Consider the following 72,089-nt stretch of genomic DNA (forward strand, 5'->3'; position numbering starts at 1 on the left):
GGTAATGAAGGGCAAAAGCCGCCTTTCAGATTTTTGGTGCCTCATCTTGAATTGGGTGCAGAAATGAGCTGGCAACTAATGCAACTGTTTTAAAACGGAGTTATACAAGATGGAAAGGAAACCTCAGGAAATCCACTCACTGCATTTTGTACCACTTAAAAGTTTCCAAGTCACCTTCACATAGAGTGCACTGCAGTAATCCAGTCTGAAAGTTACTAGCACATGGAGTACTGCGGCCAAGTTGTCTCTTGTCTTAAAGGTGCTCAAAGCTGGTGAACCAGTCAGAGATGAAAATAGCCCCTTCTGTCCACCGATGATGATGATGATGATGATGATGATAATAATAATAATAATAATAATAATAATAATAATAATAATAATAATAATAATAATAATGTATTATTTATACCCCACCCATCTGGCTGAGCTTCCCCAGCCACTCTGGGCAGCTCCCAATCAAGTGTTAAAAAAAGTACAGCGTTAAATATTAAAAACTTCCCTGAACAGGGCTGCCTTCAGATGTCTTTTAAAGATAGGATAGCTGCTTATTTCCTTCACATCTGAAGGGTGTTCCACAGGGTGGCGCCACTACCGACAAGGCCCTCTGTCTGGTTCCCTGTAACCTCACTTCTCGCAATAAGGGAACTGCCAGAAGGCCCTCAGCGCTGGACCTCAGTGTCTTGGCTGAACAATGGGGGTAGAGACGCTCCTTCAGGTATACAGGACCGAGGCCGTTTAGGGCTTTAAAGGTCAGCACCAACACTTTGAATTGTGCTCGGAAACGTACTGGGAGCCAATGCAGATCTCTCAGAACTGGTGTTATGTGGTCCCAGCGGCCACTGAGACCATCTGAGCCTCCAGGGACAATATTGAATGCAGGAGGAGCCCCCAAGCTAGGACCTGCTACTTCTAGAGAAGTACAGCTTCATCCATAACACCTCCATCTTTTCAGGATTCGGTTTCATTTTATTGGCTCACATCCAGCCCATCCCTGCCTCCGGTCCAGCACCTCAACCTCTCCTGATTCAGATGAAACAGAAAGTTTGAGCACAGTGTCTCCTGCATTCTGGTGACACCTCACTCCAAATCTCCTGAGGACCCTTCCCAGCAGCTTCAGGTAGATGTTGAATAGCATGGGGGACGAGGTGGAACCCTGTGGACACTTCAGGACAGTATCCATGGTGCTGAACAGGAGCCTCCTCCAGACAGTGGTACCTTGGTTTAAGAACAGCTTAGTTTATGAACAACTTGGATTAAGAACGCTGCAAAGCCGGAAGTAGGTGTTTTGGTTTGTGAACTTTGCTTTGGAAGCAGAACATGTTTCACTTTCTGTTGAGTGTGTTCCATTTGTAAATTGAGTCCCTCGCTGCTAAAGGAAAGCATGCCTTGGTTTAAGAACGCTTTGGTTTAAGAACGGACTACCGTAACAGGTTAAGTTCGTAAACCAAGATACCACTGTAACTACTTTCTGGAAACAGTCCTGGAGGTAAAAATGGAACCAATGAAGTTTGGTGCCCCCAGCCTCTCTCTCCCTGAGCTGCTCTATGAGAATACCATAGTCAATTACAGTGGTACCTCAGGTTAAGTACTTGATTCGTTCTGGAGGTCCGTTCTTAACCTGAAACTGTTCTTAACCTGAAGCACCACTTTAGCTAATGGGGCCTCCCGCTGCTACCGCGCCACCAGAGCACGATTTCTGTTCTTATCCTGAAGCAAAGTTCTTAACCTGAGGTACTATTTCTAGGTTAGCGGAGTCTGTAACCTGAAGCGTATGTAACCTGAAGTGTATGTAACCCGAGGTACCACTGTATATTGAAATTCACCCAGAGGTGGATCACACTCTCTGCGATCTCCCCATCTCTCTCAATAGGAGTATAGCATCTAGATCAAGGGAAGTAATAGTGCCACTGTATTCTGCTCTGGTCAGACCACACCTGGAGTACTGTGTCCAGTTCTGGGCACCACAATTCAAGAAGGACACTGACAAACTGGAACGTGTCCAGAGGAGGGCAACCAAAATGGTCAAAGGTCTGGAAACGATGCCTTATGAGGAACGGCTAAGGGAGCTGGGCATGTTTAGCCTGGAGAAGAGGAGGTTAAGGGGTGATATGATAGCCATGTTCAAATATATAAAAGGATGTCACATAGAGGAGGGAGAAAGGTTGTTTTCTGCTGCTCCAGAGAAGCGGACACGGAGCAATGGATCCAAACTACAAGAAAGAAGATTCCACCTAAACATTCGGAAGAACTTCCTGACAGTAAGAGCTGTTTGACAGTGGAATTTGCTGCCAAGGAGTGTGGTGGAGTCTCCTACTTTGGAGGTCTTTAAGCAGAGGCTTGACAACCATATGTCAGGAGTGCTCTGATGGTGTTTCCTGCTTGGCAGGGGGTTGGACTCGATGGCCCTTGTGGTCTCTTCCAACTCTATGATTCTATGATTCTATGACAGATGTCTTCAGCCAGGATGACCAAGGTGGTTTTAGTACCATGACTGGGTCTGACGCTAGAGTGAAATGGATCTAGATATTATCCTCCCAAGAATGCCTCAAAGTCGACTGCCAGTACTCTCTCAAGCACAGCCACTGGGCAACAACGATGATGATGATGATGATGATGATGATGATGATGATGATGTTATTTATACCCTATCATCTGGCTGGGTTTCCCCAGCCATTCTGGGTGGCTCCCAACATAGTATTAAAAAAAACGATAAAACATCAAACATTAAAAACTTCGCTAAACTGGGCCACCTTCAGATGTCTTCTAAAAGTCAGATAGTTCTTTATTCCCTTGACATCTGACGGGAGGGCTTTCCACAGGGCGGGTGCCACCGCTGAGAAGGCCCTCTGCCTAGTTCCCTGTAACCTCACTTCTGGCAGGGAGGGAACCGCCAGAAGGCCCTCAGCGCTGGACCTCAGAGTCCGGGCCAAACAATGGGGGTGGAGACGCTTCTTCAAGTATCCTGGGCTGAGGCCATTTAAGGCTTTAAAGATCAGCACCAACCCTTTGAACTGTGCTCGTAAACGCAACAATTGCTTAACATTTCAGAGTCTAGGGGGGTCCTCTTGAGGGGATGCACCACCAGCTCTTTCACAGCGAATGGTAACTCCCCTTCCTCCAATGAAGCATTAACTACTCTCTGGACCCTGGGAGACCTTCAACCTTCCCTGGTCCACAGTTTGGCAATCTCTGGTGTTGAAGGTCTGTATGGCCACTCAGAAAATCTTGTCTCACCAGATATTGCTCCTAAAATCTAAAAGATGTAATATTGCTAATGGTGTTGATAGGTTTATTTGTGGACTGTGCTGCTGACAATAACACACTTTTCCAGCTTTGATTGTGAAAAGATGAAAGGAGTCTGAAGAGCAGCATGCGGAGAGAAAAACCAAGCAGAGTCAAGAACATTCTTTGCTCCAGGATAAGATATTTTGTGCTACATCAATGCACTGATGTAAGGCACAGCAATCAGATCCCTCAAAAAATGAGTGTTTGCCATAGAAGATAAATAGAGGTCAGCAAAAATCTGTTCTATTAGGAGATGAACTCCTCAGTAAGGCTGTACAACTTGCAACACACCAGGCCAAACACGGTTCATCAGTCGTGGATGGCGGCCGCACAAGCCCTTGGCAATTCCCCCAGGATAGATAACCTAGAATCCTCCTGATGTCATTCTCCCAACTCCCATCAGCTCTGGTCACCATGGCCAATGGCCAGGGATGATGAGAGTTGTAGTCCAACATCATCTGGAGAACCACAGGTTCCCAGCACCTGCCCTCCCCTCTCATTCAGGAATTTGTTGTTATTCATCTGCTATAGCAGAGAGAAGAGATCAATGCAGAATGGGGACCCCTCTACACAAATCTCATTTCTTGTGTTCCAGGAAAGAAGCAAAATTAGGTAGAACAGCAAGCATCTGGTGGGCCTCCACCCATTGCTAGTGTCCTGCATTCAGCTTGGTAGCTATGCTCATAGACTCATAGAATAGAAGAATTTGAAGGGACCCTGAGGGTCATCTAGTGCAACCCCCGGCAATGCAATCTCAACTAAAGCATCCATGACAGGTGACCATCCAACCTCTGCTTGAAAACCTCCAAGGAAGGAGAGTCCCAAAGGAGTCCATTCTACTGCTGAACAGCTCTTACTATCAGAAAGTTCTTTTTGATGTTTAGTCGAAATCTCCTTTCTTGTAACTTGAATCAATTGGTTTGAGTCTTACCCTCCGGAACAGGAAAAAACAACATACCCAACTGCCTGAACCATTCCTCTTGGTTTCCAGACCCTTCCTTGATCATCTTGGTTGCTCTTCTCTGCAAACATTCAAGCTTGTCAATATCCTTATTAAACTATGGTGCTGAGAACTGGACACATGCAGTGATGTTGGGACCAGAGGCAATATACCTCGGTTTTCGAATGTCTCCGTTCCAGAACATTTTGGTTTTTGAACGCTGTAAACCTGGAAGTAAATGCTTCGGTTTTCGAACATGCCTCGGAAGTTGAACATGCCACGCAGCTTCCACTGAGTGCAACAACCTGAATCCCAGCTGTCGACTATTGAGTTTTCGGTTTTCGAAATAGCTGTCGGCTATTGAGTTTCTGGTCTAGTTTCTACATACATTCGCCTCTGTCCTCCAGCCTGACAGGCAAGGGACATTATCAGAGCTTACTGAACACAAAACTGGCAATAGTCACACAAACCAAGCTTGCTGTCATTCTCAGGGGTGTGGATTTATCCTTCTGCGAGCTAAACATTCACGTTCTTGAAAAACAGGCCAAAAATAAAGCCTTTTTTTTTTTTTTTTTGCTTTTATTACAAGCATATAATATTAATTGGCAGAACACTGAATACAAGCTTCACTATCATAAAATCAAAACATTAAGCAATAATCCCCCCAAAGGCTTATCCAGACAAAAACTAGCCACCAATAGTACAAAAGTTACACAGCAACACAAAGCGTAAAAAAATTGTAAACTTTCAAATGAAACCAAGCCAAAAAATATGATTTATTTGTTTTTAATACGGCAAGAATTTTCAGTAACTTAATTATGCCACAAAGTGAGGATAAAGGCTTAAACGGTTGCACTGGCTTATTGTCCCATAACCCTAAATTTATCTCGTTGCAAGCGAATGGTATTCTTGACACTTGCCCTGTCACTTGGCTGTTATCGCTGCCTTTTTAAACAGGGCATTTTGCAATACCCGAAGCCCAGCAGGTGTGCACAGTGCACCTTAGGTAACTTTCCTCACCCAAGTAAATGTGCCCATTCACACAAAACATTAGGAGGAGGAAGACCCACTTGTAGCTTCGACAGGTTCAACGCTCATGGGCATTCGTAGAACTCCAGATAGGTGCAGTGATCAGAACAACACATTCAGCAACAGAACAAGGCCTGGAACCGAGATCTGCCACAGAGCTGCAAAACAGTAGGGTTAAGGGAACCAATTGCAGCAGAGGAGTAGGGTGGGAGAAAGTGCTTAACATTTCCTGCACCATTTCCCTCCTGCAACCTCCACTTGACCAAAGCCAGGGCTCCAGAAGCATGTTTGTAGGATTGTGGAGGCAAGTGGTCGGTAGGGGAAATGGTTAAGCAACACACACAAACACCCTGCTTCCTCTGCTGCAGATCTCCATCTTCTCTGCCAATTTGCAGCTGCTCAGCAGAAACCCTGGATAGCAAGGACCTGGTAACCCTGGCCTTTGTGAGTCACCTCCAGGGCACAATTTGTGCTCAACAAAGAGGGGAGGAATTCAAATGGCAGCAGCCAGTTTTTAGGGTTAGAAACCAATTCCCGGGGAATGTGCATTCAGCCACCACTTCCACTTAAAGCAGAAACTGCGTTTCTAAGCCAACAGTATGCATCTTGCTAAAAACGTTGCATTTCCTGTGCACATTTTGACTATAAGGTGAATACGTCCACTTGCAATTCTGGCATGCAATGGGGTCTGCCTGCGCACCTCATCTTTTTACATTTGAAATTGGAGGGCACGTGTATATATGTTAAGTTAAGGTATCACGTGAAGTGTTTAAAACTGGAGCAATTACCTGAGGAAATACAGAAACAGATTTTTTTCTGTAAAATACAGTTTTAACCGTCTGCAGTAAATGCATTTCTTATGTACTGGTTAAAATATAAAGTTATCAAAGTTATTGTGTAGATGTACAAACTGGTTGGCTTTCTCCTGTTGCATTTAAATTTACAGCTCAGTTTCAAATCATTGCAAATAGGCTATGCTAATAGAGTTGTCATCCACTGGAAAAGAAACAGGACAGTGAATCTCCCATGACTAATTAGATTGTTATGAAAACAATAAGAGCCAGATAAGCTTTCAAAAGGCTCAAATCCTACTGAGGGGGGAAAAATAGCACCATCATATTTTGAAGTCTGATATTTTAAAATGATTGCATTTCCCCTCCAAGGTTACAGTTTGCATCTGGAGCATTGCACAACCACTGAGAAATAAATATTTCCAGGTTAAATGGTATACAAATAAGAGAGAAATACCAGACATATTAATGGCACACAAAAAAAGATTCGGATAGGTTGCAAGTCTTGCCGATTTCTTCCACATTTTACATTTAAGAGTTTTTTTGCCAAATCTTTTTGTTAAAAAATATTGCTGACAGGTAGTTCTTTCACACAGACACAACTCCCAAATGTCACTCTTAAAAATCCCAGGAAGGAAGGGAAAACAAAAAACAGAAGAGCCCATTTGAATGTACACTTAAACCCACCTACATTCCTTTTCAGATCTGTGGTTAGTAGATGCTACATTTAAAATCTTAAAGGTATGCCTAACAGAAGCATGTTTCAAACCTATTGCACAAAAAGCATAAAGTAATGCTCTTTATCCATACAAAACAAAAACATACTAAAAAAAAAATCAAAGAAGGGGCCAAACTAAATATGTAGCTGCTGTCATACGTGATCACAGTTGTATCCTCCCCTCTTTACTGCTCCGTAATATCTAGTACAACTTACCTGTGCCTCATGTAAGAGCGTTCACCATTTCTCATATCATTGTCTGCCTCCGGAAGGGTGCAAAGAGATGCGAAATGGCAGGAGAGCACAAATAAGTAATCATAAACATTACGGAGGTGGGGAGAAGACTTGACACGCGGCTACCATTTTTGGTTGCAGCCACCCATTCAGCACATCATCCAGTCTGGCCCTCACAAAAAGAAGGAAGAAGCTTGTAAAAAACATCTCACAATTTCATTTTATATGCCCATAAATAAAGCTGGACCATCAAAACCAAAAAAATACTTAGATGGTAAAAAGTAAGATAGAATGCTTAAAATAGAATAAATAATTTTATAAAGTTAACTTTTAACCCCCCCTGCCCCAATCTTATTTAAAATTCAATATTATATATTCTGATTTCTCTATTTTAAAAGAAAATTATACCAAGTGAGAACATGAACCTGCGTTATGCTCGTCTCTTTTGTTGCTGAGGATAATGCAACAAGATAATTTCACTGCATTTATTTACCAGCGGTAAGCAGTCGTTTGAAAAAACAAAACAAAAAAAACCTCGAAAACCAACTTCACAGTAACTTTTATAGATCACTTAATTCAACCAAATTGTGTGGTCTGAGCCACTCAAGCTGAAAATGATTCCAAGACCTAAAGCCAGAAGATCAACAGAATGTTTTGCCAACATAATCATTGTGCAACCTGCCCCTTAAAAACTTCACAGAAGAGAGACAATTTCTATCACAAGGATCTGCTCTGTTGGTATTCACTGTGGTTGTGTTGTTTTTTTTTCCTGATAAAACAAGTCAGCTAAGTCTTTGGAACAAACACACCCCAAGGAACTGAGTTTCCACAGAAAAAAAAATGTATTCTAAGAAGCTGTTGAGAAAGAAAGAAAAAACCAAATATTTTCTGCCAAGGTTGTTTTCATCAGAGATAAATACTCGCTGAAGAGCAGCAAAACCAGCTTAGGTGTCAACTGCTGGGTTTGGTTCCATGCACCTGCCTAGATATATATTTAAATATATTTATATAGCACCGTATCAAATTCAAGTGATTCAAAAATTTGCTAGAAACTTAGCAATACAGATTCTGTAGACTGCTGCAGTCAAGAGTTGTGGGGGTGTAGTTTGCATCTTGATACTATTTAATCCCTCAGTTTTAAGTTACACAGGATAACATTTATATTCCGTATTTTAAGATGGCATTGGTCATACAATTCAGCTGTGTATCTAGTCTGAGGTAGACTGAATAGTTGTATATGGTCATTTAACCCTCTAAAAGATTAATTGAATCAAGTGGGCATTGGACAAGGCTCCAAGCTTAAGGCTCACTAAGCAATGTTAGCCAATATGTTTTCAGATAGCACCATATGGCCTGTGAAATTGGGGGAAACCTTAAAGTTAAGACTCTTCTTTTTCCAGGGGCCTCACACAGTCCCATATAGTCCTCCACACTCCACAAATCCATAGTCTTCCATTAACCAGTGCTTTCATTTTTAATATTGGAAGATACTTTCTGAACAATGGCAAGCAATAGCTTAACATGAAATGGGAAATTGCTTTTCACAGAAGTATGGCCTTATTAAGAAGTAGAAGCTACAAATTTAAGGGAAATTATCCAGTGGAAAATTCCCTGCGAACAGGATAAGTGCCCTTAATGGTTAGTGTAGTCTTTGTGGTGCCCATTCATTTCAACAGGGCTTGCCCTGGAAGATTTTCCAGCGAAAGAATGTCCAGTGCCGTCTACTGCTAAGCCAAATCTCATCTAGTCGTCTCAACATTTCCTACTTGCTCCCATTTCCCCTTCGTTCCTCTAATTGACTCCCTTGACTTCCACCTATTCAGATTTGCCATGATAAAATCTGAGGTAACGAAGGCCACACTGCTCACCTTAGAAAGATGGGCTCCTATCACACTGACAGGAGGAGCCAAAGGCATAGAGGAGGACAATGGCTGAAAGAAGCTGGGTGATGAACTTTAATTCTAGTTGATGACCATAGAAAAATCAGGACTAAGGAAGGAAATGACAATTCCTAACTGAAGAGGTGGGGGAGGTCTAGTGCTGCGAGAATCATCCATTCAAGAAGATGAGAACAGTATTTTAACTTGACTGTATGTTGTTAACATAGAGACTTGATCTCAATGTTATCCAGCAACTACCTGCTTTGGACTTCCGTTTGGTAAGGATTTGTTAAATGGTCCACATGTCATAATACACCACCCCCTTGTTGCACCTTATCTGGGCTTCTTCCACAAAGGAAAGTCATTAACCTGCACCCGTTATATAGAGCAAGAATGCTCAGAAAAACAAGTAGCAAAGATGGTCAAACTGCTATGGGCTAAGCATATTGGCTACTCAAGCATGTCTCCCTAAGTGGGGGAAAGCCTTTTACCAAGTCTGGGGAAACATCATCTCCCCCTCAACCTTCTTGCCGGTCTCTCTGAAACTCACCGCCTGTACATGACACTTATTCATTTGACCGCTCTGTGCTTCTCGTCAAGCCCAAATCCCACCAGCAGCGGGTTTATAAGCAACAGAGATAGGAGAAACCTAACTCAAGGCAGCGTACTGCAAAACGGCAAAACATCATGGAAAGTGATGTACCCTCTTCCCTACCAGTCCCTGGAACAAATACAAGTCGCAGCCAAACTGGTGCCTGGTGGCGGAATGGCAGGTTTGTGTACATGCAAAGAATACACATGCCTCTGTGCATGTATGTGCATGTGGGAGAGGGAAAACATGCCAGTATGTAGGGTTACGTGCAACAATGAGAGTATGCACACATGTTACTGGGTGCAGCCCAGACTGGACCATTTCAATGGCCCCCGATGAAAGGGCCTCGCGTGCCCTTGACCAATGAAGGCTAGCATGCAGTTTATCACACACCCACTTTGTGCGTGGTGCAAACTTGCAGAAGTCACATCCGAACGCAAACTTTAAAAATAAAAAATCTCAAGTTGCTTAAAGTGGAGCAGCATTTATCCTTTTTTAAGCTGTTCAATCCTCTATTGAGAGAGACAGTACTTACATAGTTTAGAGGGGCTAATGCATTCCTAGGGGGCTGGATTAAAAAATAAATAAAGATTTATAATTAAGGCCAGGAAGTACCACATTGCCATCTAAATCTGACCCCCATAAAGTTAATTCGGCAGAGAGTCAGGTGGACAGAACTGACTTACTAGGGAAACCAGAAAGAAAGTCAATGTACTAACGCATGTCGCCAAAGTGTGCTGTAGCATTAGTATGAGAGTGTTGTTCAAAAGGAACAAGACTGGAGTTCAAGTAGTTAAGGCTGCCAATGGCTTATTTCATTTACTGAAAGGCAAATCCCTCAGTCCAATATCAGCCCCAGCTCCGCATGATCTATGTTCTAAATGCTCAGCACTTTTGATGTGACTGATAAAACCACGATTGGAAACAACTGAAAGTCTTCCAATAACCTCATCCACTGCATCAGCAAAGGAACCAAGGAGAACAGTCTAGAACAGTGAAACGTAGGAAATTCACTGCCAGCCATTAGATCTTTGTCAATGTTAAATAATCTAGGAAGGGCTTACTAACAGACAAGATGGTCGTGAGGTATAAAGAGACAGAAAATCTTGCAAAAAAATGTGCCACATTTAAGTTACGTTGTGAAGCAACACAAAAGTGGCTTAGGGGCAACAAATTCAAAATTCATCTCCTTCACAACACTTTAAACCTATTTTGCGTCTTTGCAAGATGATGACCAAGAACTGAGCTACACACAGGGAACTGTGAAGTGTTTTCAATGTCTGTAAACTTCGTGCTGGTAGTGTCCTCTCGAGTTGCGATATCCTTTTTTTTTTTTTTTTTGTAGAAAAAAGTATAAATATTTTTCTGTCCAGAAAGTCAGGTTAATGCATCCCTCAGAGAAAGATTCAAGGTGATTGAACAGGAGAGCACGACTGTTCTCGGGAATGAATTCTGCTGGTCTGTGTCACGGGTCAATTGCGTGATGCACTAAGAAGGTGCCCGATGATAGTCTCTGCAAAAAACCGTCCAGAAGGACAAAATAGTTCTTACAGCAAGTCCATTTTGGGTCTGTAATGTAGCAGTAGAGGTGCTTTCTGAAAGATAAAATAATACACCTGCTTTTAGTAAATAGCTAATGCAATCAAAGTTTAGTGTAGAATGTAAGCAATTTATGTATCAAAATGGAAATTAATTTAAACCAATCATGGCCAACTTCTTTTGCATGTGTGTGTCGGGAGGAGGGTTTCCTCCCCAGTAAGTTTGTTTGGAGGCTTTAATCTCAAAAGTTAAATGCATCAAGTTAACCACAAATATAACATACCTTAAATCTCCATCTCGTAACAACTACAAATTTGAGAGTGTGGTCCTTGCCCAGAATTTCTTCATTGCATAATATATCCAGCTAATAAAAACAGAAGTATTTCATTTATTTATCAAACACAAATTGCCACAAATCCTGACACAATTTTAAACAGTTAAATTAAAGAAAATGCCGGTTTAAATGTAAACTGTAATCCCTTTGCAGGCAAAATAGATGCTGCTTCAAAGAATCCCTATAAGGATCTTCATAAGACAATTTGGAAGTCTTTTCCAATACAGTAAACCCATTTAGAGCTCAAACTCTAGGCCACGGGACAAATTACATAACAAGGATATGTCTCTATCTGTCTCTATCACTGAGCTTGCCAGGCTACACAGGGATAATATTTGGGCACCTACTGGGGTTGCAGGACTCAGGGCATAAACTGCAATCTATAGTCTCTGCTGGTGTGCAGAACAATAAAGGGATAGGTCACAATCTGTGTTGTGCTCTACAACAGACCAGAAGCTCTGCCCTTGTGGAAAATAAACTAAAGCCAGAGTGTGTGGAAGTTATCAAAATGAGCATGTGCAAAGTTCTGAGCGTGCCTGCTTGAAGCAACTGTGAAAGGAAGGGATGAGGGAGGTCTGAATGAAAAAGCAGATAAAAAGAGTGTCATTTTAGCTCCCAGACAGGATTCACTAGGAACAAAAAAGAAGTTTGCAGAAGTCACCAGTAAATACCCAATTGTCCAGGGGCAAACTAGACCATTACTAAGCATTTAACCCTATGTATGAAGCAGTTGATACGAAACAGCAACAAAAAAGGGAGGGGGAGGAAACTGGCAAATTGTGCCTCGTTAGATATTTGATGGCCAATTTTGATTGTCTGGCTGCCTTCATCAGAATCAGAGCGTCTCATACATCCATATCATGAATATTAAGATGTAAACTATTATATGGTCCCAAAACATCCAGCTTAAGATGTTTCAACGTAGGTCTGGTTATACCTTCTACTTTATCCTTCTGTCTGTCACTTTTGTCTGGCTTTTATTAGACCTGCAAGACCAGACACACAGGGCACACACACAATTCATATAGGGACCACCTCAGAAGTAGCCACCCAGCCACGGGGGAAATCTTGTTCAATAGGTTTATCCAACGTGAAGCAGGAAATCCATTCCCACATCCTAGGAGCTGATTGGACAAGCTCAGCCATGCACTTTCCCCTTGTCAGGTTACCTGCACCTCTCGCATCCACCATGATCTTGACTCCACCCTTAGAGGAGATGGATCTCAAGGGATGTCCAGAGCACTGCCTAGTCCTGTTCTGTTGGATGAGTTTTGGTTGGTAAGGCTCAAGGATGTGGACAAGATGCTTGGACTGGTCTGGGTGACCGCTTGCGCTCTGGACCCTTGCCCCTTGTGGCTGATTAAAACTAGCAGAGAAGGGGAAGCTGGCTGGACCAGGGAAGTGATTAATGCCTCCTTATGAGAGAAGGTGATCCCTGCCTGCTTGAAGGAGGCAGTGGTAAGACGACTCCTTAAGAAGCCCTCCCTGGATTCAAAAATCTATGCAATTACCGGCTAGTTGCCAATCTCCCCTTCCTGGGCAAGGTTCTTGAGCGGGTGGTTGCGGACCAGATCCAGGCACTTTTGGAGGAAACTGATTTTCTAGATCCATTTCAATTGGGGTTTAGGGCCCGATTTTGTCACAGAAACTGCTTTGGTCGCCCTGGATGATGACTTCTGTCAGGAGAGAGACAGGGGAAATGTGTCCCTGTTAATTCTCCCCAACCTCTCAGCAGCTTTCGATACCATCGAGCATGGTATCCTTCTGGAGCAACTGTCCGAGTTGGTGATGGGTGGTGGCACTGCTCTGCAGTGGTTCTGGTTCCCTCGCTGCGAGAAGTGAGGTTACAGGGCCTTCTCAGTAGTGGCGTCTGCCCTGTGGAACGCCCTCCCAGCAGATGTCAAGGCAATAAACAACTATTTTACTTTTAAAAGACAACCGAAGGCGGCCCTGTTTAGGGAAGCTTTTAATGTCTGGTGCTGTATTGTTTTTAATATTCAGTTGGAAGCCGCCCAGAGTGGCTGGGGAAACCCAGCCAGATGGGCGGGGTATAAATAATAAATTATATTATTATTATTATTATTATTATTATTATTATTATTATTATTATTATTATTATTATTATTATTATTCTGGTCACTGCTAGAGGGGGATGCTTGGAGAGTGCTCTTTGGTCCTGCAGACCCTTCAATGTGGGGTTCATCAGAGTTCAATTTTATCCCCTATGCTGTTTAACATGAAACCGCAGAGTGGGGCTATCCAGAATTTTAGAGTCCACTGTCGACAATATGCTGATGACACATGGCTCTGTTCTTCCTTTGAATCTGCAGGTGGAGCAGTGAATGTGCTGGACCCTCGTCTTGCCTTGGCAATGGACTGGATGAGAGCCAACAAACTGAGGCTCAATCCAAATAAGACTGACACACTGTTAGTGGTGTTTCCCTAGGCCAGATGGATGGGAGGTGGCCTGCTCCTGATGGGCTTACACTCCCTCTGAAAGAACAGGTATGTAGTTGTCATTTGAGGCTCAGGTGGCCTCGGTGGTGCGGAGTGCCTTCCATTAGCTTCAGTTGGTGACCCAACTGCTCCCCTACCTAGGCAGGGATAGTCTAACTTCTGTGGTCTATGCTCTGGTAACATCTAGGTTAGATTAGTGCAGCACAGTAGGGCTGCCTCTGAAGACAGTTCAGAAACTTCAGCTGGTGCAGAATTTGGTGGCCTGGTTTCTCAGTGAAGCAAGACGGTTTGAGCATATTACACCGACTGCACTGGTTGGCAATTAGTTTCCAGCCCCAATGCAAAGTGCTGGTTTTGATCTATGAAGCCTTAAACTGCTCAGGACTACAATATCTCAAGGACACCTCTCCCCATATGAACCAACTCAGACCCTGCCTCTTTGAATGCCCCCTCCACAAGAGATCTGGAGGGCAGCAACACAAGAATGGGCCTTTTCCATTCTTTCCTCGTTTGTGGGATGTTTTCCCCAGAGAGGCTCCATGGCCTTTTAAATGTGTTTGTGGGAGGAGGGTTATTGGTTTGTTTTCGTTCTTATTTTATTACGTATTTTGTCTTTTCGTGTATTTTTATGTTGCGAGCCACCTCGTGAACTTCAGATGAAGGTTGGCAAACAAATTTAATAAATAATAATTATAACAAGCTACGAAGCCACCTAAATTCTAGAGGGTGAGGTATCAAATTGTGGCATTCAGTTTGCACAACAGACTTCCACTCATGCAAACATTACTTCCCTTCTCCCCACCCCCCACAGCACTCTGTGTGCCCCTAAAATCTGCTCCACAAGTTTAGGGGACCTACTGGAGCTGATTTTTTTGTTTTTAAAGCACATTTCTAAGCTGCACAGTATGAATGAAAGCCTGAGGTTATCTCAGCTGTTTTTGCTTAAAAAAACTTGAAAAAGTAGAGAAGGCCTAGGACTTCAACAGTCAGGACAGGATGTCACTTAGTACAAACCTCTACCCCAAACCTCTTAACAGCCAAGTCTCCCTATAGATGCTAAAAAGAATGGTTCAAATGGAAATAGCAGGTGAAGGAAGAATAGTGAAATATGACTAATACCGAAAAGCTTCAGAACCAATTCTAAGAGAAAATGTCATTTGTTATACCTAACGGGACTATTTCAAGATACCAACACTTTCTATTCATCAAGCTATTTCTGTCTCAGGAAAAAAAACCAACCCTATCATTTGTAAAGTGATTTAAAAAAAAAAAATAGAACGAGTTGCAAGATCATTTTAAGAACACAACACAATCGTATGTTTGTTCTTGGTAAGGATAATTTTTTATAAAGTTTACCTCATTAAAAGAAGAAAGATTAAGCTTTTTGGCAATGAACTTCTTTAGATGTAAGACTGTAGCTTGTGCAGAGCAGCGAATCCATTTTCTCTTCAATCCGCGCAATTTGCTGCTGTTGCATTCTAAGCAGATGCTTACCTTTGGGGGGGAAACAAGCAGCCAATACAAGTTAATAGGGGTTCCCTTCTAAGTTCCCCTTGTTTCAGTGGCAAAAAGGTTGAGAAACTGAACTAAGCAAGGATTCATTTTACATAAAATGAAGGTACAAATAAATCAGCTGTAGAGCACATTCTTGGAACACCGGAGAGGTCCCAGTTTCCACCTCTGACATCTCTTGCTTTAGAAGAGTCAGGGAGCAGGTGATGACAGAGAGCTCAGTCTGAGAGCATGGAGAACCACAGCAAGGCGGAACAGTCAATGGTGGGATAGATGGAGAAACAGTCGAACCTCCCTATGTTGCTAGGGAGCTGCTACATCATGGATACCAACTGACAGGTACCTATGGAAATATGCAACTTCCACATATCAAAGAGTCATGCAAGAGATCTATACCTTCCAAGACCAGAACTGCTGTTCACCACCAAACTGGGACAGGTATGTGTTTTTGTTGGTGGAGGCGCCGCATATTGGAGGCAGCTTCACATGGTGATGTTGTTCAGGTGGTTCGGTGAAGACCGTGCTGGCCTCCTGCCTAGGTAAAGCACTGAATCTTTAGTTTTCCTCTACAGAAACCAAGAAGTTTCTTACACTGGGATGTGCAAATTCCATGACCAGCTTCTCTACATTTACCCACTCCCCTACGGTGTACTGCTAAATCCCTGTCCGTTTGGATCTATAACTCTTCCCAGGATTTCTAGCTGTCTTGTACATCTAAACAAAAAACAAACAAGAAATGGCCCTTCCAGTTCTACCTCTATGATCCATGGAGACAAAAACTGGAGTTGAGGGATTTGGCATTCAGCAAAATCCTAAGCATATGAGGCTGCCTTGTGATACCAGACTACTGCTCCATCTAGTCAACTGTTGTCTGTTCTGAGCAGCAGAGGTTATCCAAGGTCTCAGGAGGCTATCCTTCCTGCAACTGCTGCCCAACGATCTATTTCAGCAGGAGACGCAGGGGGTTAAACTCAAGACTTCCTGTGTGCAAAATGTGCTCTACTGGTGAGCTATGGCCTCTCCCAATTTCAAACACCAGAGATACGCGAAACAGTCACATCATTGCCTTCTTCAAAATGAACTCAAATAGCAAAATTATGAAATGCTTAAACAAAAAGATTCGTTGTTTTTCCTCGCAGTAGGAAATGCTGAATTTCATTAACAAGAAATGAAAGTTAGGGATGAAATAACAGTTTATCTAAGTGGCTACATTTTCACAGCTGCTGAAGCCAGGTGACAGATCAGCTGGCAGGAATAAACTACACATGTAGAAACAGTCCTAAAAGGCAGTGATTTGAAAAGCCAACTTCTAAAAAGCAGAAACAGAAACAGAATGTACAGAAGATTGCATCAATTATTCAACTGGTATATGGAGTTTTCGGAGCCACAACCAACCACACTAGGATGACAGAAAACAAAACCTGGCTACAGGTGATTGCAACGAAGGGTTCAACACTTTCAAAGAATCATAATACCCAGCAAGCATAGCCTGCTTTCGTTTTAGAAACTGAGTACTCACTTGATGAGAAACTTTTGAAACTCTGGGCAGTATCCAAATAAGTGCTCCAATAGCAAAAGGATTAATGTGTCTGCAATGGAACTTCGCCTCCTCTCCCCACATACCTTCCTGTGCCCTTCCCAAATTTGCTCTGGAAGATTGGGGGGAACCCGGAATACATGCAGGGGACACTGAGCAGATGGAAAGGTAGGGGAAATTCCACTGCGCAGCATCTTGTTGGACACCACTCTCTCTTAAAAATTAACACACCCATCGTAGCATCTCTAGCTACTCACTTCTTTGAAAAGGTACAACGTTATCTCCTAGCTGATTCTATCCTGAAACCAAAAGCTAAACATCTACTTAATTAAAAGGACATATTTAAACAGTACCTGCTCATCACTTCTATGATAATCATTATCTTCTTCCTGTTTCTCTTCCGACGTTTCTTTGTTTGTATTCTCATCTGCTTTTGTTTCCCCTTATGAAAAAAGCAGAGAGCATCTGTGACAAAGTTGAAGACTCTAAAGATATCAAATTCACATATGAAATAAATGCAAGACGTCCTCAGCCCTTTCAGATGTAGCTCTATCAGCTACAATAAATTCATTCATATTAAGAGCAATTCAAGCTACACATGGAAGACACTATGTGTCTAGTATGTCATGTAGTGCATCATGACAAACTCAGGCATTTGAAAGTTTTTTTTTTTTAAAAAAAAACTCTCAAGATTCTGATAGGTTATAAGATCTTTAGATAATTCCACCAACAACCTGACTGTGCTCTTTCTGCTTTTAATGAAAACAGTTTACCAGCAAAGCCACCAAAACTCAGACTTTTCATCCCAACATAACATTTACACATTCTTCTCGTTGCAACACCTCGGATATTTCAAAAGATCGGGCTGTAGGCTAAACTGCCCACAACTTCCACTTCCTGTTTCTGACTGAAACATCTGGAGATTTAAAATTAGAGTATACCAGAAAGAGAGAACAGGAAGCCTGAAAACAAATCTGGCCACAATTTGTCCCTGATCATAACCACTATCAGCTAATTTGTCCCCGGCAGAGATGTAGGCAAAGGACAATCAATCCCAAACACAAGGTTATATGGCACAGCCAATTTTACATTGGATTTATTTTAGAGCTTCCCAGTTAGTTAGATGTGGACAGCCAATTCTGCCCAACTGCCAGGAACCACACACACACCTGGCCCCTAATGCCTTGTACTTGTGTCGCATAAGAACATCCCACAAGGGAACTCCACTATACCCACATCAGATCTTTCTGCAGTCCTTTGCTCAGATGCACCAAGAGCATGTGGCATCCACTGGCACTAGGGCACTAATGGACACCCCCACACTACTGTCAAGACTAATATTAGGATACCACTTGTGTCTTTGAACCAGAAACACATTCCTTGCTCTGGATCCTGGGTGTTTTATTTCTTTAAAAAAATTTCTGCATTCTTGGCTGAGGCATCTGAAGTAGGTTCTTAACTACAGTGGCTCATGTCACAATTATGCCACTTAAGGACTGTAGCGTTCATTCTGCAACAGCAGAAAAATGTGCACCACTCAAATTCGCTTTGATGAAAGCAGCTCACAGTGAAGTGTATCACAGTGAAGTTGTTTTATTGCCTCTAAAGACTTAGAAATTGGCTATTGATCCAGCATCCTTAGTCAAAGCTGTAGTCATCTTTATAAACCACTAGGCATTCTGAATGCCTACATCGCAGAACCCATATATGTGCAGATGATGGGTCCACTTCCTATATTACACAAACAGGTGGACCATACAATAGCCAGTGGGGAAGATCATAGGTACCATCAATTGTGGAAAATGGCATGAATGTAAAATTTGTTGCGAATATATAGGTCAGGAGGCTGTAGCCTTCCAACTGCTTACTTGTGGGAAAATATCTATTTGTCCCACATTTCACAAGCAACAGCATACATATTCTTTAGGAAACAGAATATATTGGTAATAAACATATTATAAATCAATAAAGAATGTTCAAACAATTTCCTTTCGCAAGCACAGGTGTAGCAAATACATGCAATGTCTATTTACCATTACGGTGGGAATCTAAATGTTGCTTGGCTGAGCACGTCTCCCCTTTGATGTCACCTGGTACTTCCATGCCCAGTTTGTGGTAGAAATCCCTCTGCTTTCTCATTTCCGCTGTTTAACATTTTAAAACAGTGTCTTTAGCTAAGATCAGTGGACTTCATCAACTTAAGCAAACAATTTACTCCTCTCACACTTTCAGCAAAATGTATCAAGAGCACCCTCTAATGTCCGACAGCTTTTCTGTGACTCATTACACATCATCTTAATAAGATGAGATATTTCTTAAACGATTGAATGCTACTTTTGGATTTCAGTTTCTACTTTAAAATGGCCCAGCACTTGTTTCATGCACTTGTTAGTGACTCTTGGCAAAACTTAGGATTGAGGCGGGGACTCATGTTTTACAAACTGTGAAATAAAGTCTTTCCCACTCCCATGCCTGGTTCATTTATGAAATAATTTTCAGTCAAAAGTAATGATGGCATTACTGTACACACATCGTATGTATAAAGTATCCATATTAGTGAAACAGGCAACAGCAAAATCTAGGACTGCAAATTGCAGCATATCCACAAGGAATTTTATGTTAGTATGCATTGCAGGAAATGTAAGCAACTATGTGGATATTGACATTTACTGGTAATTTAGAAAGCCCGCTGGGAAATGTTAGAAATGCCTGAACCATGAGACTTGTTTCTGAAATTTACTCATGTGCTTCTTAGGTAAGTGTCCTTTATCAGTTATATGCTAGAAAAGGGGAATGACATTTAGACATTTAGGTGCCAGGAGAAAACATTCCTCTATAACCAGGCCTTTGGCTGATTAAAAAAATCTATGGTCTTCCAGATGTGTTTGTGGGAGGGGGACTATTGGTTTGCTTTTGTTTTTTGGTTATATATTTTGTGTTATATATTTTCAGGTGAAGGGTGGTTATATATATATTTAGCTAATAAATAAAATAAATTTCCCAAAGGCATTTAGTTATCCTGTCATTTCTCTCTGGGCCCATTCAAATATCAGTAAATACCAGTAAATATCCCCACTTGCTAAAATTTCTCACATTCACATGTGCAAATATAAGGCACCCACACTGCAATGAATTTTCCTGCCTACAGTATCTTGAGGGCCAAACTACATATTACATTGCTGCCTCTTGTCTGGAGCTTCCAACATAACTTTCTTTCTGTAAAATCAACCAAGAGATTAGTTTTCTCTTCTACAAGTTAACAGCAGCTCCGCAGAAGTGATCTGGCTTGGGGCCTCCCCTCTCTCCCAGTCCAAACTTGAAACCACCAAAACCATCCCAGTAACTTTTACAAGAATGGAGCTCCACTGTAACATGCCAATTGGCCCTTAGTTGCCAAAGCAACCCCATAAAAACAACCTAGAACTACATCATGCCATCCATTATTTCATGTTATTTTATTTTATTTTTAAATTGAACCATTACCTCCAAACACCACATTGAAAAGTTTTAATCATATGTAAATGTTTACCGAAGAGTATATTGTTCACTTACCTTCCTGAAGACCTGGAACAAGTTTGTAAACAATATCTTGCATTGTTCTGTCATGACTGGCCAAAAAGAGAGAGAAAATAACAAGAAGTAAATTTCACTATGAAGCACTTCCATGCTGAATTTGTATCGCTTAACACTGGATGGTGGGATGAGCATTGAAATTTCCCTTGGGATGAGCGCTGAAACATCAACTCATCCCTCACATAAAAGTAAAGTTAACGAAGGAAGGCTGGATGGCTCCCCATAATTTTCATTGTGCTATGCAGTCAAGTGATGTGCAGTCAAATTATGGACATGCATTTCTAAACCAGCCCACTGATGGAAAAGGCATACCTAGCAGATCTCTGTACATATTACCTTAAAACATTACTTACCCAATATATTGTAGTGGATGGCTCTGGTGTATAACTATCCTGCATGTGGGACAGGTGTTATTTTCTTCCAAATACTTTACCAAGCAACTCCTGCAGACTGTTTATAGAAGAAGAAGAAGAAGAGTTTGGATTTGATATCCCGCCTTTCACTCCCCTTCAGGAGTCTCAAAGCGGCTAACAATCTCCTTTCCCTTCCTCCCCCACAACAAACACTCTGTGAGGTGAGTGGGGCTGAGAGACTTCAAAGATAGAAAGATTTGGTTACTACCGTCCTAAGAACAAGCATGGATGTTGCAGATTTAACACTGTTCCCTTAAATCAGGGGTGGAGAACCTGCCCTCCACCCAGCCAGAGGGCCACATTCCCTTCGGGGCGACCTGCTGGGGGCCACATAGAGGATGTGGGTGGGCCAAGGCAAAAGTGAACAGAGCCATAAATGTGAACATCACCTTTGCCTAGTTTCTTCACACTCACACATTCCTCTCTATCCTCCATCCAAGCAAGTAAGCAGCATTATTGGGGTTCACTGGACACTTTCCAGCCAGTCAAAAAGCACTCAAGGGGGGGGGGGTGCAAAGCTGGGCCAGGGGCATGGCTCTCCAAGGTATGTGACCTAGAGAGATTTATGAGGGCCAGAGAGCCCTGGCAGGCTCCAAGCATTCGGCCTTCAAGCCTGAGGTTTTCCATCTCTGACTAGAACATTTCATTCTTTACGAAACTGCTTTCTCAATACAAAAAAAGTTAAATGTAATCTAAATGCATTATATATTTTAGCATCTATTTGTATTCACTTTCCAGCTTTAACTAAATAATGCCCAATAAGGATGTACTGTCTAACATACAAATGTTAAGGCATAAATTCAGGCACTGCCATTCATCTTCAGAGGGTAAAATTCAGAGGGTAAAATATAGATAAGAAAGATCAGAAGAGCAGCAATATAAAACTGGGAGGGGTTTTGTTTGCCTGCTTGCTTTTCTGGCATGTGTTTAGAATTCTAAACTGATTTAAATTTTAAAGTACACATTTATTTTTAGGTTGTTTGAATGCAGAATATGAAGTTATGAAAAGTTGTTTACTGCTTAAGAACAATATGGTCTTTAGAGTCAAACTGAGGTCTGAATACATAGGATGTTCCTTATAAACATATATTTATTACATATCTGACAGTGTGCCATCATTGATTTAGCGTTGTCCAAAGTTGAAATTGAGGTTATTTCAGTGACGTTAACAGCAGAGTTGTAGGTACAGCAAAAGGATACATAGAACACCCTTGCCTGCTTATATAGTCCGCTTGCATATAGCCAACTGCCCTACAATGGCTTTGAAACCTTGGCAATACTGGTGCCTGGCTTCTGCAGTTAAACAGTGCCATCTACATCTCACAAAAAATGATGCACATTTTAGCAGAAACAAGCTCAAGGTAGTGCTTAATAACAGCCAGGATGAGGCACTGTGAGCCTTTAGAGGGAAGCCTGGTTTGCAAGGAGGGAGGGCAGAGAGATATATGCAAAGCAATGAGGACCAATTGACATAACAAAGATTCACACCCACACGATTACCCAGCTATCCTATTGCATTAAAAGTCAACAGAAAGCATATGACTAAAATCATGGAAGAGAGACAGCAAGGTGAAAGTCCAGATAGACCAAGACGATGGTTCAGTTTTATTATTTATTAAAATATTTATTGCTCTCTTGCAAAGAGTAGAAGTTCCTTTGGAGGGAAAGGAAATGGGGAAAGAAGAGGAACTTCTGAGTAGAATAGGGGGGGAAAGTTCAGTGTTTTGGAAGAACTGTATAAATGGCAAATTCTATGAAGTTTAAATGCACTTATAAGCCATCACCTATCAAGGGGGGGGGGTCTTTCAAATGTCATAAGGACCTTAGCACTGAAATGGAATATGCCACAAGCACCCAAACTGGGGATGATTGTGACCTAACAAGGGGCAGGTGGCTACATGTTATGGCTACATAAGCAAGAGCTACAAACCTATCTTGTCTCCCTCTTGTCCAGAGTTATGCCTTGTACAGTTTCACACAACAGTTCCTAAAAGTCTTCAGTTTAGGTTTAAATTAGGAGTATTAATCTAAGGTTTACAAATTGGCACAGCAATCAACTCTTAATTTAGTATGTATCACATGAACTAAATCTCCATGTTTCTTTTTCTTTCAAATACCACTTGCAAAATATTTACAACCCCCCCCCATCCTTCCTTTTAGATCTTCACTACTGGTTCGTATGAGGGTAAGAAGAACCTGATTTACTGCCAGCAATAAACCTTGGATTATGTGCCGCTTCAAACATCATCACCGCCATCATTAATTCTCCAATACACCTTATGTTTCAAAAGAATCCTACTTTTCAGCATTCCTAAAAGCCTACCATAATATACCATTGCCCTCACCTTCAAAGTAAAGCAGAACATTACTTGGCATCATTCATTTACACTCTCCCCTACCACTAAAAGAAGGACCATAGCATATGCTTTGTATTCACATGAGAGTTAGCCTCAGGCTTACGGGGACCCCTGCTATGTCCTTCCCAGCAGAATGTAACATCTTATCCAGCCAGAATATGGATTTTATCTGTAATGAGAATCTGTCTTCACCCACGATCTGATCCTGGATGGGGGCGTGGGTGGAGAGAAGCTTGGTATTTGACATTTGACTCTGAAACATTACAGAGCTAGAAGAAGCAGGCAGAGAGGATGTGTCGAACAATGAAAAATACCCAACCCACTAATCTTACATCTGATGAAACATCACTATGGGTAGATATATTAATACTCACAGGTATGCAAGCATTCCGTTACAGTGGTAGCATCAATAAGATAACCATTGCAAAGGCGGCAGGTTATATGGGCATTGATGTCCCAAAGCTTAATCTTCCTCGTCAGCATCTTTGGTGTCTGCAAGAAAAACAGGGCCATCAGTTTTTCCAAGTGTGGATGTAAGTGGCCTTTGCAAATTTAAATATTTGACGTTCATGATAAGCCTGCAATACAGAGAGTGATTAGGTTTTTCAATGTAGCTTTCTTCCTAACAATATTTTACTTGAAAAGAAGGGTCCTGGTTTAAGAAAATGAGAATGAATATCCACTGAACTATCCAATCCAATTACTAAAGGCAAGTTCAAAATTTGGTATTCTAGACCTAATGCTGCAATATTTATTTGCAACTAAGTTTGTGACATTCTCATAGAATCATAGAATCATAGAGTTGGAAGAGACCACAAGGGCCATCAAGTCCAACCCCCTGCCAAGCAGGAAACACCATCAGAGCACTCCTGACATATGGTTGTCAAGCCTCTGCTTAAAGACCTCCAAAGAAGGAGACTCCACCACACTTCTACACAATCAGGTTTAACTGGGGCCTAGTTCTCAGAAGTAGCAGGTAAGGTTACTGGACTGCACCACTTCAGATTGCAGTTGGGGGCAGTGATGGAAGTATGGATTGTAGGATCCCAAATTAGAATGAATTACTAGCATAAATTTCAAACACTTCCAAAAATCCCCACGTTACTGGGTAGAGTCTCACATGATTCTATCACACAAACACACACCTGTATTTACACACACCTGGAGTCACAGTAGACAATTCTGAGCTAGGTGGGTCAACAGTCTGACTAAGTATAAGGAAGCTTCCTAGGTCATGATGTTGTAATGGAGCTTACCTCTGAGTAGGAATGTATACGATTGAACTGAGTAGGAATGTATACGATTGAACTGACCTTAGACTGATATAACCTGCAGCTGACTTCAGGTCAGTTAAAAAGCAGCATGATAGGAATCCAGTATCTAGGAATTTGGAGTCGCTCGGTCTGCAAGGAATTGTTGAAAGTCTGCCTCAGGGGACAGATGTTACATATTTTATTACCTTATGAATCAAAAGTCTGTGTAACTTTGGGGGTGGGGACTAATGTGTATGTTGGTAGCGTAAGACAATAAGGAATGGTTAGTCATCTTTCTTCTTTCAACTGGGGCCTTTGAACAGAAGTTAAACAAGTCTCCGTGTAATCTGTGTGTAATGCATGCATGTGCGCTTTCATCAAGAATAAATCCCTGAACCCTAAATTTGGAAGGGCTGGGGTAGGGGGACCCTGACAAAACAAACTGTTAAAATCTCTCAAGAACGTTATGAAAACACCCAAATTTGATGAGCGAGTTTGGCTCATACAAACTCAAAGTTCCCAGAAAGCAGCTGAAGTATGCCATACTAAAACTTATAAGTAGGATAAAAACACCTGCTCACATTTCCTCACTGGGAAAATCTGCACTGGAAAAAGAGGAGTATAGCATTAAATAATTAAAAATGGGGGGGGGGAGCTAGTTTCACCATCTGTTGCAATGGTATCCTACGCGGCAGGTGTCACCAAATTAACATGCTTTTCAGTGAGAACTGCTGAGACACTTTGGCTCGGAAAACATTTTAATTAATTTTTATTTTGGAACACATTTCATAATTTCATTGCAGTAAGGGTAATTCAATGTACTTGTGTCTTCAGATTACTTTAAGATAATGCTGCACTGACCATTTTCCTTTGCTTTTCTGATAAATGTACATGTCATTCAATAAAACTAGCTAGCAGGAGCCAAACTCAAGATTCTTAGGGGGGGGGGTTCTTTTTTATGATTAACTATTCTCTCCCCTCAAGAGGCCTTCTACAAATTATTGTGTAGATTGTTAGAAATGAATCATTCATATGTTTTTATGTCCGATGAAGGTATTGCATATCCATCAAAGCCAAACTTTCCAAGAGAAATCAGCATAGGCAATTCTCCATATGACAGGTCCTTAATGCTGGGGGAGGGGGGGGTTGTATGCCACAAAGTATGACTGATTCAACCGTCTTTCACCACCCCACTTTGCTATATATTAATACTGTGTCTTGCCTGAACTGTATTGCTTCCTCCCCACCCATCCCCATAGCCAGAGTAGCAAGAAACAGTGTGACTAGCCCAAGGTCACCCAGCAGCTGCATGTGGAGGAGCGAAGATGCGAACCCGGTTCACCAGATTACAAGTCCACTGCTCTTAACCACTACACCACACTGGCTCTCCATTTCATACACTGATACTGCTGGCCAAGCACTTCTGCCTTGCTGGTCACAGCCTGGACATATGGATCAAGACAAGCTCTTTGAGCACACACACAGTTCCACTGCAAACTCCCATGAAACAGGGAGACGGATGGCTCTCCCCCATGGCGGCACTCAGTCTTCTCTTACAAACACCAACTGTGCTTGAGGAGATGCAGGTACTATAGTCTGGCAGCAGATGCCTCTTGCTCTCCATGGGCCACTGCCCACAGGTAGCAAGCTTTCATTGGGCAGGCTTTCCCCACGGCCTACAAGGAATGGGGAATCCATTCCACGTAGGCCCCAAGGAAGAGCACCCCATGACCAGCAATCAGTATGCCCCTGCCTGTTCCCGGCCTACTTCTTCCAGCCACTCTTTGTTCTCAGTATCAACATGAAGTTGTGAGCCATGAGGGGCACCACAGCAGTTCCCTTGCTACTGAGCAACTGTCCAAGGCACAGCAGCCCTCCTGGAGGAACTGGTCATGCCACAGACCTTTCTTTTCAGGCTCTCTTCCATCCCAGGTGCTATTCACTACGATTTGGCTGCAATCCTAACCCCCTTTCCTCAGGGAAAGCCCCACTGAATTCAATTGGACTGACATCTGGTCAAGATTGTGCGCTCATGCTCTTTTACTGCCAGGAAGCGGTAAATCCCTCTCCCCGGTATGATCTACTTTCAGACCCCCTCCATGAGAATGCCACTTGTTCCGCCTGGCTTCATCTGCAACCTATGTGCTTCTGGCACATGTGACTGGGTCTCAATGCTGAGGGAAACCAATGTGTCACGGTGCATCTGTTTCCGGTCTGCTGCCAATAGGGAACTGCTGAGTAGTTTCTCTGGTGTTGCTCATCTTCTCCCTATTCCCCCTGGTGAGGTTCAAACTCCATTTTCCCCACCTTGTGCCCTATACAGTGAGCTAATGGAGGGCACTGTTGTCAGTGAGTGGTTGCAGTTTCCTTTGTCCTTTATCCTGGCACTTCCCTTTCCCTGCTTGGCAAAAGACACTTCTACTCCTTAAGTGAGTCCTGAGCTCTTGTCTCAAAGAGGGCTCTATGCTCTCTTCTCCGCGGGCCTCCTTCCAAGGAAGCTTTCAGGGCTCTATGTTATATGGCCCCTCCTTCGTTCTCTTTACATGCTGCAATCAAAAACGTACTTGCAAGGAGTATGTGTTGCCAGGGCAAACTGTACCTCTAAGTGCAAGGATGCCAACAGCTTTTGGTTGCTGGTGTCTTCCTGCTCACATGGTGGAAGATGCTGCCTTTACCAAAGGTATCATGGACTTTGGAGACACTCGAACTCAGGACAAAAGGGAGAAACGTGCTAAGAGGAAGGCACGTTTGGCAAACCCTCACCATGATCAACTCCTGTCTGGAAACCTATGTCCCCACTATGGAAGGATGTGTGGATCCATAATTAGCCTCCACAGTCACTTATGGACTCACTGTTAAGATCATGTTCATGGAAGACAATCTTACTTGACTATGAGTGATCACCAAAGGAAGAATAAGAAGGTTTCATTATGTCTGATACGCTGAGTCTGGGGTGAGCTGAGAGAATGTGTAATGGGGCAGATCTGTGTCAGCGTAAATAGCCCCCATCGCAGTATCCAGCTCAAACATCCATTTCAAACTTTGCCTTATCATCTCCACAACATTGCCAAACTGGCCAGCCATGACAGCTTGGTGGTGGGGGTGCTAGTTTTGCTCCATTCTGTGCTTTTCAGAGCAGTGTGTTTCTCCCTTCTACTTCGGGCTGGACGAGTGTAAAATATGGTAAATGTTGCAATAGTATAATAGCAGTTTATCTCTCCCCTTGGTGTATTTGAGTGTATTTGCCCATGGAGGATCACGTAATGGCCACATCTGTACATCACACTAAGCCAAACCATGCTGAGAACATGACAATGGCCAGTCCTTTCACAGCCCTGAAAGTTGTACACTATCTCCTCCTTAACAACAATTCTGGGTTCAGACAACACAATAAGCAAAACTTTGGCTTATCTCCTGTCTTGTGCTGACCTAAAAAAGCCTGGGAAGGAGCAAGGTAGGTCTGGGACTCAAAACATTCATGGTAAGCTATACTCTGGCACCATATAAAGCAGTGCCCCCGAGATCTGAGATATCAGATACCGAGAAGTAATGCTAAACAAGCCCATCTAATCCTCAAAATAAACAGCATAATCTTAGCTAATAAATGCAAACAGAAAATTCATGTGCTTCAGAAGAAGTGGGCACTAACTGTGGTTAGAAGAATGAACAGCAGCTGCAACAACCAGGACTGCAATCTTCTGCAGTTCCATGCCTGGGGAATCCTACACAGAATATGACATTTGTCAAAGGGTTTGCATGACAGAAGAGCCACGAGAGCACATCCAGTGTACATACTTTTACAGTTTAACAACAGTTGCAGGGGTACATTGGGAAATTTGATTGTAACTGCAGTGGGGTGGGTATGTTAAATCCTTTACTCTGTGCTGTTGTTTAAGTGAAAATCATCTTCTGAAGCTATTAATAATATGGATACCTGTATGCTTTGTTTTCTTTTGCAGGGCAAATAGCAGCCTAATAGGAAAATGTTACAGAGAGAATAGGGTTAACACATTGTCTCAAATGGATGCCTACACTTCTAATTGTATTTAAATTGTTATTTTTTTAAAAAATAAAAAAAATAAACAGTGGGAGAGCTAATACTTACTCTCCCCTGGTCATATCTAGTTTGGCCCCAAGATAACCTCAAGCTTTTCTGCTTCTGAAAACAGCAATTTCCTAGCTCCCATGGCATAGTGCTTTGTGTTGGTATCCATCTGTCTCAAGAGACAATGAAATGCACCTCTGGGAGTGAAGTCAAGCTACTGCACTAGCAGCACTGAAGTGACCACCCCGGGGTGTAAGCCTGGGCAGTGTGTATGGAGGTCCTGGGCTGCCCAGAAGACAAGACAACACCACCCCAGCCTCGCTGATGGGGTTTCAAAGGAAAGCAGAGCAATATGTCTGGCACCAACTCAGTGGCAGGAGTTGCCAGAAGGAGGTGTACAAATCACCATCCAACTGTCTTAGGGTCTCCACTCTGGATTTGTGTTAGGTTTACTCCGACTCCTTAGCAGTGCTATTTTTCAAAAAAAAGACATGCCAAAACTCACCATGAAAACCTCCCTCATTCTCTTAGAATGGCAATAGCACCCGCTTGAAAAGTGCTGAAACTGACTTCTGGCAAGTTCCGGCTGAGAAAAAGCCCTGCTCCTTAGCCTTTTCTTCTCCTGAAGATATTCCACAAAGCAGCAGAGATTTAGCATCAGATTTTTCCTTCTCCTAGGTGGGCTACGTTTCCAGGTGGATGAGCCCCATCTGCCCCTCACTTCCCTCTACAGCATGTACAGAAACCATCTTCTTGACTGCTGAACCCAATACTAGTCTTGTCTGCTCAATCTGCCAGAGCCTGTCTTCGCATGCTAGGGAAGTCCCTAACTCACCAAGGGTTGAGTCCCATCGGCTACCCTCACCTGGTTTAGCCAACTAGCCAAAGCCGTTCCCAGGGTGTGGTTGCTGTTGCATGCTGACAGCTTCTAGGATTCACAGGTGAGAGATGAGTGCAGGGTGGTGGACAAACTACCCCAGAAGAAGCCGGGTTAGCTTAGAGTTTGGGTGACTCTCAGTAGCCTTGCAATGATAACTTAACCACTCAAAGACTCTTCTGTGGCATTCCAAAACTTTGAACACATTAAACGTTTCTTGTGGCAGGAATCAGAGCATAAAGGAGTTCTTGCCACTGACAGGAATTCCCTAGTTCCAGTTAGGAGGGTAAGTTCAAATATTTTATAGTGATGCAATTCAAACAGATTTGGGGATCTCCATTGACATTCTTTATGTGAAAGAGTGTCGAGATATTTCAGTTGAATAAAAAAGTATTCCTACATTTAAAAAAACCCTCAAGATTAAAACAGTTACCTCAACCTCCCTGAGCTTCTACACAACTGTCGCACCATAACACTAAAGGCTAACATTAAAAGCAACTTATACTGGACCCATAACAAATCTGATGTTGAGACTAAAACAAGTTCTATCTGGTGGGACAGCAGCAATTTTATTGTTTACAGTAAAACTAAGCGTTTTGAAATTTTAATTATGACTAGAACTTCAAAAGCACCGATTTCAATTTGGGTGTGCTTGTTGTTTTCAATCCCTGTTTCCCCTTTCATCTATTTAAAGTGAGAAGCAAGAAGTCCAATTCCATCAGTAAAGCGCTCTTTTCCCAAATAATTCTGGAAGCACATGTGGTCAACATACCTCTTAAAACTGCATTTCTTTTCAGAGTCTGCCATCCAGAGACCTGAAAAGAGAGAGGAAAACAATCTGTTAGGTAACACTACGATTGCCAGAACAAATACCAGAGATTTAAGGAATATAGGTAAATATTTCAATGCATATATGGGATGGGGCTGACATTAAATGATGGGTGTCTGTCACAGTGCAGAGAAGAAAAATTAGACATATGAGGCTAACAAGAGATACATGAACTGAAACAAAGTGTAGATGTCATTTTCCCCTGCCACCACAGGGTGACAGAAATGAGAAGTATTTCTGATCCTTTTCCGGTGAACTTATTTCTGTCAGCATAAAATAGTCAAGCTATCAAAAGGCCAACTGCTTTCCTGCTTAAAATAGGTCACTGGATAAAATCCCTAGATCCACAAGATCTAGTATAGAGGGTACAAGAGTGTAACCTTTCGCAGAGTTAAACCAACTAGTCTGACACTGTTTTACTTTTGCTGTTTCTGCTGCCCTGGGCTCCGTTGACAGGAGTGGCAGAATAATTATGATATAATTTTTATCATAATTATAATAAATGGATGGCAGCACCAGCCAGCTCTGCTCACTTCTTGTTTCTTAGTCCCCAGTTTTTCTGGGATAAAACTGGGACACAGGCTTCAAAACTTGATTCCTAATACATGTATTACCTGTCTTGCGACCCACATGCAATCTGCTATTGAGTCTTTCTTCATCTACTATTCTGTGACAAATTTCATGACAAGGTCCAAAACTATTCTATTTCTACAGATGTACATGAATGCCTTTTTTGATTACAGTGGTACCTCGGGTTACATATGCTTCAGGTTACATACGCTTCAGGTTACAGACTCCACTAACCCAGAAATAGTACCTCGGGTTAAGAACTTTGCTTCAGGATGAGAACAGAAATCGTGTGCCAGCAGCACGGCGGCAGCAGGAGGCCCCCTTAGCTAAAGTGGTGCTTCAGGTTAAGAACAGTTTCAGGTTAAGAACGGACCTCTGGAACGAATTAAGTACTTAACCCGAGGTACCACTGTATTTTCCTGCCGGAGGATAAAAAGCATTTTCTTGCTATAAGAACAAAAAAGAGATGGCCACTTGGGAATTCATTTTTAAAAGGAACAAGTTCAAGAAATCCAAAAGGCACTAATTCCAGCTCACCACCATCCAGTTCACAGTTCAATTCAAGTTCATCTGAATCACTGTTTCCCAATCTATGGGTCATGACCCACAAATGGGTCGGGATCTGAATAAACACATGTCTCTGAACATCCGGATGGCTCAGATCTTACATTGTAACACTTGGGAACTGCTGTCTGCTGGCAGATCCAGTGATAGTTCACCACAAGGCGCTCCTTTGGCAGCTGTGCATCACAGATGAGCTGTAATAATCACTCAGAAAAACTCCCCGTACAAGTGAACCATCACTGAACCTGCTGCCAAGGTTAGTTAAGTCAATGGTAATTTGAAGTCTGCTTAGAAACTGAGAAGGTTGAGTAGGTGCAAAACCCATTTGCAACTGATGTCACGAAGTCCTCACTGTGCAAAAAGAACAACTCCTTCAATTGTCATGTGATAAGACCCTGTAAGATAACTTCTGTAAATGAGGCGCTCTGAATTTTGCTTTCATGTTGCCACAGAGTATCTAGAGCTTGCTGATGAAGCAATATTTGCTGCCATTTGGTAGCAAATAGCTTTTTGATACAGATTTTTCAGGAATGGCTGCTATGAAGCCAAAATACAAAAACAGGTTATGTATCCATAATGATATGAGAACCATGTCTGATACCATTAAAGCCTACATTGAACTACTCTTTGACAAAATGCTAGTTTAGCAATCCCACTGTTATTTGCAGAAATGGACTTCATTTAGAATAAAAATATTTAAACTATTAATATGTTGTTAGATATAACATGGCTTGTGTAATTGTATGTTTTAAAAACAAATTACAACAGTTTATGGAGGAATATCCTGCAATCATATGGTTGATGTTCTTACATTCCCATAAACAAAACTATGGGTAACTTTTTAAGTACTATAAACAATTCAACATATTCCACATTAATAAGGACATTAAGTAAATTGTTGCTTGGATGCCTCAAGGTAATAAAATACACAAACATGCAATTAAAATGCACAAAACCAATGCCTGCCAATGACCTGAAGTCCAAAAAAAACCTGATAAATTTATGGGTCACTATACCAAGTGAAAAGGTTAGGAACCACTGATGCACATGATTGCAAATAAAAATTCAGCATTCACATGCTGTTGTGCTGAAGAATAAAACATACTTAAGAAGACTAAGAAAACATCAAAACACACAAAATGGGATGTGAATTGTTTAATTTCCACACACGCCCCTCAACAATTATGATCTTTAAGCATAAAGGCTCAAAGGGTCTAAAGAGTACAAAACACATGTAAGAGAATGAACCTGAACTAGAAATTGTTCAGTGTTATACCCCAAATGAACTTAATTCATATGCAGTGCACCTGACAATTATGGGCACTACTTTCAGGTGTAGTTCAGAGATTTTTGAATTTAATTAGCATTTCTTGCAAACTGCTTTGAAATGTTGTTGCAATTACTCTCCCTCCCACCCCGTGGGGACTAACATGCAAAGGAGGAAGCAGAAATGAACTCATTTGGGACAGCTCCTCCTGCATTTACAGGGTGAGTCTTTTAAAAGAGGCCCCGTGGAACATGTGTACTCTGTATCCACAGAGCCTCTTTTAAAGGACTCACCCTGTACATGCTGAAATTCCTGAAGGCCTCCACATTCTGGGGGCTGAATGTCTGCAGTGGGACACCTGCTCTACTTGACTAGATGTTCTATGCAAGCTACAGTCCTCAGTTGTAACTTGCCTCCAACACATGGACAGTAGAAATGACCATGGAAACATAAAGTGGGGGGGGGGCTAATGGGCTCACCCCGACTCTCCCTCTTGCACAGTGGTAACTACATTGAGGGGATAATGACTGAATAAGACTTAAGAATATGATTTTTCTGAAACAATGAATAACTGACACCTAAGGTACAGTGAAGTGGGGCGCGGGTGGCGCTGTGAGTAAAACCTCAGCGCCTAGGGCTTGCCGATCGCATGGTCAGCGGTTCGAATCCCCGCGGCGGGGTGCACTCCCATCGTTCAGTCCCAGCGCCTGCCAACCTAGCAGTTCGAAAGCACCCCCGGGTGCAAGTAGCTAAATAGGGATCGCTTACCAGCGGGAAGGTAAACGGCGTTCCGTGTGCTGCGCTGGCTCGCCAGATGCAGCTTGTCACGCTGGCCACGTGACCTGGAAGTGTCTGCGGACCGCGCTGGCTCCCGGCCTATAGAGTGAGATGAGCGCACAACCCTAGAGCCTGGCAAGACTGGCCCGTTAGGGCAGGGGTACCTTTACCTTTAAGGCACAGTGAACCACTGCTGTTACACATATAGCTGAAAATTAACTACTGTACAACCAAATACTAATTGGTAACCCTTCCAAAAATCCTTCAGCTTCCAGAGATGAATTACCACCCCTAAATTAGTAAAATCAGTTTAATCTTCCAAGATTAGCAAGCTTAAATATCCTAGTCAACAATTCATGCCTTTGAGCTCAAGTAGCTCTAGAAGCATGTTCTCAAGTCAGAAGAGGAATGCAGTATTACTGGTGTCTTAAGCCCTCTGTTCACACAACACAAAGGAAGGGGCTGCTCCGCTCCCATATGCACTTACTTGCACACCTCTCACACACTACATTTTGTAGTTGCATACACATAACTGTACATCTAAACATGTAGTGTAAAAATATTTCAGGACTCATGTATCATACAGATACACTCATGTATCATACAGATACACTCAGCAAGGAACCAGGACTGGCTGCAGCTCCCTGTTGCAACCCCAGGTTTGCTGCTGAGTATATGTTTCCGTGCGCTGCTCTGGTTCGCCAGATGCAGTTTAGTCATGCTGGCCACATGGCCCAGAAGCTGTCTGCAAACGCCGGCTCCCTCGGCCTATAGAGCAAGATGAGCACACAACCCCAGAGTCGTCCATGACTGGACCTAACAGTCAGGGGTACCTTTACCTGTATCAGATAAAGGACCACCACTTACAGAATATTGCAACCAAAAGGATCAAGAGGTTGAAGCATCTTTCCCTTGAGAAAAAGTTAAAACTAATGGCAGCTTCCTGTGCATACATTGCACATAAGTATGAAGTCTGACTATTTTCTGGGCATACTTATTTTTAAGAGAGTATTTTAGACTTCTTTGCACAAGATTATTTGCTAAAACAACTACTGATTAAGCGGTGGTTGCTGTAAAAGAAAATCAGTTCTCTGATCAGTGTTTTGGCAGGTTTAGTTTACAGTGAGCTTTATACTACAGACCAATTAAATGTAAATTTTTGAAGGTATTAAGACTGAATATTAGACAATCACCAGTGACAAATTAAGCATCATTCATTCAAACACTCATAAGTGTGAGCAATTTCTTTCACCTTCCTCCTCAACGTCATTTAATGAACAGATGGCACAAAAGGAATGAATCAGAACTATCTAGTTAATGAAGTTGGGTGCAGAAGTCCAGTCGTAACTTGCTGGTAATCATGCAATGAGAAGGGGGAAGCATACACTATTCTAGTCCATTCCTGCCTCCTTCACAGACTTCAAATTGTCATATGATTCAAGGCACTGCATTTGGCTGCTAACCTCTCCCTGTTTTAGATTAAGAGAAGAAACAAGCTCACATGCAAGACTGGGGATGATTATCACAATGATTTTGTACACTAAGATGCTCAACTCATTGTACAATGACTCAAAGCTAGTGGGCAATTTGATAAAAAAAAATGTAGACCAAGGGTGGGAAACCCTCTGTATGTTGTTGAATTTTAGTTCCCATCAGTTCCAGATAGCACAGGCAAAGGTCAGGGATGATAGGAGATGAGAAATCTACGGAGTCAAGGCTCCCCACCCAATGCAAACTTTTCATTATCCAAAAAATTGGACTTGGACTGGTAACAAGCTAAATTCAAAGAATGGCCTTTGACTATGCCACACTCAAGAGGAGACCCAGTAGAATCAATGGATTTAAGTTAATCATAATTCATTTAAGTCCATTCATTTCAATGGATCTACTGTCAATATGACTTTGTCAAAGGGCACTTAAGACACATAGATAGCATTATAGAGTTAACTGAAGGGTTATGATCTGGGGATTTCCTATCCATAGTGTCTCTGTCTGGTCACAGTTTATATGCTCTCATTCAGCCTATGAAGGCCTCTAGGGCTTCTAGGCACCAGTTTAGGACATACACAGCCTCTCCTGGTTTGGATTTGATATCCCGCCTTTCACTCCCTTTTAAGGAGTCTCAAAGCGGCTAACATTCTCCTTTCCCTTCCTCCCCCACAACAAACACTCTGTGAGGTGAGTGGGGCTGAGAGACTTCAAAGAAGTGTGACTGGCCCAAGGTCACCCAGCAGCTGCAGGTGGAGGAGCGGAGACGCGAACCCGGTTCCCCAGATTAGGAGTCTACCGCTCTTAACCACTACACCACACAGATGTTCCAAAGAAATATAGAAGGGTATCATCAGCATACTAGTGACACTTTGCCCCAAATCTCCCAGTGACTGCCCCCACTGGCTTCATATAAATATTAAATCATTTCGGGAGGGAATTGTTGCCTGTGGCTCCCACAAATCAATTGCCAGGGGGCTGAGACACAGCCATCCAATACTATTTTCTGGAACCAACCCAAGTAGGAGCAAAACCACTGTGAAATGGTGTCCCCAACCTACAAAGATGGTCCAGGAGTATAATGTGGTGAATGGTATCAATGGTCAAAGAGAGTTCCAAGCAATCTCAGCATGGTCACACTTCCCCATCCCGAAGGTCATCTTTCAGGGTGGCTGAGACCAACTCTGCCCCAAAACCAGACCAGACTAGAAAAGTATCCACAGCTGAACCAGCACCACCCTCTCTCAAAAAAGGTGTGTTGAAAGTAGTTTGCATGCAGTAATTGGCATAAACCTCTGCTCCCAAAGTGGTTTTCCCCCTTGCATGGCCACACTACCACCTCCTCCAAAGCAGCAGGGACTATCCTATCATGCCACAAAGCATTCATCACACCTTGGAGCTACCCAGTAAAGCTTCAAGGACTGGCACTAATCAGCCAGGATAAATATGAATCAAGAGAGCTTGTAATAGGCTGTGAAGTTGCAAGCATCTTGACCACATCCTCAGGCTTCATTAACTTTGCATTTCTGCTAAAAGGCCACCATCTCCATGATGCCTAGATCTCCATACAGTGACAGCTTACATTACTTCAGTACTCAAAGCAATGGCAGGCCTTGCATTCATGAAAGCTATAGAAAGATCCAAACCAATTTGATTTTGAAAAATTACCAATACTATTTTTGAAATGTAAGGAAATTTCCACATTCTGTTTTAGAGCCCCATTGCACTAAAAAACAACAACACAACTTTCCCAAAAGAGTAATGAATACAAAATATGAAGTACACAGAGCCATCAAACAACAACAGAAGCAAATGCAATAGTGAGAATGCTAGAGGGATTTTAACAACAAGAAGAAGAAAAGCTTCAGTATGAAAGTAGTCTTAAAGTATTTCTGAACTCCAGGGGACCTAGCTGTAAGGGGACAAGTATGCCTATGAGCCAAAGCAAAATTCCACCAAACCCAAATATCTTAACAATGGACCTATATTATGCACACATAAGAGGTTTCTAGGATATAAAAAGACTAAAGCTTGCAGAGCTTTTAGAAACCATCCTAACAGTCTTGAACTAAACCTGAACTTTATTAGCAACTGCTATAAACTGCAGGCAACGGGCATACTACACCCGGGAGCCCACATCTCAGATGTCTCATCAAGTTTTGAATCAACTATTTGTTCAGGGGAACTGGAAGCACAAAATTTGGCACCTCTCACTATTAGAAGTTAAAATTCAAGGTTAGGGGGATCTGATTCCTACCCTAAGCAACAGCTCACAAATGCATTTCACAGTAATCAGAATAAAACAGTAGTCTAAAAGAAAAAGGTAGCGCAAGCAGAACAAAGTGGTATCGACACTTATGGGCCTTCCCATAAACTCATAAGATCAGACATAAACTTCAATCCATGGTCTATTGTGATGTCCAGGCCACCATCATCTACCATTGTTTGCAAACCCAGATCTGAAATTATGCTATGAGACCATAATTTGGGCAAGCTGTGACTTGGCATTACTGTACATCGAAATCAGCAAAGGACGGCTGGGAATGTTGTTACAACTTCAGTGGCTGCTTTTTGATAACCTATTCTCAGACAACATGGATGAAGAGGGTAACAGCACAAACCAGAGATGTAGTTTTCTAGAATGCAGGTACATGAGCAGTGGCCGCACATCGTGACTTCCATCACTAGACACAGGAGCAAATGAAAAGCTTTATTATTCACTTAAACTGCAATCCTATGCACACTTACCTGGCGATTAAGTCCCATTTAACACAGTAGGACTTACTTCCAAGCAAACATGATTAGCAACTGCACTGTTAGTATATTTATATCCCGCTCAACCAAGATTGGTTCCCAAAGCAGCTTAGAGCAGTTAAATGCTTCACAAAATCCAAGGGTTAGTACACAGCAAGAGCACTAATTAAGAATCACAAGCCATTTATACTAAACTCACAGAAAAAAATAATTTGAGTGCAATAAACAATAAAACTCAGTATCTCCAGAATGTCTCCCCAACTCTGTTCTACTCAGCGTAGAGGAAAAAGGGAGGCAGGAGTGGGTGGAAGTGTTCAATTTTTAAAATAAATAAAAAAGTTATTGAATTTATATACCGCCTTATACTCAGAGGTCTCAGGGCAGTTCCATGTCTTCATCTCATTCCTCCTGGCATTCCAGCTGCTGCTACAACTTTTGCTTCCACTTCTGTCCACTGACTTGCCTGGACCGATCATTTTTTAAAATCAGAAGTTGTTAGTCCTGTCAGCACATGAACCCATGTAGCCAGGGTTAACTGCATTTCCCCCCTTTTAGCCCTGATTAAATTCCTTAAAACCCTGAAAATAAAGAAAAGCTTATGGGCTAAGCACCTGCTTTGGGGAGAAAGCTCCTGCCTGACAGGTCACTTGTTTTCTATACTGAAAACCCACTGAAGTCAAGAAGGAAGAATCTGTAGGCACCAGAGGCAAAATCAGCTTGAGGGGAACACAATTTAAGCATGCATTAAGTGTAGAATAGACTGCCCTCTCGGCCATTAATGAAACCCACCTTTGCACAGTTTGACCTTTCAAGGCCCAGCTGGTAACAGGTAGAGTTTCCTTTGCTGCTTACCTGATAACCCACACATACGAACATCCTTTTCAAAGTTCAGTGCTAATTAAACCTCTGGCAAACTGATTCTGAGCCTAAAGAATGCCTAAACTAGATGATGAGTCACTAATACGGTAATCATGAAATATGATTTCAGTGACTCTGCTCTCTGCTTCCTTCAAAATTAGCATTTTAGAAAATAATGTGGCAAGTTTGGGCTTCTAATTACTCTTAATAGTAACAACAACCTATGATACGAAAAAGGTGCTGTGCATGAACACAGCACATCATTAGAGGGTAGTTGGCACCTTAGACGAGGTGCGGGGGGGCATTTCCTCCCCCCAATGTTGCTCAACTACAACTCCCATCATCCCTGGCCATGAGCCATACTTGCTGGGGCTGATGGGAGTTGTAGATCCAGAACATCTGAAGATTCAAAGGTTCCCCACACCTGACCAAACCAACCATCTCTGCCTTGAGAAGAGAAGTTTTATGTGTTTTGAACTTTGCATTTATAGTGCAGGCTGTGACTTCCCAACAGTGGAAAGTTGCCCTCCAGTGGGGAAAGAAAACACGCAAAGCCCTAATTTGGAGTAAGCTCAAGGTTAGATAATAATGCCCAGTTGCAGGCTTTTCAAGAACAGCCCTTTTAATTTCTTCAGCATTTTGAAACTGTCTCTAAATGCCCACTTCACACCTCCTACAGAGACAACTTGAAATATAACTGGAGAAGCTTTATTTTTAATGGCGAATATACCACAAATGCCTTTTATACAGCCTCTAAAAACATTATTTCTTTCATCTGCATGAAAATATGCAAGGCATGCTTTAAGCTATGGAAAAAATAAAGTACTGACTCATGCAAGACTCAGTATTAAGCTGGTTATTAATACTCTACAACTGGAATCTTTTAGTGTTGGATGGGTATTCCCAGTCAGTTTTGTTTTGTTTTTGAACAGGCAAACTATTAACTTAGAACTTTGGAAGAGAAGTAGGAGCAGGATTTGTATTGTTATTTCATTGGGATGGTGCTTTGTTTCGTTTTTCTAAATTATTCCCCCAACCATTAGCTGTTTCATATGCTGACTTCTCAGCATTTACATATCTAAGCTCTGCCTATTACCCTTTTGATGCCTAGAATGTAGTTGCACAAGTAAGTATGTACTGTAAGTAAATTTTTATTTATGCCAAGACCGGGCTCAGGGCTAAAAAAAGTAAAGGTACCCCTGCCCGTATGGGCCAGTCGTGTCCGACTCTAGGGTTGTGCGCTCATCTCACTCTAGAGGCCGGGAGCCAGCGCTGTCCGCAGACACTTCCGGGTCACATGGCCAGCGTGACGAAGCTACTCTGGCGAGCCAGCACCAGCGCAGCACACGGAAACGCCGTTTACCTTCCTGCTATAAAGTTGTCCCTATTTATCTACTTGCACCCGAGGGTGCTTTCGAACTGCTAGGTTGGCAGGCGCTGGGACCGAGCAACGGGAGCGCACCCCGCCGCGGGGATTCGAACCGCCGACCATACGATCGGCAAGTCCTAGGCGCTGAGGTTTTACCCACAGCGCCACCTGCGTCCCGACATCAAATATCAAATACATTAAAAACACAAGTTACATCTGCACGCTGCTCCCCCTCAGGGCCTCTTCAAACTCCCCTCTTCTGTTGCTCCTAAATCCTAATCCCCAGTGAAATAAAACCTAAGCACCTCTAACTGCATTTCATTTGCACTCAGCCCTGGTTTCCCCTGCCACCTCCTGCGTTTCTTTCCTGCATGTCCCCACATTTAGACTGCAATCTCTTCTGAATCAATGACAGAATATTATGAAAAATGGAAAGGATTTGCTGTGACAATTAATAACTAGGATACAAAAAAAGGGAGGAGTGAGGAGGTCAAAGAAAGAAGGTAATGACAGTTAAGGATTGGAGAATATTGGATTTGTTTTTAAATGTTTGTGGCTTATTTTTGCCTTTTGATTGTGTTGTGTTACGTGCTTTGTTTTTATTTTTTGACTTTGATTTTTATTAATTTGCATTGTTTGATTGTGGTGTGTGGTTTTTTCTGTTTTTTTCTTTTTCTCTTTCTTTTTTGTTTTTTTCTAAAATTCTTAATAAATATCATTTTTTTAAAAAAAAACAATCTCTTCTGAATCAGTGCAGGGACCAGCATTTCATCCATATTATTCTGTAAATTCTGAACAACACATCAGAGGCACAACACCAAGGTTGCAAAGGCAGTCCCTGCATGGGACAGCTGCATATTCCTGCGTTGCAGGGGGTTGGACTAGATGTTTATCTACAATTCTATGATTCTACAATTCTATGAGATCCCAAAACGTATCCAAAATATTCTGTACAAATATCTCACTGGATACGGCAGGGGGAAGGATTCCATGAAACCAAGACGCCATCTTTGGCTCTAATTAAGGGCTGTCCCTTTAAGGGCTGCTCTCATATCAATTTTGCCTACCTGAACGTAAGCTTACTGAAGACTAGTGCCAAGCTGTCTCCCTGCCATGCAGTGGTCAAAGACATCATTTCACTTATTAGTCTTCCAAATCAACACGCAAGTCGTAGTTGAGATCCCTACACGGAACTAGCTCACCAAACGCAGCCCCAGAGACCCTGAAAGTAGGTGGGCATTAATGCAGCCTTGTCACAGGGACCAATAAATAAATGGGAAACTCCGAATATGTGTTCAAATGAAATTAAAAGTTAAGCAGTTTGCTCTACAAGTGAATAAAAGTACAATATAAAGAAAGAGGAAGCTGCCAGTGTCTTCAGTTTCTTGAAGCTGACAAAATATAGGAAGCATTGCCACATAAGCCTTTTGCTCAAGCTGCCTAAATTAAGAAATCTGAAACTAGCTCTCATGTAACCTTGCAGAAGCACAACCACAAAAATGTACAAGCCCTTCCTCCAAGTGGCACACCTACTCACACTTGGGAGCTCTCACACACACTCAGTGGTAAAGCACCTGCTACGGAGAACATTCGTATCATGAACCTATTTAGAGTTATTTGAGAGTGTCAACAAAAGCATACAGATAGAGGTGATCTGGTTGACATAGTGTACATGGAGCTTCAAAAAGCTTTCAACAAAGTACCTCAGCAAAGACTCCTGAATAAACTTAGCAGCCAAGGTATAAGAGGTTTAGGCCCTCTTGCAAATCAGGAATTGATTAAGCTGCAGGAGGCAAAGAGTAGGGATAAATGAACAGTTTTCCAAATGAAGGTATAGAAAGTGGAGTCCCTCAAGGATCAGCATTGGGACCTTTGCTTTTTAACGTGTTCATAAACAATTTATAGAGTTAGCAATGAGCAGTGAGGTGGCCACATTTGCTGATGGTCACTACAACAAAGAGAGATTGTGAAGAGCTCCAAAGGGAACTCTCCAAACTGAGTGAACGGGTGGTAAAATGGCAAAAAAACATGAATTAGAAGTGTATGGGGGGATTCTCATGATTTTTACAAAAGTTTCTCACCCCATACCTCAGGCAAATCATAGCTAAACTCAGATATATTATGTGACATGATGGTTTTATTGACATATCTAAAAATCATGATAATTCATCAGGATCGATGTCGTGGGTTCATCTTTGTGTGTGTGTCATGTAACTGCTGGCAAGTGCTGGATCCATGATTTTTAGCATGCAGTCTATAGACACCAATGTAAAATCTCATTTGATTGTGGTTCTGAGTGGATCTCATTTTAAAAACCATGTAATAAGATCTGTTTTCTGATTTTAGTGGAGCTGACTTTTACCCAGATCCTGTGGAAAGGCAAAATGTGAATGAATGGGAGCCCTTTCTTGGGGGGGGGGAGTATTTAAATCATGCAAATTCAAGAAGATCTGTTTTAATTCTGTTGTATCTGACTTTTACTAAATGGAAAAGCAGTGTGGTGTGGGAGCAGCGGGGTGGGAATCTAGCGGAAAAGTCAGTATTCCTTGGCACTGTTTCAAAATTCCACAATGTCCCCATAAGTTTGAGAATCCCCACCTGCGAGTTTAGCTGGAACATCAACTAATGAACGTTTGAAACTCATTGCAGGCATGTTAGAATGCCGTAAATCAAATCCGGGCAAAATGTAGCTAAATTTAATTAAGGTAGTAAATGTTTTATAAATGTCCAAAAGCCCTCTTTTTTTAACTTTTACAATTTCAGCTTTAAGTAAAGTCCCAATACTGAATATGTGGTACTAACAATTCTACAAGAATAATGGCATTAGGACCGAATTATGGCTTCACGGGGGAAATACCTTAGATTAAACAAGCCTCAGTGAAAACTTCAAAAGCAGCCAAACTCAGAAGTCGCTAAATCTTACAACAAAACCAGCAAGGTCAACTTGCATACTGAAAAAACTGAGTAAGATTCTACCCAAGGATTTCTAGCCCTAATGCAGTTATCTTGGCACTTTCCATATTCAACTGAACATGACCATTTAGGTCATGCTTTAATGCCAGGCAAATAAGGTTTACTCCACACAGATGTGGCAGTACAAAGTCTCCCCATCTATACCACGGTCCTATCATTGAAATGGCAGTGTTCAAACTGTGTCACTCCAAACTTGTTTTTTAGCTCTGATTCTACCTGAAATTCATTTTGAGACAGAAACTAGGTCCCTAGAAATGATGAGACACCTTCAATGAAAACTGGAAAAAAGAAAAAGAAACATACACCAGCTGGGGTTTTTGCACCAGGTGAAGCTTCCAAATTGTCAAAGGTAGGCCTACTTAAAGTACATTGTTGTTGTTGTTTAGTTGTTTAGTCGTGTCCGACTCTTCGTGACCCCATGGACCAGAGCACGCCAGGCACTCCTGTCTTCCACTAAAGTACATTACAGTAGTGTAACCTTGAAATTATAAAAGCATAAACAATAGTTGCTTCCTGTGTGAAGTTGTTTTAGGTTGCAGAATAAAATGTAACTGCTCTGGATATTTCAACTACTCTTAGCAAACATGTGTTTTATACATGCAACATTTATTAACCCCACTTTCCATACTGGCAACTTCTTTTACTAGGAATCCTGGACTTAGTGGTTGTTGTTGTTTAACTGAAATGGGATGGATGAAGGGGGATAAACGTCACAGCCTTTGTAGGACTGATTAAGTTGCCAACAGAATTACAAGGAGAACCTGTAGGGTAGAAGGTTTTCCAGTGTTTATTTTTTCCACCGAAACAATGAATGGTGCCAACTACAAATAAATATTAGGTAAGTTTGGCAGTTTCAAAGTTTTTAGCTTTATTTACTAAATACAAATAAAATATGCATGCTAAATAAGATCGCTCTCTAGGGCATCATAATTTTTTCCATTGCAACGTACCCTTTTTTTTGGGGGGGGGAGGAATTTAAGAAAAAATACCAATTCAAAACGTTCCAGAAAACTGACATCACATCACAGCCTATAGGCAATTTGATCAAATTGGGAGTGGGAGAAATACAAAAGAGGAACATTTCAGATAAATATGCAGGCTGCTAAACAAAACACGAGAAGGAACAGAATCCAGTAAATCAGTTATCCACAGATGAGCAAGTGGGGTTTCTCAGACCTGTCTGATCTTACAGTCTGAGCTGGAATGCAGCAAGAGGCCTCAGTCTCAGCCACTTGCCTGGCAATAAACTGTGGCTGGATTAAAGCTGAGTCAGGGCAGAAGACTGCTCTTCCTGTCATCTGAAGGTAGTTCAGTTTAGTTCACTATCTCTGCCTCATAAACTCTTGGCTCTCCCTCTCAACCTCTTCACCATTCCTTCTCTGTCTCCTTGGGGGAGAAGACAAAAAAATTCAGTCCCCCTTGGCACAGGATTTTTTTTGGCGGGTTAACAACAAACCCCAGTTTGATTACTCAGTTTGACGGGGGGGGCTGCAAAACGTGAGGTTTGCTCTGCAAAACCCTGCAAAACAACTGCAAAACTGTGGCACAGGTTTGGAGGGGATCCCAGATTTTGGGTTTAATGAAGTTCCTCTTCAGCAAAAATGTTTTCATTCTCAGCATCCCACAGGGGTAACTTTGGTGACAAACCATTTGATGAGAGTCTGAAAAAACTTACTGCAGGCTTGACCTAACAATATCCACTCAACTATCCACCTGATGACAACTAGGAATAACCTTTAGGTGACCAAGTTAAAGAAATGTGTATATTGAGGCATTCGGGTATAGGTATAGGTGGGCTAGTAAAAATGTATGCAGATTCATAATTTCATAGACTTATATGCAAGGCTATGGGGGGGGGTGGGAGGAAGCTGTTGAAATCAGCACTAGCAACTTCCTAATCAGTGCTAGTTGACTAAAATTGAGAGAAGTGGGCTACTTGTATCTAGTCTGAAAACTTATCACAGAAATGATATTGAAATTAATATAATGCATTTAGAACATGGGTATCAAGCTGCCTAATACCCAGTGGGGGAATGTGCTAATTTTTCTCTTTCATTTTTCTCAGGAGCAAAGGGGAAAGGATGTATTTTCAACTTCTAGTTGACTTGTCAACTTCAAATGATATGTCCAAATTAATATTTATGTGGCAAATAAATTTGCTATAGGTAAACAAGGATTCACACCTGACATTTAGCCTTCCACATGTTTGCTAAAGGAAACAAACAACAAGCTCAACTTCTGCGCAAAATGTGCAGTTGTCTTTAACTGTGGGGACTTCACAGTGTTCCCTACTTTCACCCTCAAGGATGTTTTCCTGTATTGTGGCTCCTCACCTAGTGCAGTGAAAACCTCTTTCTGACTCCTCTACAAACCAAAGATGTGAACCAGCCACGCTTCTCCCATCCCTCTCTGAGTGATCTCCTTCCCACACCCAATTGCCCATTGTTGCTTTATAATCCTTTGCTTTCTGTTCATCATCAAACTGAAGAAACAGAAGATGCAAGTGTACCCACTTGCCTCACCAAAGGTTCTGAAATAGGTTGAGAGGTGTTAAGATCTTTTGTTTTTGTTTTTTCTATGATCAGTTTAGTCTTCAGGACTATCACTCTCTCCATCTTGACAAGAGGATCTTTGTCCTTTTAACTGCTTCATAGCAAACAGAAATTCAACAGGCACAGCTTTTTCTCGTCACTTCAACAACTTGCCAGGAAATTTTCACTTGTTGAATTTCTGCTTCTAGTGCAAATGCAAAGCTCTTCTGTTAAGAGAAAAAGCAACAATCCTAGAGGCAGAACAAAAAGAGTGTTCCTAGCCATATTGACGAGATACAGGATGAGTCCTTTAAAAGAGGCCCTGTGGATACAGAGTACACATGTTCCACCGGGCCTCTTTTAAAAGACTCACCCTGTACAAGAGGTACAATGGCACTTCCAGCTCTAGCCTATTATGAAAACCAGATTTAAAAGGCTGCAATCCTAAATACCCTAGCAAGGGAGTAAGTCCCACTGAACAAAGAGGAACTTACTTCTGAGTAGACATGTACAGATCACAATGGAAGGCCAGAATCAGATGCAAGACCATGAAATGGGTACTTTCCCTTGTCTCCCCTTAATATCTTATGGAAATACATGACAGAATGACATCGCACTGTGCATTCCTCTACCAACTCTCAACAATACTAAAGGTAAAGGGACCCCTGACCATTAGGTCCAGTCGTGACCGACTCTGGGGTTGCGGCACTCATCTCGCTTTATTGGCCAAGGGAGCCGGCGTTTGTCCGCAAACAGCTTCCAGGTCATGTGGCCAGCATGACTATGCCGCTTCTGGCAAACCAGAGCAGCGCACGGAAACTCCGTTTACCTTTCCGCTGGAGCGGTACCTATTTATCTACTTGCACTTTGACGTGCTTTTGAACTGCTAGGTTGGCAGGAGCAGGGACCAAGCAATGGGAGCTCACCCCATCGCGGGGATTCAAACCGCCGACCTTCTGATCAGCAAGTCCTAGGCTCTGTGATTTAACCCACAGCGCCACCCACGTCCCTGGTGGGTGCCTGGGCCTGGGGCAAGAAGAAGAATACATAATATAATATGCTTCCGTAAGTATATCTATATTAAGCAATTACCAAAAATGTATCTTTTAAAGATTTGTTTCTAAACTGCTGTGCACATATTTATATCTAATATACATTCGGTTTATTGTACACAGCTGTGCAAACATTTGTTGAGAAGGAAATTTGTGTTTTTTAAATATAATATTATTGAGAAGAGGAGGGTGAACTTGTCACAGACTCTGAGTATTTAGCAGCAACCTATGTTTGGCATGACATTTAGTTCTGTCTCAATCCTAGGACCATTTTTTTTCTCAGGCACCATTTACAGGCTCAGTTTCTGAGTGAAAGACTCTGGCACCCTTCAAATATGGATTGTTAGCTTTTTCATAATGTCAGTGAAACCTTGATTCACAAACTGTCAATCCAGATTAATATCCAGTATTAGTTGGCTACCAACCTAATAAACTGTGTTAGTAGAAAATCTGAATGAGCTTCAACCACTGTGATGCTATGAACCTTCGATCACTTCACATCACTTCACACCTAATTAGGAACGTGTTAAAAACACTGAGATTTGAAGTGCTATTGTGCAGAGTTACTGTTAGCATGCCACATTATTTGCTGCCAAATCAAATACATGGTTGGCACATTTATAAGGATATTCACTCCATGTTTCAAATATTCTGTTTAAATTATCTGAAGAACCCACAGGAATCGTTCATTATACAAATTGGCTTATTTAACTGGTGTTTTAGATTTCTAATAGGACCTGAAAAAACAATTAGCAGAAACTAGAGAATTGTTAGATTTGGCGGTAAAGAGGACCCATCAGCCTAGAAGGCCTGAGCCTCTTTACTTTTTTTTACATAAAATACTGAACGAAGCTTGTGTTTGGCAAACAAGCATCCAGGTTTCTGACTCTACTCAAATCTAAGTAAACTGGGCTTTCTTAAAGGGCCAGCCTTCCAGACAGGCATTTTTGCATTCTATGGTATGTTACCGTCACCTTGAAATGGCAAGATACTGTGGGAGGCAGCATCATGTTCCTCTGGTTGAGGGATCCAGTTCTATGGACTCGGGTGCTGTAACATCAGAGAGACCTCTTTGCCATCCTCTGGTTCAAGGAAGAAGAAGAAGAGGATTTTGGATTTGATATCCCGCTTTATCACTACCCGAAGGAGTCTCGAAGCGGCTAACATTCTCCTTTCCCTTCCTCCTCAACAACAAACACTCTGTGAGGTGAGTGGGGCTGAGAGACTTCAGAGAAGTGTGACTAGCCCAAGGTCACCCAGCAGCTGCATGTGGAGGAGCGGGGAAACGAACCCGGTTCACCAGATTACAAATCTACCCCTCTTAACCACTACACCACACCGGCTGTACTGCCAGGGCTTTTCTTCAGCTGAAACTCACCAGAACACAGTTCCAGCACCTCTCTGGTAGCTACTATTGCAATTATAAGAGAACAAGGGAGGAGTTCATGCACCTCTTTTTCTAGAAAAATTGAACTGGGTACCGTCATTCACAGCATGAGGCTCCTAGTCAGGAACCAGATCTTACTCTAGCCTCCAACTTGGTGCCTTGGTAAATGCTAGACTGTGGGGGCATGACATGAATGTGTGGTTCCAGCTCAGAGAACCCCTAGGTAAGAGGGTAACTACTGCAGAACTTCTCATACTTTCCATCTAGAAAAGCTGAACCTAAAAATTAGGTTTCCACTAGTAAAATGCATTAGAAAGATGGTAAATTAGCATAAATCCAGAATTCCTGAGAGTGTAGAGATATTTTCAGAAGACAAAAATCATCCCAATTTAGCTACACCCTCATTAAATGGAGCTGCTCCAGGCAGCCTGCTTTCTTAAAGCTCATTTCACCCTTGATGTTAATCACCACAGAACAATGCTAAGCAATGGTCCAGGTTTGTAAAAACCTAGCTGTTTCACAAAGGATGAATTCGGTTCACAGTCATCCTTGTTTAGCAAGAAGGCAATACAATCTGGCCAATTATTAAATGGCAGAAAATGAATGAGAATCTTATATTAAACTAATAAGGAATAAGATAATAAAGAAACTGAAGGTTGTAATAGCGTTTTCAGACCAATACTGTATTCTGGAATGGTGATGGTTTGAAGGCACATGACACAGTTGTATAGCTCCTAAGTTGCTTGGATGGGAGACCACCTGGGAAATGGCATTTGAGCTATGCTCACATATGCCAGGAAGACATACTATGAATTATTGTTTCCAAAATCACATATATAATTGATGCAATACCAACTTAAGCAAGCTACTTAAGAAGTTTATAAGAAACTGACCCCCTGATTTAAAATTTGGACACAAATGGAAAGTTCTATTGTACTTAAATTCCAGTTTGTGGCATTTAGTTGGCCACTGTGAGAACAGAACACTGGACTAGATAGCCCTTTCGTCTTATCCAGCAGGGCTCTTCTTACATTCTTAAGGCTGCAATCCTACATCCACTTACTTGGAAATAAGCCCCACTGAACTCCACGAGGCTTACTCCTGCATGGTACAGTGGTTAGAGTGTCAGACTAGGACCTGGGAGACCAGGGTTCAAATCCCCACAGGCCATGAATCTCACAATGCACCTTGGGCCAATCACTGCCCCTCAGCCTAGCCTACCTGACAATGTTGTTGTATAGATTAAATGAGGAGGGGGGAGAACAATGTGTGCAACCTTGCGCTCCTGGGGGGGGGGGGAGGTGGCATAAATAAAAACAAAGCACAGGTTTAAAGCTGATTTTAAAAGGAAATATTCAGTTTGTCCTGAAAAAAGAGAGGCCCTACTCTCCTGCAGATATAGAGATTTCAATGAGGCTTCAAGAAACAAAAGGCTTGCAAATGGCCTTGCACCAAGGGCGCAACCCACCAGGAAACTCTCCTGTGTAGCTGCCATTTATTTTAATCACTTAATGAGCCTTGTGCAAGACAATTTTCCAGGAAAGCATATTCCAAGAGCAGTGTTATAAACTCAGATATATAAGCTAGGCGCCAATTGCTAAAACCAATGTCTAGTTCTCGTTTTGGGGCCAGGTGGCTTGAAGGTCAATTTTTTCAATACAACTTCATGGTTCTTAAAACTTGTTCTGATTGTGCAGATAAAATATCACAGACTTCTACAGGATGTGTTTTCAGTGTGTGAAAACAGGCAAGATCCAAGGATCACCAGGCATGCACCTCCAGATAGTGGAGACATCAGGCGCCATCCTGGCGGCAGGGCATCTTCACTTGATCGCAAGTGGCGCTGGTGGGACCTGGTGCCTGGTGAATTACAAACACTGCCTCCAAGAAATCCAAATTATCTCATGCTGGACCTAAGCATCTACCACACCTTTTGCACACTGGGTCTACCTCATGAATAGACACCAATTCTTTCCCACCAGCCAAACCATCTTTAAAAGATAAATGTGCATCCCAGGCAAACTAAGCACCAATGAAGAGGTAGGCCTACCATACAAACAATGCCATATGTAATCGAAGGAGTATGTGGGTACATCATCAATTAGCATCTTTTCAGAGTGCAACATTTCAGCATTCACACTATCATAGGGCTATGACAACTAACACCACCTGTTGCTTGATAGGACATCTCAAACTCAAATGGCTATCACTGAGTACTTTCTCTTTTTTTTTTTGTATCCTGTAGCATCTCTGGAGAACGCAATAGCTTTGTTTGCACACATAACACTTTTTCAACCCTGAAGTTTGAGATCAATTAACATATCTGGCACTTGCATGTGGGTAAAACCACCTAACCCTGAATAAACATACTCTCCAAAAACAATGGCACATGTTAAATGATCAGCAGCAAGTTACTCAAAAAGTAGCATTCATACTTACGAAGAATGAAACTGAGCAATGCACTTAAAACATGTAGGTTTCTATAGTGTATTCAGAAATCTTATCTTGGCAACCGAAATTTTTAACTATTGCAGATCAAAATATTTTTGAGCTGAAAAGTAACACTCATGCACTTTCCTAAAGATGAAAGAGCAGTTTGCATTAGTTCTGAATTATATATCACTGCTATTAATAAGGAGGTAAAGCATAATGCTCTGTTTGGTTTTACCAATTGACCTGATATGAACCCATGCATATGGATATATGGCAACCTACTCACCCGAATTAAATATTTCTGATCCTAGGATTGAGCAATGGGTGTTAAAAGTAGCTGCAACAGAAAAAACTGTCAATTTTTTGGTATTTGATTTTAGAATGTGATTTGCCAGGTAAGCTTCCATCAAACAGTGCTTAATTGGGGGGTTCCCCTAAAAGCTGACGACTTGGAAGTAGATTACTGGGGTGCAGACGTGGTCAACATCAATATTTCCTGTGGCACACAGAAAGGCAACCATTTTCAGGCAGAAGAGGAATAAAGAAGACTATATTTCAGCCTCAAGCACTATGTTATAATGCATAGGTTTTGAATCAAGCCCTTAGGGTAGTTTCCCATGAATCCCTCCCACCTCTGGAAAGTATCAAGAACATACAGTATTGACCAACCCATGCACTCAAAAACTGCATCTTACTAATTCGTCAATACCCTTGGCAACAGTTTCTACTTCAGAGTCCTTCTATTCACAGCTCCCAATGTGGGCTGAAGCGTTCAGATTTGGAGTACGTGGCTCCAGATTTCACACTATCAGACACATGTAAATAGAAACAATTGCACAGCTTTGGAACAGCAACAGATAGAAGCAGATTTGTGTGCATTTGAACTGTCTGATGACTCTTAAGAACAGCAAAATGTCGGGGGGTGTTTGGTTTGAAGGATATGTCTTCCAACATGGTATAACTGTAGAAGGCTTTCAATTGCATTTAACTGGTACAGCAGTTTCATTCTTGGTAGGTTTTATAGCCCTCAGCATTTATGTTTATACAGAACCACCCTGAGAAAGCGCCTTGAGGGCAACAACTCTCTATACAAGTGTTTCCCTAACTTGGGTCTCCTGCTGTTTTTTGAACTACAACTCCCATCATCCTAGCTAGCAAAACCAGTAGTCAGGGATAGGGGGAATTGTAGTCTGGAAACAGCTGGAGATCTAAGTTTGGGAAAACACTGCTCTAAACCAAAGTCCACTGCCAAGACTAATGGGTTCTTCTCTTTCACCTATGAGACTAGTCTGGATGACCTTGGCTGCTCATCCCTACTTTATAGTCACTGACACACAACATCATCATAAAAGTTCAGGTAACATACAGCATACTAGTAATTTATTGCTAAAGTTTCCTGTCCTTTATTGTGACTAACCCATTGGTAGTCAACTTGTGGAGTGGCATGATCAGCTTGGATCTGTGGCACTCTTGGATAGGAGCAAGTCATCTCATGCAACCAGCTGTGGCACAGATATATCTGATTAATATCTAAACTAATAAAAAGATAAAAACGGAGTCAGTCCGGCACTTCTGCCAGCTCCCAAGATCAGTAGAGGCAGCAGCATCTCAACATACATGGGAGGGAGGCTGTATATGTACTTTCTTGCATAGCAGAGTGGTACCATTTTGATCTTGACTTGCCACACTATTGCCAAAAAGGTTGACAATCCATGAAAGCACTAAAAGCTCAAGGCCACTACAAACAGGACAAGAGTCCTACATGAGAAGCACTTCAATCCTGGAAATAGAATGCAACCTGGGTATATTTCACTACACACATTTGTGGCATATAGACCTATGATCAAACAGTGTCAAACCTTTTTGGTAACTCTCTCTACAAACAAGTTCAGAAGTACAAGAAAACTCTACTGTGTGCAAAACTACACATGCTACACGTACAGCCACACACTCTGTACTTCAAGTTGATCCATCAAGCTAGGGAACTGACAGGAGTCCATGCATGATAGTTGCATGTTGTTTCATATTTGGAAATGTTTCTCACGTAGAAAATTTCTCACATTTGATGTGACTCCTGCTTTCTGACTATACCTGGTGAGATGACAACATTTGTTCTACTTCCATGAACGACAAATAATTACAGTGACAAATGACACATCTGTGAGTGGCACCTTACTTAACACCACCACTTCATTCCCACTGAACATTAAATTCATTTAAAATAAACTGGAGGTGGACAAAAACTTCCTTAAAAATAATCTCAAGTGGAATAAAGCTTCTCAAGTTTTTTTTTAAAGAATAAAACTCTCTGATAAGAACTTCCCAAAGCATAATCGCTGTTATCTTCCAAACTCACAGAATTTTTAAAAGCTGGTGTTGCTGTTAGAAGGTTGATCTTAACTTTATAAACACTGGAATCAAGGGCCATTCACAAGGGTCATATCGGAGGGGATAATAAAAGGTATCTGTTCACAGCAGCTCAACCACATATCTAAGAGAGGAGCATTCATTCTTGTCAAAGCAGTGACAGGTTTTTTTAAAAAAAAAATATGATAGGATTAAGGACATCAGAAAGGAAAAAGTTGCAACTGTCTGGGGATTGGTTCTGGGAGCGGGAAATTATACTCTACTTTTCTCTCAGTTTATTTGAAGAATGAAGGCACGAGTCAGAAGTAAGTTTTAGCACTTCATACAGCTGATGGCTTACATTATTCCATCAACAGAGAATTGCTGAGGAAAGTGGTGCTAAGATCACTTGTTGGAATGGGGAAAGTTATATGACATGGAGGGAAATGTTCTACCAGGAGAGGTGCTCTGCTATGGGGTGTTCATATACATGTACAAAAGTATTTGTATTGTGAGCACATGGGAAACAGTGGTTCATTTTTAAATTTACTTTTTACATGTAATAGCTGGAAAACCTGTCTTACTCAGAATTTGAGGGAGAAAAGTGAATAAAGGTAAAGGTACCCCTGCCCGTACGGGCCAGTCTTGACAGACTCTAGGGTTGTGCGCTCATCTCACTCTAAAGGCCGGGAGCCAGCGCTGTCCGCAGACACTTCCGGGTCACGTGGCCAGCGTGACGAAGCTGCTCTGGCGAGCCAGCACCAGAGCAACACACGGAAACGCCGTTTACCTTCCCGCTATAAAGCGGTACCTATTTATCTACTTGCACTTAAGGGTGCTTTCGAACTGCTAGGTGGGCAGGAGCAGGGACCGAACGACGGGAGCTCACCCCGCCGCGGGGATTCGAACCGCCGACCATGCGATCGGCAAATCCTAGGCGCTGAGGTTTTACCCACAGTGCCACCCGCGTCCCTGTAGAAAAGTGAATAAATATGCTTAATTTCTTCCTTCAATCATTTTTATAAAAAAACAACAACAGGGCATTCTTCAATATTTCTATTCAAGCCAAAAGCCTTTTCATTTTAATGTTACAATATTCTCAAAGTGAACCAACCTGCTTCACAGAAAAGGAGTGCCTTGCAGTCCAGTCCTATGAATAACTGAGCTCTGGCAAGCAGCTTCAATATCAGGTAGAATTTGGTGGCACCAGCAAGACTTTACACCCAAGGAGTTTGGCCACTGGCTGCTGTCGGTCAATCCAAGACACTGCGGCAGAGGGGCAGCCTAACAACAACGCACTAACCAACCATTCCTTAAGAGCAGGGGTCAGCAAACTTTTTCAGCAGGGGGCTGGTCCACTGTCCACTGTCCCTCAGACCTTGTGGGGGGCCGGACTATATTTGGGGGGGAAATGAACGAATTCCTATGCCCCACAAATAACCCAGAGATGCATTTTAAATAAAAGGACACATTCTACTCATGTACAGACACGCTGATTCCTGGACCGTCCACAGGTCAGATTTAGAATGCGATTGGGCCGGATCTGGCCCCCGGGCCTTAGTTTGCCTACCCATGCTTAAGACACTATGCAACAGCTTCATGCAAATGCCTTTCACAGGTGAAATGTGGTTGAATCTGGACCACAGCAGAGGTGGGCTGCATATAAAATTCAGAAGATTTTATTCATACAGTCCCCTGTACAGTCCCCTGTCTGCCTTTGGGGCTACCACAGAGCCAGCTATAGCTGAATAAGCCTGAGTGCCTGAAATATGATAGTAACTGGCTGTAATGGGAGTTCAGCTGACAGGCAATGTTACAAGACAGACCTGCCCTACTTCCCTCACCTAGGATGGATGTCACTAAGGCTGCATCGGTCCAAGCCACTTTCTGCACCAATCACAGCTACACAGAACTGAAGTGCTTGAATGTAACAAAAACCAGCATGACAATCACATTTTCAAGCATGCGATGTATGGGTGTGCACTTTTAGAGACTTGCACTTTTAATTTCACTAGTTGAAGACACGAAGTTCTTTGTATTAAATCTATCTGAGCCACTTGCCACTCCAAAGCCAGATTACCATGGCTAATATCAAACAGCTCTATTTCAAACAACTATTTGTTTGTTTATTAAATGTGTATACCTCTCTTCATCCGTAAATCTCAGGGCAGCTCACAACATAAAAAATACAATATAAAAAATATATAATAAGAACAAGAACAAAAATAAACCAATAATCCTCCTTCCCACAACACATTTAAAAGTGTATTGGATGTTTATCAGCCCAAGGCCTGGCAGAAGAGGAACGTTTTTGACTGGCACCTAAAGGTGTATAATGCAGGCGCCAGCACATAAATGGTACCTGGAAATGAAGTTAGCATAAAGACTTGCAATGCTAAGTTGAAAGTATTTTCACACTAAGATTTGGCTATTTGGGGTAAAATTGGTCAAAAGTGAACTTTGATCTTTTCTATCACAAAGCAAGCGCAAATAGGCTATTAGTACTAGGTATATAGATTAAATCAATGGTTTCATAGGCTTATCAGAGATTCTTTAATCAGAAGATCAGCAATGACAGGTCAGTTTGCTTAAAATAAATAACTTGCCCACTACTGCCAATCTTCCCCTCTAACGTGCAGACACAGAACCCTCTGCTAAGAAGTATTCTCTCTTTGCAGAGAACTATGATGAAGCCCAACAGCCCTAACAAATGCTCTTGAAGAACAGATTGTTAACACCAGACACGCCCCAGAATCTTTTGCAAACCAACAGTTGCTCCCTAGTAGACATGTTGACATTGAAATGGTAGAAAACTTGAAAACTCTTGGCTAAGGCAACTTCTGGCATCACTGCAGTATATGTTAGCTCCATTTCTACCCTTGATAAATTTTAGCAGCCTTAAGATCACTTTGCAAGACATTACAGAAAGAGGCGCAGGTTCTGCACTGTATGCATGGATAAAAATCATACACATAATGTTCCCAAACATTATGGAGAAGAAGCAGATACGTACAAAAGTTAACACATACCAGCTTCTGCTATGTGAAGCAGCTGTCAGTATATTTAAATAAGATCTCTCTTAGGTGTAAAGTTTGGCTATGACCTAGCAAAAAGCTTCTTAAGTGTCAGTAATGTCTTCCGCACGGTAAATACCTTTGTGAAACAGGTCATCACAGGTTAGAAGCAAAACAGAGCTTCTGAATCAGGGGTAACAGAAAGCCTGAATTACAGTTTTAGGCTGAAGCTCAGCAAAAGAGCAGGGACCAAAGATGTTGTAACGGCATCATCCAATGCCCTCCCCCCAGGCTCTGCTGGCAGAGTGGAAGTGAATGCCATCCACTTCCAAGCTTTTTTAAAATGTGACTTTTTCATTTCCCTCCCACTGTTTTCAAAGAGAGGGAGAGGTTCAGACACACTCATAAACATATCTAGCTTTCCCCTGGGTTTGGGGGTTTAGTAGGAGACCAAGATGACTTAGGATCTTTTGGATATCAGCAACTTCCCAGAATCCCCCCTATTTGGTCCTTTCCATGTCAGAGCTCTCATCAGTTGGGCCAGGGCATCAGAGAGGAGTCTCAGACATCTGCTCTCCCCACCTGACATCAGGTAGAGCTATTCCATCCTTCAGCCCCCTGACACTGTCCCAGGACCGTAGGAATGCATAGAAAGATACTATGAAAATATAATCAGATAACAAGGAGAAATATATATATGGATAACTTCAAGGATAAGCAGACATATAAAGTTAAACACTGCTAGAAAAAGGGTATAAAAATACATTTGGAGTCTAGATTTAAAAGTGTAGCTTTACCTTTAAAGCACACATTTTCACACACCATTGCATTTATTAAATAATATAGCAAGCATTTTAAACTAGAAATACCAATTCTTGCAGGAAGATTTAGGGCAATGTATGTGGAGCATATGAAAATCTAGAGCCCACTTGTAATTAGTTATGAAGATGTATCTATTTATCACCAAATCCTAATCACATTCCCACAGCATTTACAAAACTGAAATTCCAACATGATAAAGTGATTTTAACAAATCCAAGTTAAACTGAACTTCAAGCCACAAAAGTGTGTTTCTTCAATTACACCCCAACACTAGAAGCACAGATCTCAAGTTCACAACACAGTAGCCTGAAGTAAATCATGTTTGCATCACATTTACTAACACATTATCTCCTACTTTTTTTGACAGTGCACCCATCCCAGAATAGCAGAGCCACTCAAAATAATTTCTGAAACAAAATTCTTTAGTTATCAATAGCACTATAGATAGTTCATCTCAACTACGGATTTGATCACCTCTCCTATTGCTTCCATCAAAGGAGGTCTTAAAACTATTTACTATGTGAGAACATTTGGCTAAATTGCTGGACATGAACTTCCTTAATGGCAAAATCAAGAAGAACTCTGAGAAGTATCAAATAGTGGAGTGGAGAATTCAGAAACAAACAAAAACAATACTTCATTACAACAAATAACACTCATATAGACACCTGAGGCCATGAACACCTTGCGAGCCCAGGCTGCTCCGATGTGGGCAAGCTTTAAGTTAGTTACTTGCTGATACCAAGCCCAGACTTCTGCAGATCAACTTGAGAGACTCACAACTATGCAGTAACCTTAAATTGCGCCAGGGCGAAATCCCCAATAAAACACAGCAAACCACACTTTCCCCCTTTTTCTTTTCCTTTTGTACACCATCAAACCCATGTGGCAGCCTTCCAGTTTAAACTGAACTTGGGCTATGGGAACCACCATAGTACAAGCAAGGCGCCGGTGTGAACCAGCCCTTAGTCACCCACACAAGCAGAGACTACTCCTTGGCACAACTTGGGGGCGGGGGGAGGTGGGTTGAGAAAGCAGATAAAATCAATGGTGGCTTTTCAATGCAAGGTATTTAAATCCTTTTAAAAGAGAGAGTGTGTGTGTAAGGGGGAGTTACACATTTCTGAACGATCTAAGGACCCCTTCCACTTCTAGAGAGGTGGGTGGGGAGGCAAATCGCCATGGGGAAGAAGACTTCTTATTATTCTTCAAACCAGCTTATGATTTGTGGGGAGGAGGGCTAGAATTACCAGGAGTGGGGTGGAAGGAGAAAGTCTCCAACTCTGGATCAGGAAGACCACCACCATCACCCCCCTTTCCCTGGAGGGCATTTGCTGCAGTCGCAGAAAGTTGAGGACGCGCCTACCCTTCAAACCCACCTCCCCAATTCCCTCTCCTTTTCCCTTTTACTTAAACCAACACCTTCCTTGACATAGTCACCCCAAAAAAGACAACAACCATGGGGAAGAAGACTTCTTATTATTCTCAAAACCAGCTTATGATTTGTGGGGAGGAGGGCTATAATTACCAGGAGTGGGGTAGAAGGAGAAAGTCTCCAACTCTGGATCAGGAATACCACCACCACCACCCTCTCCCTGGAGGGCATTTGCTGCAGTCGCAGAAAGTTGAGGACGCGCATACCCTTCAAACCCACCTCCCCAAATCCCTTTTCTTAAACCCACCTCCCCAATTCCCTCTCCTTTTCCCTTTTACTTAAACCAACACCTTCCTTGACATAGTCACCCCCCCAAAAAAAAACCCCCAAACCCACAAAACCCCAGAGGTGTGTGGCGAGGAGGGAGCAGGAGCTTTTGGCCCTCCGCACCTCTGGCACATCCACCTGCCCCCCTCCCCACCTGCCCCCCTCCCCAATAACAACCCCCTTCCTGTCGAGGGAAGCAGGGGGCGGCGGCGGCGGCCCCGGCACGCGAGGCGTGTTTTGGGGGGGGGTGAGGGCGCGGGGGGGGAGGGGTGGTCTCCCCTCACGGCCGCCCCCCCAAAACACCTCTGGCCCACAGGCGTGAGGGAGTCAGCCAGCCCTCGGCGGGGGCCTCCGCCGTAACTCCGGGCAGGGAAAGGAGGCGAGAAGGGGGGAGAAGACACTGACCTGGCTGGGGGGAGAAGGAGGAAGAGGAGGAGGAGGAGGAGGAAGCAGCGGCGGCAGCAGCAGCAGCAGCAACGAGGACGGCGCCGGCCACGCGGGTGGGGTGGTGGTGGGGGAGGGAGCCCGCTCCCCTCAGACACACTCGCCGGTGGGGGATATTTAATTTTAATTTATTTTTAATATATATATATATATATGCAGATATGGAGACAGACGTGTGTATATGTGTATCTATATATATATATATATAAACAGAACCCGGAGAAGGTTAGAATGGGGGTGGGGGGGGGAATTATTCCGGTCGGGAGTTAGTACAACAAAGAGGCGGAAATAGCCGAGCGGAGCCGAGCGCGCCCGAGCGGGGGCGCCGCGAGCCCCGGAGCATGCGCGCTCGGGACGGACCCAGCGCGCGCCGCCTCGCCACCACCACCAGCAGCAGCAGCAGCAGCAGCGCGGCTGGTGCCGGTCGGCGGGCCAAGTCCCTCAGACCCAGCTGGGCAAAGGGAACCTTCGGCAGGGGGGAAAGGGGCGGGGCCTGGCAGGGGCTGGCGACGCCCACGTGAGAGGGGAGGGGGGGAAGCGTCGGAGGGCGAGAGGACCTTTAACGCACACGCCGCCCCCTCCCTCCCCACGCGCGTGTGTGCGCGCGCGCACGCACGCACACCTTCCGTTCCCATGGCGACGGGCTGCTGCTTTTCTGGGCCCAGGTGGCGGCTCGCGCCCTGATCGAAGTGGGGCTCCCCCCCTCCCCCCCCCATATTCACGACACCCGCGTTTCTTTGCCACTGGCTTTTCCTCCACGCTTGCAAGATCGCCGCACAACAGTGTTAAACCGACAGCTGCTGTTGCCAGCGCGTCAGCAAAATGTTTTGGAAACTCTTAATAAAATAAAATAAAATAAAATAAAATAAAATAAAATAACTCAGTCACGCTTAGCGAAGTCTTGGGTATATATATAATAAGACTTAGGGCAGAGCTTCCCAAGTTTTCCGTCTCCGCGACACTTTTTAGACATGCACCATTTGGCCACACAGTAATTCAGTTTTACTAACAAATCGGAGGTTAAGTTCTAAAAACCCTTATAAAAGCGTTCGCGCGACGCATCTGCACACTGCAGGTGACACACTAATAATGTGTCACCACGCACAGTTTGGAAAGCTCCAATTTAGGGGCTTGCAGAGCGACTGCATCCCCACACCAAGATGAATTGCTGTTTGAGTCCCACCCCAGTTCATACATTTTCTGGCTACTTGTCTGTGACTACACATAGAACTACAGTGGTACCTCGGGTTACATACGCTTCAGGTTACATACCCTTCAGGTTACAGACTCCGCTAACCCAGAAATAGTACCTCCGGTTAAGAACTTTGCTTCAGGATGAGAACAGAAATTGGGCTCCGGCGGCAGCGGGAGGCCCCATTAGCTAAAGTGGGGCTTCAGGTTAAGAACAGTTTCAGGTTAAGTACGGACCTCCGGAATGAATGAAGTACTTAACCTGAGGTACCACTGTATAGAATTGTAGAGTTGGAAGGGACCCTGGGGGTCATATAGTGCAACCCCAGCAATGCAGGAATATCAGCAAAGGCATCCCTGACAGATGGCCATCCCACCTCTGCTTAAAAACGTCCAAGGAAGGAGACTCCGCAACCTCCCAAAGGAGACCATTCCACTCTCGAACAGCTCTTACTGTTATTAAGTTCTTCCTGATGTTGAGTCGGCATCTCCTTCCTTGGAGCTTGAAGCCACTAGTTTGGGTCCTACCCTACAGAGCAGGAGAAAACAAGGTTGCTCCATCTTCCATGTGGCAGCCCTTGAGATATTTGAAGATGGCTATCATCTCTCCTCTCAGTCTTCTCCAAGCTAAACATACCCAGCTCCTTCAACCGTTCCTCATATGGCTTGGTTTCCAAGCACTGCTGTAGTAACATTTGGGAAAGAGCCACACTGAATGGAACTGATTCCATGTGTCCTTGTTGTAAATAAAAATATGCCCTTTTCCCTTATGGGGTATCCAAGAGCCCATATAGAGTCCTTACATAGGTTCCCTATTGGTAGGAGAAAATAACAGAGGCCAACCAGAGAATATTGAGAAGCAAAGCAGCTAGTAAGCTTGATCTTTATTGATCTGTTGCAACAGGGTACCCCCCTCACACGCAGGAGAGGAAGAGGACCCAGAACAATGGCCTGCAAGGCCTTATAAAGACTTTTGAAATTCCCCCTCTCTAGATCAGGACCACCCCCAGAAACATTATGCATACATCACAGAAGGGGTGTAACCTAAGACCACCCCTCAGATACATCCCACCTACACCACAGAAATTTAAATGTTGTTTTTCTCTTCTCCTTGTTTATCTCCTGTCTAGCAGGTTCCTTGATTGGATTTTCTGGGGAGCCTGGCCATTCTTTTGTAATGCTAAAATACTTATTTCCTGGGCCAGGTCACAGGCTCACACCTTATTCAAACACAGATTAAAGGAAGAGACAATGGGGAGGCTTTTCCATTTTTAACCTTGCAGAGAAAGGATTTGGTCAGTTTAGGAATCAAAATGGTTCCTGTTGGCCTTCCTGTACTGATCTATGTATGTGCAGTTATGAACATTACTATATATCTAAAACCATAAAATTCCTATCACAATATTCCCCCCTCTGGGGCTAGAATTTTTCTTAAAAATTTTTGCCCCACAAATAATAACATCGTATGTTGTAGATGGATGTCTTTGTATGAATATATCATATAAAAATAACACATGTTGCGTTTTGCTACTAAATTACTTGTGGCATTCTAACACTTTGGGAGAGACCATTTACTCAATAGTGTTCTATGCTTTACACCTAGCAGGAAGGTAAGGTCCACTAATGACTGAAAAGTGCAGTTTGCTTCCCCCCCCCGCCATTTTTGTGTTCTCAGGTGTCAAGGTAGCTCTTCTGTGGTCTCACACTGACATAGTGCTACAGCAACACATCTTGTCTGTTGAATCCCCTCAGGGCTTTCATTTAACCATGTCGCCTGGCATTCACCATAGCTGGCACAGGTTTTGGGCATCTCGTGAGGGAGAGGTCTTCGCCTTGGCCTTTTAGCTATGGGATTTTATTATAGGCTGTGGTCTTGGGCTCATGAGAAGTTGCTCACTTGCACTTAAAGGACCAAAAAGCTAATTGCAGCCTGGATACACTTGCCCAATTCAAACTGAGTCCAATTTGAATTTATCTTGCCCCATGGTTCTCAACTCTTCAAACCAATCTGTTAATAGAAAACCATTCTTAACAAGGGCAGTTGTCCAAATAAGTCAATTTAAGTCTATAAGAAATCATTCCTGCTAAACTAAAGCATATCCACCTTCATGTTTCTTAGAAGCTTCTCCTTGGTAAAGCAAGTTTTAGCACATTTTAAAATGGATAGGGAAAGTTGGCAGAGTGCCAGGTGGAACAATGTGGTTATAAATTGATCTAAACATTGAACTACACAATAGTGTGAGCTATTAGAAAGTATAAAATGCATGAGAATTCTCCATTGGTGTGTAAGCAATAAGACATTAAATATAAAAATAATTACACACAAAATAGCCCCCCCTTGTGGGAATAACACACTGTCAGACACATTTCAACATTCCTACATAATAACACTTAAAACAAAACAAACTAATTAAATATCAGTTGCATATCTTGACACAATTGTGATCTTTTACGCATGTATCTTTTGAATCCTGGAGCAGAGGCTTGAGGTTCAAGTGAAAAAATGTCCTTGCAATTCAACTCCTCCCTTTGTCAGGTCCACTCCCCCCCCCCCGGCAGTCTATATCCTTGAAAGAGATAGCTGTGGGCACTTTGAAAACTCTGGCGTTGCAGGTCTTGTGATGGCGAAGGGGTTGTTGCTGCTTTTCATCATTGCACATCTGTAGAAGTGATATCCTGTAAGGGGGCAGGGTTTTGGGGAGACTTAAAAACACAGTTAGACAAGAAAGGGGCAAAAGGCAAAAAGGATGTCCTCCAGTTTCCATGGGAAGCTGCAAATAATAACAATCTTAGCATATTAAGCATTTTATTTATTTCAATATTATTATCACATTTCCACATAATTACTGTTATTATCTGCTAAGTTTGTTTGCTTTCCTTCACTTAATTTTTGTTGTTGTTGTTCTTTTCATATTATAAAATAAAAAATTACTCCACATGTAGAGAAAGAGAACTGTAAAAAATACAAGAAAGGTTAAAAAATAAAAGGAAAGCAAAAAATTAGATTACCAGTTAGATGAAAACAAACTTGACACAAAAACATCAGATTCAGAAAAGAACTATTATTAAATATATTATCAAAACCACGCAGATTACTACTAGACTGAAAAAAAAATACAAAGGTTAAAAAATACAAAAGAAAGCAAAAAATTAGATTACCAGTTAGATGAAAACAGACTTGACACAAAGACATCAGATTTAGAAAAGAATTATTATTAAATAATACAAAGATATTCTCAAAAACCGCACAGATTACTACTGGACTGGGGGAAAAAATGGGAAAACAATGGGGAAAACTTAAAATTCACCATGTGCTATCTGATAAAAGAACTTTATGACACTGACTTTCAACATGTGATGAACATGTCCCCAAAGTAAAACACAAACACACAAAATGAGCTATGAGGAACCAAAAATAAATAAATGCTAAGACACACAATTAATAAGTAACCTGAAGTAACCTGAAGTAATCTGTTTTGGCATTCTAACATCCCAAATGAAAATAAAAGTGTGTTTCTTGATGTGACAACATCAGCTGTAATGTTAATACTGGGAAATGAGTTAATACCAATAAAAAATGAATGGCAATTTTAAAGTTGTGCAGGTAACTTGCACTAGCCAAAATGACAGAATTAATAATGCTCAGGCAAAAGGTAAACAATACCATTCCACAAACAATGTTTGGTTGTGCTTCGATTAATTTCATATACATCATGGAGAAACTGATTAAATAAATGAAAACAGATTATTTGTAACTTAAAAAAAAATGTCAAAGGCACAAAGAGATAGAGGTCACTAATACAGCAGGGATTCAGACTTGTTTCACAGAACAGAAAGAAAGTTGCTGTTTGGCTTTTAGGGAAGAAAGACAAAAGAGAAACAAATGCAATTACTTTTTATAGAGTATTTAAATCACTGTTTGCATCCTCTCATTATCATTTGTGCTGTGGGAAAAAAGAAAGGACACTCTGTTAAAAGGGAAAATTATTTCATGTGAGAGGTCTGTCAGGAAGTGCTGTTCCTAAAATGCATAGGCATATACACACACACACACACCAAAAAAAAAAACAAAAACAAAAACAAAAACTTATAAAATTTAAATTCCATTGGGAGGCGAACCTTTTGTTAGCCCCTGGGGCAAGACATTAAGGGTGATTTCCCTCAATGGTTCAAAGTTTTACATAAAGAAATTTGTATAGGTTTCAGGCTCTCCAAACCTTCTCTCTCCCCCCCTCCTTTCTCTCTCTCTCTCTCTCTTTTGTAAGCTGATCTAGCCTCTGTGCATGTGCAGAGTTCATGTCTCAGCAAACCTTTTATACCATTGAAAATGTTGCATCTTTTGGCTCAATTAGAATAAGGAAGGGAAAGGTAAGGAGTAGATTTTAAAAATAGGGTTAGATTTTAAAACAAAAAAGGGAAACTCAGCAATTCAAGTATTCACCATTCAGCCCAAGCTTCCTTTATGTACAGGAAAGGGCTAATATCCCTCTGGCCATTCGCGGAACAATCAACCGCTCTCTTATTTATGAGTAAAAATGGCCAGGTAAGGAGTGGTTTTTTTAAAAATAGGGTTAGATTTTAAAACAAAAAAGAGAAACTCAGCAATTCAAGTATTCACCATTCAGCCCAAGCTTCCTTTATGTACAGGAAAGGGCTAATATCCCTCTGGCCATTCACGGAACAATCAACCGCTCTCTTATTTATGAGTAAAAATGGCCAGAGCGTTAGAATTCATAGGATTTTTTTAACATTCTCAGTCATTTCAGCCTTACCATTTGCAGACAAACAATTATTATTATTATCATTAATATTATTATTTTCTGCGCCTTAATTTACAGGAATGGCCAAGGCTAATTGTACTTGATTATTCATTTGTATGTGCTTAAACTTTGAATTGACTTTTTTAAGTTTGATTAAAAAAAATAGTAGACAAAATGATAAATACTGTAATCACTCAAATGCTTGATATTACCAGTTGTGCTTCAAAACATCATGGCTTTTACCTCTCACCTTTAAAACTAAGAAGCAAAGCTAGGCTGAATTTCAACTCCATTACCACACCAGAATTTAAGAATTACCCTCCAATGCTTGCAGACACATGGTCTTCCACACAGCCACAAATTGGGAGAGTTGAAAGGGACCAGGGGTCATCTAGTCCAACCCTAAAATACAGGGTTCATAGCAAGATTTGTACTACCAGAAACACACACATACTTATGTACACAGACACAACTGGAGAAGAGATCACAAGCCATGCGCCTATAAGGAAGAGGAAAATAAAAGTACCCAATTCTACAGAACCCTTTTAGCAGATCTTGAAGCTGGTTTGAGTGAGAGTTTACTTCCTTAGACTAAAGAGTGCAAATTCCTATAGAAATTATCTTTAAAAGAAGATTGAAGTTAACATTTTTCCTAAGATAGGGAGAGGATCTTTTATAAAGCAAAGTTTAAACAGCCATAGATTTGATTTAAAAGGAATACAAGAGTGAACAATTTTTCCTGAACTTGCAGAGGAATAGTAAGCCTAATCAATGCCCCCCCCCTTTGCAGTTTCCTTTAAAGGAAGCTTACTCGGGAGTAAATTTACCTGGCACAGAATAAGAAGGAGAAGGGGAAAAAACCCTGAAAGAGACAGAATGAAACAAGGGGGGGGCATTTTCTAAGAAAAGAGGCCAGGACGTCTTATAGAGACTGATACCAGGAGCCTTACAATAACTCTTCTGTCCAACCAGATCAAAGTTAAAACTGGACTCAGATATTTTTCTTAGAAGGAACACCATACTTTCATAGGCATATGCTTAATGAAATACATACACTGCATTTTAGCTTGAGAGAGCAGTTGGCTCAACTAGGCTTTTGCAGCAGAAACATTAGGTTAACTTAGACTGGAACACAGGTGTGCTTGCAAACTCAAAAGTTACAACAAAACATTTACCATTAGACTTAAATCGCCCTCCTCACTTAAACTAGAGGAAGGAGGTGGGGTAATTCCCCTTTCAGAACACAAGTAGCACATATACAGGATTTTACCACTTGGGAGAAAAAACTCTCTTTTAGAGCCTCTCTCAAATAACAAACATTTGCACACTTCATTCTCCATTTTGTCTTGTTTTTTTTAAGACTGATAAGGTTCAACATGGCTTCCTTAGATTTAGAATTTGGAGCAAGCTTGCAATTTTATTTTAGATGGCACATTTAAGATAAGCAGCTGCTGGATGTTGCCTAAGTACAATTTAAACACAGGAAAAACGTTTCTTAAACACAAATTGAAGGGGACTGTCAGAGTCCAGGCGGGAAGTAAGCACCAACTGGGCTTCTTTCCCATCAGGAGTCTGTGGGTTCATTTCTTTTGATTGAGGTGCACCCATTTTAAGAATTTTTAATAGCGCTAGCTTTTACTTTTATACTGCAGTCGGGGTTTTATCCCCACTTTTCAGGAAACACAATAAATAACCCACAGTACACTCAATTTGGACAACTCCGAGAATTAGTACTGTGACACACCGCCGTTCGTCTGGCCTGACTTACTAGGCTGGTACAGCTGTTGGCCTTTCCTGGCTACTAAGCTAACAGTGCGGTCAGCGATCTCAACCCCCCCCTTTGGTCATTACTCAGCCAGGGAGCCCACAGCAACCTCCTGCCTTTTACAATCTAACCTGAGAGTTCCCTACTGGACGCTTGCGTAGCGCAGTGCCAGATTGGGACTCAGAAATGACAAAGAAGGAAAGGAATCAGGTGCCCTTGCTTTCTCTGCTCACAGGTCATCTCTAACAAAGATCGCCATGGCAGAGGTGCGGCTGCACCTGGGAGTTATAGTTTTGGGAATTATAGTTTTCAGTGCAGAAGAAATTGCACAACCTTTCTGGGCAAAACTCCGAAGGAATAGGTTGGCATACAGAATTAAGTGGAAGAAATCACACACAACCTTTGCCTGGGCATACTCCGAAGGGCTAGGGCTGGTGTTGAGATCGAGGGGACAGAAAGAAGAAGGCAATTTTTAGATGAGGAAAAAAGTAGAAATTTTAGATTTGAAGGGAAAAGGAAGAATTAAAGAATTTTGGTTGCTGTGGTTTAGAGACCCCAACCCACTACCCGTGTTTCCTACTTAATACTCACTTCCGCATGCGCTGTTCCTGGTGATCCCACGATGTCTTGACTGGTTGTTTAAGGCCGGCCTGATCAAGCTTTGCTTCCCCTGGTTAGCCTCGCTGAACTCCAAGTTATTGCCAGACCCTGGGACCGATGGAAGACTGGTTATTCCTCCTGGCAAACTGCCTGGTGCGCGCTGGATAACCAGTCCTTCCTCGCCTCCAGAATCCGGGTAACCAAAAGTCCCTTCGTGGTCGCCATCTGTTGTAAATAAAAATATGCCCTTTTCCCTTATGGGGTATCCAAGAGCCCATATAGAGTCCTTACATAGGTTCCCTATTGGTAGGAGAAAATAACAGAGGCCAACCAGAGAATATTGAGAAGCAAAGCAGCTAGTAAGCTTGATCTTTATTGATCTGTTGCAACAGGGTACCCCCCTCACACGCAGGAGAGGAAGAGGACCCAGAACAATGGCCTGCAAGGCCTTATAAAGACTTTTGAAATTCCCCCTCTCTAGATCAGGACCACCCCCAGAAACATTATGCATACATCACAGAAGGGGTGTAACCTAAGACCACCCCTCAGATACATCCCACCTACACCACAGAAATTTAAATGTTGTTTTTCTCTTCTCCTTGTTTATCTCCTGTCTAGCAGGTTCCTTGATTGGATTTTCTGGGGAGCCTGGCCATTCTTTTGTAATGCTAAAATACTTATTTCCTGGGCCAGGTCACAGGCTCACACCTTATTCAAACACAGATTAAAGGAAGAGACAATGGGGAGGCTTTTCCATTTTTAACCTTGCAGAGAAAGGATTTGGTCAGTTTAGGAATCAAAATGGTTCCTGTTGGCCTTCCTGTACTGATCTATGTATGTGCAGTTATGAACATTACTATATATCTAAAACCATAAAATTCCTATCACATCCTCCATGTGTGGCGAGTTGTGTCCCTTCTCCCCTGCCACTGCTGCATCTGTATTCACTATCTGTCGTGGCAGTGGGCTAATCCTCTGCCAAGCACTCAATAACACCCACTGCTGCTGCTGGCATCCATCTGCCTTGGGTAGGGTTGCCATACATCCAAAATTTCAAGGGTGAAATTAGCGTACGGTGGGAATTTTGAAAAATCGTCAAAATGTTTTTGAAGGAGGAAGTGTGTACAGTGGTACCTCTGGCTGCGAACAGGATCCGTTCTGGAAGCCCGTTCACAACATGAGCAGAACGCAACCCGCATCTGCGCATGTGCAGGTCACTATTTGCTGCTTCTGCGCATGTGCGTGACGTCATTTTGAGCGTCTGCATGTGCGTGAGCGGCGAAACCCGGAAGTAACCCTTTCCGGTACTTCCGGGTCGCCATGGGACGCAACCTGAAAATGCTCAGCCTGAAGCAAATGTAGCATGAGGTATGGCTGTATTTGATTATCACTCTCCGCCTTTTTTGCCTTTTCTCCCCAAAAACTTGACATGAGCCAACAGTGTGACACGGCAGCTAAAAAAGCCAATGCAATTCTGGGCTGCATCAATAGGAGTATAGCATCTAGATCAAGGGAAGTAATAGTGCCACTGTATTCTGCTCTGGTCAGACCTCACCTGGAGTACTGTGTCCAGTTCTGGGCACCACAATTCAAGAAGGACACTGACAAACTGGAACGTGTCCAGAGGAGGGCAACCAAAATGGTCAAAGGCCTGGAAACGATGCCTTATGAGGAACGGCTAAAGGAGCTGGGCATGTTTAGCCTGGAGAAGAGGAGGTTAAGGGGTGATATGATAGCCATGTTCAAATATATAAAAGGATGTCACATAGAGGAGGGAGAAAGGTTGTTTTCTGCTGCTCCAGAGAAGCGGACACGGAGCAATGGATCCACACTACAAGAAAGAAGATTCCACCTAAACATTAGGAAGAACTTCCTGACAGTAAGAGCTGTTTGACAGTGGAATTTGCTGCCAAGGAGTGTGGTGGAGTCTCCTACTTTGGAGGTCTTTAAGCAGAGGCTTGACAACCATATGTCAGGAGTGCTCTGATGGTGTTTCCTGCTTGGCAGGGGGTTGGACTCGATGGCCCTTGTGGTCTCTTCCAACTCTATGATTCTATGAAAAGGCTCAAGCACTGCTGCAATGCCCTGCACTGAATGTATAAATTATTCCACCAAGCTAAGGCTACCCTGTGTGATTGGAGACTATGACTGGATTCGGCGGGGGGGGGGGCAGGTTGAAAATGTCCCTGGATGTGCCTGCAACTTTGGTTGTGTGGTTAGGGAACTGCACTGCTCAGTCTGTAGAGCATGAGACTCTTAATCTTAGGGTTGTGGGTTCAAGCCCCACATTGGGCGAAAGATTCCTGCATTTCAGGGGGTTGGACTAAATGACCCTTGTGGTCCCTTCCAGCTATACAGTTCTGTGATTCTATGATAGCTCCCTTTCCTTTGCCTCCAATGTGATTACATCTGCTACACCACACAGGCTAGGCATACAAGAGGTGAGGGGATTCATTTTCCTGCCTTGCCCTGGCAGGGATCCAACTTCCCTCACCTGCTTTTCAGACCTTTGGCTTACAGAGTGAGTCACTTGAGGTTGCTGCTGCCAGTGGGTGTTTTGCAGCTCCTGTTTCTTGCCTGTCCTGGCCTTTCCCTCGGGCTGGTTGGCAAAAGGGACTTTCCCTCCCTTGTTCCCCTCTTGAACCCTCCTCCCAGGAGGAGCGCTCTGTGTGCTCCGACCTGGGGAGCCATATGGGTGCTGTGTTATGTAGGCTCCCATTCCTTCCTTTTGGGTGCGTGGGGTCATAAAAAGTGGTTGTGGGTAGCGTGAAGTAAAGGTAAAGGGACCTCTGACAATTAAGTCCAGTCGCGAACAACTCTGGGGTTGCAGTGCGCGTTTGTCCGCTTCCGCAGACAGTTTTTCCGGGTCATGTGGCCAGCATGACTAAGCCGCTTCTGGTGAACCAGAGCAGCACACGAAAACACCGTTTACCTTCCCGCCAGAGTGGTACCTATTTATCTACTTGCACTTTGACGTGCTTTCGAACTGCTAGGTTGGCAGGAGCTGGGACCGAACAACAGGAACTCACCCCATCGTAGGGATTCGAACCGCCAACCTTTCGATCGGCAAACCCAAGCGGCACAATGGTTTAACCCACAGCTCCACCTGCATCCCTGTCAGTAGCATAAATGGGTTCAAACTCCAACCTTTAGGATTCCTGGGTGTTGACAATACTGGGTCATCGCTGACTCTGGTATTAGTGAATTTGGGGCACTGGTCTCATTTTTTACATTTATTTTCCAAATTTTTATTTTTTACATGTTGTGAAGTGTCCTCAGTCTTACGAGTTCATTCATTTATTTGTGAGCAGCATCCTTGACAGAGTTCCAGAAAGGTAGGCTTTGGTAGCTTCCAGGGGCTCTGGGATGTTTGTGCCAGAGTTTTCCTGTGTTGCAATTTCCCCCTTCACCTCCAGGGCTGGGCAGGTATACCCTACATAAGCTGCATCTCCCATCCACTGGGGAAAATAAAATTAAATAATTATTATATAGGATGGCTTGGAAAGGACACACACTTACCCTGGCCGTGCTTTCCTGGGAGTAAGTGCTCAGATAGACTTACTTCTGAGCAGACAAACAGAGGATCGCATTGTAAAGCATGTATACCCTGCCTTTTCAACAACCGCTCAAGAAGGCAGCTTGGAAAACCATAAAAACGTACATAACTTTAAAAAAAATCGTAAAAGCAATGGCAGTAATGCAGCTGCATCAAATTTTAATTTTAACATTGATTCACGATGTCGAATCAAGACCTATGTACTATGTATTTGCCTCTTTCTTTTTTTAAGTGGTTAATATGCCCTCCGCCGATAGTAATGTTGCTGCATTAGTGAGCTCTTTTCCAGTTGTGTGTTTAATAATTGAAATCATGTGACACACAAATCATTTCACTAGAGTCACAATATACTCCTGGATATTCTGTTTGATAATCCCATTTAACCCTTTTATACCTGCAATAGACTTCAGCATATTGTGGTGGAGAGCCAGTGTAATTTGAATTTTATCTTCACAACAAGCCAGAGAGGTAGAGTCAGATGGAAGGCAGCAATGTGTCTTCTGTGGAGATTTGAAGTAGAGATATTTAGACTATTTAAAGCTATGGTTTTCCCAGTAGTGATATATGGAAGTGAGAGCTGGACCATAAAGAAGGCTGATCGCTGAAGAATTGATGCTTTTGAATTATGGTGCTGGAGAAGACTCTTGAGAGTCCCATGGACTGCAAGAAGATCAAACCTATCCATTCTGAAGGAAATCAGCCCTGAGTGCTCACTGGAAGGACAGATCCTGAAGCTGAGACTCCAATACTTTGGCCACCTCATGAGAAGAGAAGACTCACTGGAAAAGACCCTGATGTTGGGAAAGATGGAGGGCACAAGGAGAAGGGGACGACAGAGGACGAGATGGTTGGATAGTGTTCTCGAAGCTACCAGCATGAGTTTGACCAAACTGCGGGAGGCAGTGGAAGACAGGAGTGCCTGGCATGCTCTGGTCCATGGGGTCACGAAGAGTCGGACACGACTAAACGACTAAACAACAACAACATTTTCATTGGAGAAAAGTTGGAGGGCATGTGGATGCTGCGAAGGTAGAATTCAGAGGATGGACTCTTTGTGAACGGTGGCGGAAGCTATCATCTTTAAATTGCTTCACCCTTACCTACAAATGGATTGGGGCAAGGCAGCACGTATTTTAACTATGGATCTCGCTCCCATAGAAGGCAGTGGATGGCGTTAAAAGACAATGTGCAGAGAAGACTCTTTAAATATATATTGGCATTCACACTTAGCGGGGAAACATACACATTGCAATTCGTTTTTCCGCACCTAGATACATAGGCCAGATCTTATTATTTTTTTGTATTAAATTGATAATATGTGCCAAATCCATGTTTCCAACAGCTTTCAACAGAAACGAGCCAGCCTAAATCAAAATGAGGAAGCAAAACAAGAAGGAAGTTAAAAGTTGAAATGGAATACTCAGGATGAAACGGTGAAATCTGCTATGATGAAATGGGCACAAGATGTTGGACATAACATTATGTTTGCTGACTGGGAACAGTTGTGGACCACAGGTATGAAATTTACGGCATGTAATGCCCTAAGAGAGAATATTATGAAAATGATATACAGGTGGTACATAACCCCAGTCAAGCTTGCAAAAATCTACCATCTGCCCGATAACAAATGTTGGAAATGTAAAGAAACTGAAGGTACATTCTTTCACCTTT

At 42.5% G+C, this 72,089-nt stretch overlaps 1 protein-coding gene across 7 annotated transcripts; it reads right to left on the reverse strand.

The window, feature by feature from the left end:
• Window positions 1-6,751: 6,751 nt before the first annotated feature.
• Window positions 6,752-58,810, reverse strand: PCGF3 (polycomb group ring finger 3). Of its 7 annotated transcripts, XM_081176928.1 has the most exons (12): window positions 58,508-58,810; window positions 30,139-30,181; window positions 28,995-29,111; window positions 28,379-28,416; window positions 23,566-23,683; window positions 20,775-20,871; window positions 20,401-20,456; window positions 18,882-18,992; window positions 17,202-17,290; window positions 15,156-15,293; window positions 11,292-11,372; window positions 6,752-11,064 (listed from the first exon to the last, which is right to left on the reverse strand). In XM_081176928.1, the coding sequence occupies exons 5-12, from the start codon at window positions 23,672-23,674 to the stop codon at window positions 11,017-11,019; spliced, it is 729 nt and encodes a 242-aa protein (XP_081033054.1). In that variant the 5' UTR covers window positions 23,675-23,683; window positions 28,379-28,416; window positions 28,995-29,111; window positions 30,139-30,181; window positions 58,508-58,810; the 3' UTR covers window positions 6,752-11,016. The 7 variants fall into 7 exon arrangements, 6 of the variants coding, with proteins under 6 accessions (XP_081033054.1, XP_081033053.1, XP_081033051.1 ...); XR_014003297.1 differs by lacking the exons at window positions 28,995-29,111; window positions 58,508-58,810 and adding an exon at window positions 12,854-13,018; XM_081176927.1 differs by lacking the exon at window positions 28,995-29,111.
• Between the last annotated feature and the right edge of the window lie 13,279 nt (window positions 58,811-72,089).

The sequence above is a fragment of the Podarcis bocagei genome (assembly GCF_964188305.1).
Source record: "Podarcis bocagei genome assembly, chromosome: 17".
Taxonomy (NCBI): Eukaryota; Metazoa; Chordata; class Lepidosauria; order Squamata; family Lacertidae; genus Podarcis; species Podarcis bocagei.

Coding starts and splice junctions, on each gene's coding strand:
- PCGF3 (XM_081176923.1), bottom strand. CDS start 23,704: ATGGCCCTGTTTTTCTTGCAGACACCAAAGATGCTGACGAGGAAGATT. Junction 20,872..23,565: donor AACGGAATGCTTGCATACCT/GTGAGTATTAAT, acceptor TTCTATAAACAG/TCTGCAGGAGTTGCTTGGTA. Junction 20,457..20,774: donor CATCCACTACAATATATTGG/GTAAGTAATGTT, acceptor CTTTTTGGCCAG/TCATGACAGAACAATGCAAG.